Genomic DNA, 60948 nt, shown 5'->3' with positions numbered 1-60948 from the left:
TTAGGTCCTCAGTAACGGGATTTGCTGCTGGTAGTCTGAACTCAAGCCGCCTGTGGATGGGGTGTAGGCTCTAGGCTCGCTCAGGCCCGCTGGAAGATCGTTCTCTTGCCCCCTCCACCCACGCAAACTGCTGACACTGGCAAAGCCACGTTGCCATGCTTAGGGGAAAAACTGCTTTGGTTTCGGCTTTAATAATAATAATAATAATAAAATGGATATTTGGGTTTGGTTTCGTCTAGGCTTTGGCAAACGCTTGTGGTTTGTTTCTACTTGCGGCTGGGCGGCGGCTCTGGTTCAGGTCCCGGCGGGGACCGAGCAACTGGAAGGGCTTTAGGACCCGGCTGCGCGTCTGCGGGACCCCGCGCGTCCCGGTCCCGGGAGCGGCGCGCGGAGAGGCTCGAATGAGAGGCTGGAGGGGATCGGGCTGAAACCGCTCGAGGTGAAATAGCTCCGCCGTCGCCAGGCAACCGCCCTGACGCAACGCAAAAAAAAAAAAAAAAAAAAAAAAAAGTCCCTTAAAAAAAGAATAGTGCTGAGAATTCACGGGAGCAGAGAGAAAGGGAGGCAGGAGCCGGCTCAGCCCGGCAGGCTGGGGCCAGGAGGCTGTGGCGAGGGTAGCCCGCGTCCGGAGAAAGAGGCGGGGATCTCGGTGACACCCTTGGAAAGGGCCTCGGAGCGCCTCGCAAGGTAGGTTCGCAACAGAGGCGGGAACGTTCCCAGGGCTGGGGTCCAGGCTGGGGTCGAGGCTGGGCGTCGGGCTGGGGATGGGCCGGGGGCTCGGGGCCGCAGGTCCCTACAGTAGGCGCTGGCAGAGACCAGCCTGGCCCGGGGCTGGGGAGCACCGATCCTGCCGGCCCCTGGGGGCTCAGTTCCCTCATATGGAATGGGACAGCCTGTCGGATTCTATCTCCCTTCTCCTTGCTGGCCCGTTCCGCGGTTAAGATCTGGATGGAGATTTGGGGTACACGGTCTGAGAGGGAGGAGCCCCACTCAGTCTCTCCAGGTCTACTCCCAGACTGCTTATCATCTCTGAGCCCACTCTGTCCCTTCTGTCCTACTTCAGGCTCCGTGACATGAAGTTCCTGCCCTCCCTAACTCAGAAGAAGTGGCCCAGGGCACTTGGGCCCTGGGTGTTCTGAAGGGCTGAGGCCAGTGTGATCAGAGGGGACTGCGCAGCCCAAAGGGCCCCAGAGAAATGAGCAGCTCAGCCTTGAGACTGCATTCCCCCCCCCCCCCCATCCTCACTGAGAGAAGGCAGGAAGGTCTTTGGTCCTTGGCTAGTGGACAGGTGTCTCCTTCCACCAAGTCAGGTTGGATATTCTGCTTTTAAAATAATCCCTTATTGCCTATATCTGGTCTTCATTCCCTGTGGCGTATGGTTCCTCCGGAGAAGGTCTGGAAGGCAGGCTGGTTCCAGGCTGGTGGGCCGTGACCTCATCTTAGCCCACAGGCATGTCCTCGCAGATTAAGTTTCCATCCACTCCCAGCCATTCCTGGTGAATCCCAGGTGGGGTGAGCCCAGGTCCCCATCAATAGGGAAATCCCCAAAGTGCCCAAGGGAGACATGGCCGGGAAGCAGCTTTCCTCCTTATGCCCCAGAGATGGTCCTGCCACCCACCAGGCAAGGGATGGCGAGTGCTGGGCAAAGTCCTGGGACAGCGGAGGTGACCATGGCGCCTCTAGCCTGACCACGTCCGCTAGTTTCTGCTAGCATGTTTTTCAGAGGTTTGGCAAAGCAACCACGAGCTGTACTTAGAGTGGATAAAGACGACAGCTCTTTCCTGAGTGCACTTACCAGTCAGGCACCGCTTGAGAACGCTTCGCATCCATTGGACATTTTATCCTCACAATCGCCCTTGGAGAGGACATCGCATCCCCATTTTGCTGATGGGACCCCCCAGAGATTCAGTAACTCTGTGCAGCTCAGGTGCCTGGTGAAAGAGCAGGGAGGGTCAGCCTCACGTGCCTGACTCCTAAGACAGTGCTCTCACAGGAAGGCTGCTTTAGGAGATCGGGAGGGAGAGGCCCAGAGAGGGGAGGAAACCAGTGGCACCCAGAGAAAAAGAGAGCTGGCTGGCAGGGCTCATCCTGTGCCCTGGGAATGTCCCTTGCCATCCTGTGGAGCCAGGAAACCCATTTCTTGCATCAGTAGCATGAAAGTCCCTGTAATGAGGTCTGGCTCGCTTCAACCCCACTTGCCCCAAGTGGAGAGACGGATCCTCCCTCACCCCCTTTTCCTCTTTGCCCGCCCGAAGTCCTCCAACTTTTCATGCACTTGTTCCTGTTTTGTCCTCCCAAATACACGCATAGGTTTCCACAAAATTAGTAGTCGCGCTTCTGTGCCTACCAGCTTGGCCTTCCTCCAAAAAAGGGACTCTGGCGGAGAAGTAAATCAAGGCGGTGCCTAACTGTTTGCTGAGAGAGACCCACAGAGCCTCAGGCCCACAGGGAAGAAACCGCTTGTTAGGCTTCTCACACACTCGGGTGGTTTCCTCTAGGTAAATTTTGCTAGTGGAAAACTCCCGTGGCCCCACAAGAGCATCTGGAATTTTCAGACTCCTCTGGGAGCTGTGCTTTAACTGGCAATGGCTCTTTGCTTGACTGGGATGTTGAGCTACTCGCAAAGCTGAAAGATGAATGATAACTCTGAATGCGTGGCTCCCCATTTTACAGAATAGGAGTGAGGGAGTGCTTCCTGATTGGAAATGTCTGAGGACTAGCCAGGATGGCTCTCAATACGCAAATGTACACTGGGATTTGGATTGGGGTGAGAAGAGAGGAAGGCTTCAAGGCAAATTCTGAAGCCGTCCTCAGGCACACCTGGAAGGCGTGGGGAGGGTCTAAAGAGAGGGTATGAGCAGGAAGGGTGAGCCTGGAGGAGGGAAAGGGCTTTAGCAAGCACGTGGCAATCAGCCTGTAGAGTTTGGGTTGCCCTAGAGGGTCCAGTTGCCCATAGGAGTTTGGAAGGCTGCAAATGTCAGCTTTTCCAAGGTTAGGACAGTTGCCCCGGTGCGTGAACGCCTAGAGCTTCCCCACCCCTCCCCCCATGTCTGTCTGGAGAAGCTAGGGAGAGAAAGGAAAGGAGAAAGAAGTGGGCAAGAGGAGAAGTGAGAGGCTTGCACTCCCCACACCATCTGCTTTCTTCCTGAATGCTACCCGACCCCTACCTCAACCCTGCAACAGTGCTCAACCCAGAAAAACCCCTTAGAGACGAGATTGCATAAAGCAGCAGCCCGGTTCCCTGTGGGCACTGCCGTCCAAGGAAAGGCTCTCATCCCTAGGGGTAGAGGAGTAGCAAGCACTCCAGCAACAGGGGACTTCTCACCCCAGGGCCCCTGCCCAGCAGCCTTTGCAGAGGCCTAGGAAGGGGCAGGGGTTCGGCTTATCCAGAGGTACAGACTGAGCCCTATTTCTTCAAGGCAATCTCTCCAGTATGGCCAGAAATCCCCCTTCCCAGTATCTGATCTAACTGTGGGAGCTGGTAGTAGGTCCCAAAAGATTTCCTCATAGGGCTTGTCCCATGAGACCTCCAAGGGAAGGTCCAGCTAGGAGCTGGTTTTCTGGGTACATAAGGGGCCCAGACAGGGACCTCCACTGTGGCCAGTTTCAGGGCTTATTGAAGGCTGAGCAGCGTTTCCTCATTCCAGGAAGCCAACAGAGCCTCTGAACATGAGCTGAGCACTTCAGCCCTGCAAGGCAAGCTGGGGAACTCTCAGGGCGATAAGGACCCAGGAAGATCCTGAATCAGGATCCTTGACTGAGAGGCCACTTAGAGCCCTCACTGTGCCCCTACTCTCACCCCCCAGAGAGTTAAAAGTGACAGTACCTCCTTAGGCCTGTGAGCATTTACGTGTGCTGTGCCTTGGGGACACTGAGGTCCGTTTGGTCCTTAAGCCCATTTGGTCATAACTTTAGGTTTTGCTGTGTTGTTTGTTTGTTTACTTGTTTGAAAGAAACCACTAAAAACTATGGTGAAGGTGAAGGCAAATCTCATTAATAGGTTGGATGGAAGCAAGCCTCAGACCAGACTCTGCCACACATGTACACATTTTTTGAACAACTATTTATTTGCAGACAAGTCCCACAGAATTCATAAAGCTCGTTCTGTGGACTCAGTGAGGTCACAGCCATCTGTCTCTCTAGGCGCCCTGGCCACACCTTCCCCGAGAGCTCCCGAGATTCTTTCACCCTGCCTTTCAAGGTCAAGAGTGCCTCAAATAATTTTGACCAACCCACATATCTTGAATACCTCTGTTTTCACTAAGGAGAATGCATTTCTAACATTTCCTCTGTTAATTATCAAGCCCAGTGTTGAGTAGAGAGCAAGAAAGACACCCAAAGCACCTGCCACAGCCCCCTGTGGAACGTCGACCCTGTGCTTGGGGCTGCTGGCCAGGAGCGGGGAGTCCTGATTTGAATGCACCCTTGTTAAATGCACCTTTGTTGCAGCTAGCCTAGTGAAACCATATAACATCTCACTCCATCTACAAAGGGTTTTAAGATCAATAATGGTCATTGCATCACAGATAAGACAATAGTCTTGCCCTCAAGGAATGTGGCTTCTGATCAGGGTTGCACATTAGAAAAGACACTTTGTGCAGCCTAGAGTACTGAGCTGACAGTAAAGTCATGTTCTGAACATTCTGGAGCACACAGGTGTACATGAACTAACTTTAATGGTTTGGTAGCCATTTACCACTTTGACAGGCCAAGGAGAGGCCCAGCCAAGTGTTGATATGGACGGGAGGGGACAGTCCTATTAGAGGCATAACTGAGAATCCACATATACCCTATCTCACTGGATCCTTCAGAGCTTTGAGGTAGGTTCCATTATGAACCAACCCCATTTCATGGATGAGGAACTTAAGACCTAGAGGGTTACCCAAGGTCATAGAATGAGTAGGTGTTAGAGCTGGGCTATCAACCCCTGTCCACCAGACAGCGTGGACATTGCTCAGCAGGCTGAATCCATGCTGGAGGCACCCCATCCCCCACCCCAGCCCCAGCCCCTTAGGACAGGCCCTGCCCAAACACAGGGAAACTCTAAGGACCCTTCAATCCCTGGAGGGGTAAGCACTCCCAGACAGAGCATGAAGTGAACTGACTTGCATAAGCACAGAGCATATCATGAAATTTCTTAGGAAGTCCTTGCTAAATCATTAGGCTTTGGAACTTGTAGTGCAGAGTGAAATAGAAAGCCCATCCTCCAAACAAATTCCCATTTGAGCTGGAGTTTGTTTTATTTGAAGTTGAAGCCAATTATCCTGTGGATTTGGAGAATCCTAAATCTGCCTTGTTTAAGGGCTGAGACAAATCCCAGTCGGGGGGCATTTTGGTGGGCCGCACCCCACAGGGAGAAGGTGCACATCCCCAGGGCCTTTAGCTGTGAAATGGCACCCTGAGTTTCAGTCAACTGTGAACTGTTCCCTACTTTTATAGCCGGAACACCCACTTGAACCGTGTTCTTCTTTGATCTCTGCAAATTGCATTAAAGGCAACTCTGTGTCTGCTTTCTGCCCCCTAATCCCCAACACCATGGCCTTTGGCCAGGAGAGTGCTGTGGTCACATGTGGCATTCGGCTGGGGGGACAACAGGCCGCCTTGGCCCCCGCCTGGGCATCTCTGCCTTGTCAGGCATTTTCACGGAGGAGGACCTTTGCTTTAGACTCCTGAATTTCCCATGGCTGATTCTGTCCCCCCTTTCCCGCTCTGCCCTCTCCCCTGCTCCCCATGGGACTCCAGGCACCTTTCTCCCTGCCTGTCAGAGCACAGCAGCCCTTTCCCAGGGCCTCACAGCCTTGGAAAGGACACTGTGGCGTCGACTCTGGGTGGCCCCGCAGCCCCCTCCCTGCAGCAGCTCTCTGCTTTCAGTGAGACAATAAATTAGATCTGCAGGTCCCTGGAGCCGCGGCCTCTCCCCACAGCAACAGGAAAGCACAACTCTTTCTTGGTGATTTTCTCGGCAACTTCTTGCACTGGGCAGAATGATAGGCAAGGTTTCCACGTTCCCAGCCTTATGTGTAGCAGGAGGCCTGTGCGTCTGCTATGAGCAGCCGGGAGCAGAGCCCATCAATTATTCAGCATGGACTGAGCACTTTGAATGTGCAAAGGTCTTAACAAGAGTTTTTTTTATAGCTTCTTGCCTCACTATATCCCAACGACATGAAACAAGGTTTCCTCGTCTTCTAGACAATAGAAGCTCAATTTGAATCAGAGGAAGAATCCAGGCCCAGCCAAACCCACTCACGAAGCTGTGTGACCCCAGACAAGTTTCGTAATGTCTCTGGTTTGCGGTTTGTCTGTGTGGAACTCTCAGGAAGGTCTCTCCAGCCCAGACCATAATGTGTGGGGGAAAAATTGTAAACTTTTTTTTAAGAGAGTGACTTCAAAAATGTTTGTGATTGTTCTTGTGGTTTCAGGTATGGAAACAGAAGCTTTGAATGATAAATCGAGGTGCAGCCATTAGCACTGGACCTGAGAAACCGAGTTTCACTGGGAGACACTCCCAGAGGAGCGTGGGTAAGTGGGTGGCTTTGCCCCCTACCCTCATGGGTGCAGCTCGGTGACATGGTGACAACCCATGAGCTGCTGTGGTCTAGACTCTGTGCATGTCAAGGGGGAAGGAAGCGTAGAGGCCACAGCACCCAAACTGCAAATTTTGCAGGGGGGAAGCAGAAGCCTGGCGGCGGGGCAGGTGAGTTGCCGCAGTGGCTCGGGATGGGGACAGGGTCCCCGGAGCTGACTCTCAGGCCAGGAACTCTTTTCTCTCCCACCCTGGGCTGGGTCTGTCCAAAATGGTTGTCTCATTCCCATCTGCCAGCAGCAGCGCTGTGACCCTGGATGGGAGCAGGAAGGTGGAGGGGAGTGAGGAACACAGGCTGCTGAGCCTCCCTGCACCTGCTGGGGTCCCAGACTGGGATCCACACCCATCGGCCCACCCTCCCTTGCCGGAAGCCTCGGGTCCAGGCACCCCAGCTGCCCCTGGGACTGGCCTGGGAGCCACCGTGCCCCCCAACAGAAACACCACAGACGAAAGAAAGTTCTGTCTCTCATGCTCCCATGCCAGGCACTTCACTCAGGTTCCAAGAAGTCAGGTAACTTGTCCAGGAGGGTTTCACAGTCAAGCACGGCAGAACTTTCCTGAGGCTCAGGTCCTCTCACTGGCAGGCCCTGCCCTCAGAAGGGGGCTCTAGCCCAGGAGAGAGCCCCCATGCCGCAGCAGTTTTGCTCACCGGCGTCAACAGAGAGGGACTGCAATCTAGGTGCTCGGGTCTCGTCCCCCTCAACTGCCCAGATCAATTTTCTAGGCAAATAAAGCATTGCCATAGTAATATCCACTTTATCTTTTTTTAATGTTTATTTATTTTGAGAGAGTGAGAGAGAGCATGAGCAGGGGAAGGGCAGAGAGAGGGGGCAGAGGATCTGAAGCAGGCTCTGCACTGAGAGCAGAGAGCCCGATGTGAGGCTCGAACTCACAAACCATGAGATCATGCCCTCAGCTGAAGTCTGACGCTTAACTGACTGAGCCACCCAGGCGCCCCCATAAGAATATTTAAATGTTGTTATTTGCCCCTGGGATTCCTAAGAACCTGGGCTTTCAAACATTGAAACTACATAATGTGTGTGTTCCTATTACTTTTCTACATATGAAGCTACTTTGGGGACATGGTCACAATGGTGGAGTAGGAAAAACTTGGGCTGAAATGGTGGTTTCTTCACTTACCTGTGTATGATCTGTCAGGTAGAGATAATATTCCTATCTCAGGCCATTTCAAGGCTTCAGCTAGATGTTTGCACAGTGCCTGGTACATGGTAGCCACTGGAAAATGGTTCTCTTCCCCCTCTTCCTCTTGATTCTAGGAATTTATATATATATATATATATATATATATATATATATATATATATATATATTTAACATTTATTTATTTTCAAGAGACACAGAGAGACAGAGTGCGAGTGGGGAAGGGGCAGAGAGAGAAGGAGATACAGAACCGGAAGCAGGCTCCAGGCTCTGAGCTGTCAGCACAGAGCCTGACGCGGGGCTTGAACCCACCAACAGTGAGATCATGACCTGAGCTGAAGTTGGACGCTTAACCGACTGAGCCACCCAGGTACCCCTAGGAATTTATATTTTTATTCCTGCATTCAGATAGAGAGAAAATGGCCTCTTATATATTTCTTTTATTTATACAGAAAATACGCAATAAAATTGAACTGATGATACCAAGCAAGTAGCTATAAGAAGCATGGGGAAGAATTGGAATCAGATTGTGCCTAGACAGATCCCAGTTAGTGTAGGGAGGTGACTTAGTCCCCTTTTGGTGGCAGGGGACAGAAGTCCAGCTTAAATTAGCTCAAGTAAAGGAGAGGATTTATTAGTGCATAGAATTGGAGGTTTACGTCTTTGGGCACTGTTGGGTCAATGGCTCTGAAGATGTCATGTCTCTGTCTCTGTCTCTCCTTTGGTTCTCCTTCCTAAAGGCTTATTCCTTCTCAATGCAAATGAGTTTTCTCCATGAGGCTGAGAAGATGCACCTTGGAAACTCCAGGCTGAAAAGCCACCCTATTTCTTCAGATGCCTATATTTAAATCCCATGAAAATATTCAGAATAGCACTGGTTGGCCATGCACACATCCATTGGACCAGTCACTCTTGCCAGAGTAAGGGCTCAAATGAATGTCTAAGTCTGGGTCACATGAGCACCCCTGGGGATGGGGGTGATGGGCAGGGATCTATGACTCACAGTCCCTTCTGAACACTGAAATGACACAGGAATAGTCCCCACAGAAGGGATGCTGAAGACATTTTTGTCCATCTAACAGGTACATCATAAATGTAACAAAGTAATGTGGTCCAAGGAGATAAATGGTCATTACCTAAAACCTAGTTGGTGCAGAAAAGTTCAAAAAAATGTTGTTAGGGGAAGAAGCAATCAGTTCCATTCAGAAAGAACATGTAGAATGAGGTGGTGTTTGAAATAAGCTTAAAGACTTAGTCATAGTCATACATGAGGTCATGGGGGGAGGATAAAACATAAAGTTGAGGCCAGCTCCCCAAGCTACTTGCTCACCAATTCAGACTCATTCTGACCTTGAAAGTCTTACCTATGATCTTGCAGAAGGTCTTCTACTGGACAGGTGTGGAGGTAGAACTACTCCAGCTAAAATGTGTTCACCAATTCACAACATCGTCATCCTCAGCATTTATGGAGCACCTACTGTTTGCAGAGCCTGTGTTCAGGACACAAAAGAGAAAGTAACACTCTTCTTATTGAGGAGCTAGACATCTGGTCAGGGAGATGGGACACTCCCACAGTTCAAGGTTGAACAGGCCATTGTGAGCAAGCATGACAGAAACCAGTGCCGGGAGAATTCAGAGAAAAAATGACCCGGCAGGTGAGGTGTCCTAGCGAACTTTTGAGAGGGAGCAACCCCTCAGCTGAGGTTTAAAGCAGAGCTTTAGTCTTTGTGAGGAGCCAGGAGGTCCCAGGCAGGCCATTCATTCATTCAATAAGTTTATTGAGCACCTACTACGTTCTGAGTGCTAGGGGCACAGTAGTGAACAAGATAACATCACTGCCTTCACGGAGCTTACATTCTAGTGGGTGAAACATACTGAACAAGTAAACAAATCAACATATAACATCAGAGTTATATGGGGAGTGATAGCAGCTACAAATTAAAATGAAGGGAGGATATCTCCATAGGATGGTAAGAGCTGGTCTCTGTGCGGTCTCTGTCTAGCATTGGAGCAGACATGAGTGAAGTGGATGCATGAGGTCAGGCAGAAGTCAGTTGATGGAACCGAGGCTGCAGGGCAGGGAGTACAGTCCCAGACTCTTAGAAGACATGGCTGGATTGTCACAGCGTCTTGCTTGCTGCCGGGAGGAGTCATCCAGGCAGCAGACAGACGACTTCCAGGAAGTAGAAAATGAAGGGTTCTTCCGGGTTCTCCCCCTGCAGGTGAGCTGTCTGTAGATCATGGGGGCATTGAGGAAGACCCCACTGATGTGCACACCCCGGATACATCCCCCTTCCTTACCGTCATCCCCGACCACATGCCCAGAACACACATGCGACAATATAACCCATCACACACACACACACACACACACACACACGCACACACACACACACACCCCACACAATGTCCTAGCACATTTCACCCCCTACCCACCATCCAGTCTCTGCAAGATGTCATTCCCCCATCTCAGGCGCTCCCTTCCAGACACCGACTCAGACCAAGACATGGAATAAAGATGAGCTATGTAGGGCCAGACCAGCGGGTGTCCCCTCCTGCTTCAGTCACCATGGCAACCTCTGACAGGAGAGAAAACACGGGCTTTCTGGCAGCTCCTTGGAGCTCCCTGGCTCCTTTGGGCAGCTCTGTAGGGCGCAGGGCTGTGTACCCCCCACCCCCTCCGGGCCTCTCAGCCTGGATGTTAGCACTCCTGCAAGTCTGCAGAACACGGACTAGAATTTCACCGCCTGCCTGGGCCACCACCACCCGAAGGTCAGGCCTGAGTGGGGGCCCTGGGCTCTCTGATTAAGATAAGCATCAGGGTTTTATGGTTAAACCTAGCCTGAAAAGCCTGCCTTGTCAAAGCTCCGCCTCCACGTCCCAGACCTCTTGACCCCTCACCCACCTGTGGGGGAGGGAGGGGGGAGAATTAGCTGCTTTAGAAAAGGAAAGAAATAAATTCAGGTGTGAGTTGTGGCCTGGGCCACCCTTAATTTAAGTTTATTGAACATGCCATCGTCTACCAAGCCCTTTCCCTCACTCTCCCTCTTCTCAGCCTCACCACAGCTCTGCAATAAGGACACTGCAAGAGCCTCACTTTCCAAACAGGGGCTCTTGTGACTCTCAACTAGAGAAGGGACCACCCTGCTCTGAGGGACACATGGCAATGTGGGGAGGGGAGATTTTTTTTGGTTGTCATGCTGTTTTATGACACTGCTTAGCCCTCAGTTATGTACTTTGTCTCCCCAGATGAATTCTGCATCCCCCCTCATTGCAGTCAGGGCTCTTGGTTGTGCAGGACAGAAAACAGTGTCACCTACGGCCCTTCCCAAACTGGCAGGAGGCAAAGACCCAAGGGAGAAAACAGGCAGAGCCAAGACAGCTCCAAAACACAAAGAGTGGCAGGCACAGCCCTGTGAATTAAATTATTTGCCTGAGACAAACTCGGTGGGGTGCTAGGTTTTTACTCACACGATATCCCCAAAACACTTCTGACTCCAGATGTGTGAGTTTTCCGCACCAAACAACCCTCCGGCTCTCTGCAGGCACCAACTGGGTGTCGTTGGATTTAGCTCCGTTTCGATACCATCTAGCTGAAGTTGGTGTCAGATCCTGCCAGGCGAGGGCTCGGTCCCACCAACGGCAGCCACTTCACATGCCAACTGCAAGTCCCAGGCTGTCGCCTGTACTTCTGACCTACTGGCTCTAAGTTGGGAATTGTCCCCAACCCCCACCTCTGATTAACTAAGTTTGCTAGAATGGCTTAGCAAAACTCAGGGAAGCATTTGCTTACATTTACCTGCCAAAGGGAGAGGCACATAGGGCAAGGTGTGAGGATGGGGTGTAGAACCCCTCCAGGTGTGCCCCTCCCGAATTTCCATATGCGCACCAACCCCTCTTTGAACTCCTTCAGTTAGGGTTTTTATGGAGGTTCATTAGGTATGCATGATTGATTAAATCACTAGCTGCTTGTGATTGGCTCAATCTCCAATCCCTCCCCTGCCCAGGGCAGGGGTGGGGCTAAAATTTCCAACCTTCTCATCACAGAGTGACAAGCAGCCCCATGCTGGGGGGGTGGGGGGGGGTGCTTTCCAAGAGTCGCCTCATTAACATAAACTCGGGTAGGTTTGAAAGTGGGCTTGTCATGAATAATGAGACACTCCTTTCACCTCTGTGGCTCTAGAGCTACTTCAAGAACTAAGAACAAAACCCAGATATGTCAACAAGAAATATTCTTATGCTCTTATCACTTAGGAAATTCCAAGGGTTTTAGGAGCTCTGTATCAGAAACTGGGGATGGAAACCAAACACTGTATATATTTCTTATTATATGTCACATCCTCCAACAATCCTTTAGCAGGGATGGTCTGGCTAAGAGGATGCTACCTCATCTGCACTGCACAGCTGCCTCCAAGGCTCATGCGGCCACAAATGAATCCTAACCATTTTTCCATCTGGGCCTCACACACACCAGATCCTGAGGCCTGGGTCTGGGCATCTGACTGGTCAGGCTCAAGTCACAGGCTCACACCTGGCTGCCAGGGCACGGGACAGGAGGGAGGGAGGATCTGATCCTCCCCTTCCAGTGAAGCAGAGGTACCCAACCTGCCTGCTGTCCAGCACAAAAGGAGGCACTCCCTGAAAACAGGATAAGGCAAACAAACAAGACAAATACCAACAAATATCCACTGTGTTGTTTTATATTCTTTGTCCAACGCATGCTTATGTTGGTTATAAATGTCAGAAACACAGTTTCTCCCTGTGGTGAGCAAGATGGCCCCCAGCAACCCCAGGTCAGCATGGAACACAGCTGGTTTCTGGATAATTCTGGTACAGAAACCTAGGAGAGTTCTGATTAGCCCAGATTGAGTCAGGTGACCACCTACTCAGGACAGAGGGCATGCCCATCCCCTAGGAAACACACAAAGAAATGCTCTTTCCAGAAGAGGGAAAGGACCCTGGGTAGAAATCACCTCGTGATGCTGGACACAGGAGAGGTCCTCCAGTTACACCTGTGATGCTGGAATGCCCTTCGTGCCAGCTCCCAGTCCTGGTGCTTGATGCAAGACAAAGCTATTCCTGTCTTCCTAGGGCCTGGCAGCCTGCGTCTGGGATTCTGAGGTCAGGGCAGGTCTCATAGGATGGGTGGTGAGGGTACCAGGACCAGGTCCCCTCTGCTTCTCTGAGCCCATCCAGACTGGCTCAGACTTGAGCAAGTATAGGCCACAGTGCACCGGGTGGGGGCCGGGAGGAATCTGTTCTTTTGGCTGGTTCATGCCATAAACATTTATTTTTATTTATTTATTTATTTATTTTTAACTTTTTTTTTTTTTTTTGAGAGACAGAGACAGAGCGCTAGTTTGGGAGGGGCAGAGAGAGGGATACACAGAATCCGAAGCAGGCTCCAGGCTCTGAGCTGTCAGCACAGAGCCTGACACGGGGCTTAAACCCACGAACCGTGAGATCATGACCTGAGCTGAAGTCAGACGCTTAACTGACTGAGCCACCCAGGCATCCCCATTCCACAAACATTTAGAGAGAGCAGCATGGTGTTAAGTGCTATGTGTTCCAGGATACGAAGCCTGGTTCTCACCCTCATGAAGCTCAGAGTCCAGTAGAGGAACCATCAGGAAAGTGTCCTGTAGAAGTGCTGTGGCTGGGTTGTGAGCCAGCCCGGAGCTGTGCCGCAGCGGTTAAATCCCAGCTTTCCCCTTCATTAGTCCTGTGACCTCAGGCAAGCTACTCAACCTCTCTGTGCCTCAGTCTCCTCATCTGTGGAATGGAGACCATGCTAATCCTTGCCTTATAGGGTTGCTGTGATGATTACATGTGTTAGTACATGTACAGCTCCTAGAACAATGCCTGGCGTGGTCCGCTCTGCGTAAGTGTCAGCTAATGTTGTGATGACATAATTGTTTCTCCGACATGCTCTCCTTGCATCCCAGGCACACGCAGCTTGGGCAAGTCAAGGAAGACTTCCGGAAAAAGAAAACCCCTGAGCAATGCGGGGTAGAAGGGAGGGAAGGGTGTTCCAGGCTGAGGGACCGGCTTGTACAAAGCCACGAGGGTGCCAGGGAGCGTGGTACTCACTGGGACAGGGGTGTTGGAGAAGAAACGGAACAGTTCTGGCAAAGAACCCCGGACTGGAAGGGCCAGGCACGAGTCTGGGGATCCAGACAGGGGGAGGGCGGCTTCTGAGTTTTTCAGAACGGAGAGCAGTAAGGAGTGGGAGCCACCAAACTACCCAGGCTCATACTACCTTCACCCTTGAGAGAGACAGAGACAGAGAGAGTGGGTTAGCAGTCCCTGTACCCTTCCCTGCCCACGGAGTCCATCTAGGAAGTGGGTTTGAAAATCGTCCAAGTAAACAGATTAGGTCATAACGAGACCAGGTCATAATTGGCTGAATGACTGAGCTGCACCCACCTGGCTCCTCCAGCGGCTCAGGAATTAGCTTAAGGCGGGCACAGCCTCCTTCGTGGCAACCACAATGGGCCAGAGTGAGCCAGGAGCGTGTTTGAGCAGCGGTCCTCCTGTGCCGTGTACGTCCCCAGGCGCTGGCATGTCACTGCCCAAAAAGGGTGATGCGCCCCTGAGGCCTGTCCTCTGCTGCGGGGAGTTTCATGTTCCCCTGCAGCCGGGTGGCCCGCCTGGCAGGGCACGCCTGGGCCTGGTGGGGTTAGGGTCTGGCCTTGTTCTTCTGGGTGCATCCTCTGGCTTCCCTCCTCCTTGGGCTGTCTGCCTTTGCAAAGCTCAGAGTGAGAGAAAATGTGTTCCTCGGAGCAGGAAGGACTTAGGTTAGATGTAAAGAAAGCCTGTTTGCCCAGGTGTCAGAGGCTTCTTCCTCCCAGGGCCTGCACTCCAGAGTCCCTGGTTTGTCCCTACTGCCCTTTCAGACCAGAAAGCTGTCCAGTGCTGGCCTCTGCTCCCCTGCACTTGGCTGGCATCTCTCCACCAGCTCAGCACCCACTAAGTGCCCACATCCCTGGAGTGACTTGAGTGGGTGACCTTCTGGCTCAGCTCGCAGCAGCCCAGCTGGAGGGGAGGGACAGCTCCATATGGGGCTCTCAGGCACCAGGGCATCCAGAGGGTACGCTCCCTGGGACAACGTCTGATGACCAGGAGACCGGAGAACAGATCCTTTTTCAGCAAATCCTCACCACCTGGATGTGCTGGGGGCATAGGAAGCAGGCTAGGGCTCTGTCCCTACCTGCTATATGCGACAGGGATGTAGTGATCCCAGGATGAGTCCTTGACTCAGACCTCTCCACACCCCACACATGCCTCAATGATAATAATAATCCTCAGGTGGGTACAGCTCTTCAAAGGTTGCAGAGAGCTTTCATGTACAATCCAACTGATCCTCCCACCATCCTCATAAGGCCGGTTGGGGTAAGAAGCACCCTTGTACAGAGTAGGAAACTGAGGCCGAGAGGAGAGAGCTGAGCCCATGCACTGGGTTTATGGGTAGCAGATCTGGGACCAGGGCTGAGGTATTCGGCCCCCTGCCCTTGCTCTTACCAAGTGGATAACACACTGTCAAGGCTGGATCACCACCCCCCCCCCCCCCCCCCCCCCCCCCCCCCGCCGGGATCCTGAGCTGCGGACAGGGGTGTTTAGAATATGAGCAGGGAGGGAAGGGAGTGGGGATACAGAGTGGTGTTTTCCTAAGCTGGGCTGTTTTTCTTCCTGTCGCAGGCCTGCTAGTCACCGCTGCATGGGGAGAATCTGAGCAGGAGCCCTGAACCTCTGGGGGGAGGTGGGGCCGGCTGACTTCATCTCAGTCGGCTTCCAGGGAAGGATGTAAGGTGCAGTTCAGGGACCAACAGGGTGACTGCTCAGTGCAGTGCAGAGGGGTTTATGTGGTAATCTGACTGATGTAGCACTGATAGCTCTCATCATCTTAGGTATAATATTTTTGGGGGGGTGGCGCCTGGGTGACTCAGTCGGTTAGGTGTCCAACTGCAGCTCAGGTCATGATACCACGGTTCATGGGCTCGAGCCCCGCGTCGGGCTCTGTGCTGACAGCTCGGAGCCTGGAGCCTGCTTCGGATTCTGTGTCCTGCTCTCTCTGCCCCTTCCCCATGTCCATTCTGTCTCTCTTTCTCTCTCAAAAATCAATAAGCATTAAAAAAAAAGAAGAATATTTTTTAAAGTATAACTTTGTCTAGGGCTTACTGTATAGCAGGTACCATGAAGGGCTCAGTATTTGTTACTTTAGTCCTTGAAATGACTCAGGAAGTGGACATTATTACCCCCAGGGCCGGCTTCATGAGCGAGGGACCCAGGCAGCCCCACTGGGCCCGGGCTTGTTAATGCTCTCCTGTTGCCATCTTCAAATTCTTAGTACTTTTTTAACAAGGAGCTCTGCATTTTCATTTTGCGCCAAGCTCAGCAAATTACGTAGACAGTCCTGGTCACCCCCGCTTCTTAGAAGAGGACACAGAAGCACAGAGTGGTTGTGAAGGGACGGGTCCAAGATCACAGAACTGGGCCCCTGGGCGGGGGGGGGGGGGGGGGGTCTAACCCCAACGCCCACACCTTCTGGAGTGGAGAGGCCGACCAGAGTCAGAAGTCTGTGCTCGAGTCCCACTGCTTGGGACTCTCTGTGGTCACGGGTGACTCACTCCATCCCTCCCAGCCTCGATTTTCTCATTTGTGAAATGGGATGATCCCCTCTGATCCTCGGGGCCATCATGAGGCTTGAGGGAGAGGATGCACACGCACACGAGTGAGCTCAGAGGATCAAAGGATCATCATTAGCTGACTCACGGCGCATTGGCGCTCCTGTTGATGCCTCCTCCAAGTCATTCTGACACCGTCTTCACGGGCCTTCCCTGAGAGTTAAGAGAAACTCCCCCTGCCCTTAGAGGCAGCCACATAAAGTCATCGAGTCCTAGCTGTTTCCCACCCCAAAGGGAAGACCCTTCCCTTACAGGTTCTCCCTCTGGCCACGGATGCCCCTGCCCTCTGCGGTGAGTGTGCAGCTCGGGGAGAGAAAAGGGGGACTTGGAATCCACGTGGTCTCCTAACACAGCTGTGGTGTGGGGAACACTGCTCGTGGTTTGTCTGCAATTAGATCCTCTCCAAAAATCTTCACTGGAAATAATCAGAGCTCCCCTGTCAGTGGAGAGAAGTCCTATAAGGTAGCGCCGCTCGGAGGCCCGCTCAAAACAGATCCTGGTACCTCTGCAAAGAGGTAGAGGTGTCTGGGAGGGGCTGCCAATGGGTCTTTAGATTTGGAGAGAGATTCTAAAGAAGTCTGTATGACCTTGAGGCTGCCCAGAAACACCCTTAGAGAACACCCCATATTTGCAGAGCAGCTAAACCTGCAGAAAGTGTGAACAAACCTTAGTCCCGTCAATCCCCCAAACCTCGGAGGTGGCTATTAGCACCCCCATTTTATAGGTGGGGAAACTGAGGCTCAGCAAGCCTGACAGCACCTACAGCTAGGCCATCTGATCCTTAGCCTAGTGTTTCTATCTCAAGACCAGTGGTTCTCGACCCTGGCCACTCACTCACATCACCTAGGGAGCTTTAAAAATATGTGATGCCTGAGTCCCACCCCAGAGCCCCTAGGAGTGCGGCCTGGGGAATCCATTTTGGTAGAAGTTCCTCGGGGGTTCCCAGCAGTGTGGTTAGAGGTGAGAACTAGGTTTCTCCGCCATTAGTTGGGGTAGAATATTTCTCCTCATTCCTCAGGGATGTCCCAAAACGGGGGCCAGGCTCCGACCAAGGGGAGGGCCGCTAGATTTCCTTAAGTCACATCACGTTGCAGGTGGGGATTGTAGAGACAGTCCAGAAAGACAGCAATCTCTCTTCTTCTTTTTAAAGTTTATCTTGGGGGGGTGGGAAATGAGTGGGGAAGGGGCAGAGAGAGACGGGGACAGAGGATTCAAAGCAGGATCTGCGCTGAGAGTGGAGAGCCCGACGCGGGGCTCGAACTCACGAACCATGAGATCATGACCTGCGCCGAAGTCGGACACTTAACTGACTGAGCCACCCAGGCGCCCAAGAGCCTCGAGTGTCTCCATGGCCAGGTGGGAAAGAAGCCCCACGTCCCCCCTGGGGGACTGAGGCTGTGTTTTTATTTCCCCCTCCCCACTTCTCTGCCTCCTCCTGTGCCTGCCCACCCACAAACCCCTGCCCAGTTCCCATGATCCAGACGAGTAATCAGAACTCTTTGTTTTAGTTATTCTCCTTGCAGAGATCTTTTTAGGTGCACACAAGTCAATAAAAAATCTGTCCCTTCCCTTCCTCTTCCACACCAACAGTGTGCTCTCCAGACTATGAGCGTCCCGTTGTGTTTTTTTCATGTAAGCTTTGTCTTTCACATCGTTCCGTGCCAGTTCATTCTTTCTCTGCATGCCCTCTGCACACAATTTTAAAACTCCCCTAAGAACCAAAGATTTCTCTCCCCAGTCCGAGTTAAATGCCCTGCTCTGATGAGCCCATCGCCACTTGCTTGGACCTTGTGGGCACAGGGACGCGGCTGGGAGACTGGGGCCTCACTCTGACGCCTGGTTGCTTCCCTACCGTGCACTCTGACAGGAGGCAAGAGCCTCAGCTCAGACCACCTCTCCAGAGTTGGGAAGGCCAAAGCGGATCAGAGAGCCACAGCCTTGTCCATAAGGCTCTGCCATGTGGGCATTTCAGGTGAATATTAGACCCATCTTTCTAGAATGGTGAGTCACAAGCTTGGCTCAGTTTAGTAATCCTCCTTGAGTGAGGTCGGTCTTCCCTCCTCTGCTGCAGGTTTATTTGCTTCCTCCTCTGAAGAGGTGAGGTAAGGTGTTGTTCTTGGAGGAAGAAGCTGAGAGTGTGTAGTAAGACCTGAAAAAGCCAGTGGACGGGGGCTGTGGTGGGCAGGGTGGGGCAGGGTCAGCGGTCCCGGAGGCGGCACAACTGGGTCTGCCTGGGGACCTACAGGTAGCTGTTGCTCAGAGGAGAGACCTGAGCCTTCAAAATCCGACCACCCAGACTCGTCTTTGCTAATCCCCAGGAGCTCTCTGGTGAGTCATAAACCTCTCAGAGACTCAGGTTCCTTGCGTGTAAGATGGGGACAAAAAGAAGTAACCACAGACTTGTGGTGAGGATTACAGGAGATAATGGAGGTGGAATCGTTTCATAAATGGTGAAACACTGTACAGAGCGTTGATTCCTTATTCTCTGCATTTAGTTAAGGCTTTGAAGTTGCCTCGCTTCTAGTCCCGAGCCAGTAATCAGCAGCCTTGTCACCTAGCCTCTCTGAGCCTCAGTTTCCCCTCCTGAGGAGCTCAGGAATGAGGCAGGCCTCCTGCCAGGGGAGGGACCCGTCCTGACATCGTTTCATCCTTCCTGCAGGGCCTCCCCCCAGCAGCAGCTGCTCACCGCCTGCCCTTCCCCTGCGGAGGGAGCCCAGTCCCGCTTCCCTGCCAGTCTCTGATCCGCCTGTGCCTCCAGGACTGACAGATCTTCTTGGCAAATCTGCCCCCCAAAGATTCCTGCTACCGCTTGTCTATTCCTGCCTTCTGTGAAGCATGGCAGCCACGGGACTCCGGGAAGAATCTTAAATCCTGAACCTCCACAGCCGCTCTGGAGGGAACTCTGCGCGGCTCATCCACAGTCCCTCTCGGCTCCGGGAGCTGCTCACATCCTAGCGATGCCCTCAGGCGCCTTCACCCCAGCTGGATGAGATCATTCCAGAGCTGGACCCAGCCTTGCCACCCACCAAGATTTCCGCAGTGCCCCCCACCACCTCCCATGTCTGGCTCCCCCAGCAGACTCTAGAATGTCCGTGCCCCAGATCCAAGTAGAAGAAATGGTAGGTGGGGAAGAAGAGCCTGGAGCCGCCCTGCCCCCCGATGACCACCTCAGGAGCCTGAAGGCCCTCACGGAGAAACTGAGGCTGGAGACCCGAAGGCCCTCCTACTTGGAATGGCAGGCCAGGCTGGAGGAGCAGACGTGGCCCTTCCCAAGGCCAGCTGCTGAGCAGGGGGAGTGTGGAGAGGAGGAGCCCTCGTCCCCCCAGAGAGAGCCCAGGCAGCATGCCCCACGTAACGGGGGTGCCAGCCGGGCTGCTGGGCCGCAGCCCGCCGGGAAGCTGGAAGGCTTTGAAAGTATCGACGAAGCGATAGCCTGGCTCAGGAAGGAACTGGTAAGTGGGTGCCCCTCCACGAATCCCCAGAAAAGATGCCTCTCTCTCTCTCTCTGTCTCTCCTCTGTGTCTCTCTTCCTCTCTGTCTCTCCCCCTATCTTTATCCCTCCCAATTGCATATCTGTCCGTTTTCCTATTACCAAGGGTAGACCTCATTACTGTGCGGTAACATGAGGTCCACGTGCCAATCAGCCCCTCCTCACAGGTACTTATGGAGGAAGCAAGTGTGCCCTGCAACCCCCCACCTTCTCCATTGCCCCCTGGAGCAGAGTCCCATATTCTCGTCCCTGGATCACTAAGGGTGTTCTTGGAGTGTGATGCCCCTCCTCTCTGAAACCCTCCCACCCTCCATCCAGCCTGGGGCTGGTGGCTCCTGAGGGCGCTGTGCTGGAGTGCAGGGATGCGTGCTGGGGGGCTGCTGTGAGTGGCTCAGGTTCAGCCCAAGGTGCTCTGTTCCTACTGAGCAGTGTGTGAAGAACTGCCCAGAGGGTGGCGTAGCTGATCAGGCCTGCAGTGAAAACTCTGGGCTGCCCCCATCCCCACCCCCCCCCATGAGTGGGAATCTGCCCAGAAGTCAGGATGGGGGTGGGGCTGGGGGGAATGCGCATGAGCAACAGGTATGTTTGGGGCGTTCACAGCTTGACCTTTTCTCTGCCCACGGGCACAGCAGGCTCCCATCAGTGGCACCTCTCAGCAGGTGAGAAAGGGGATGGTGTTCACAGCTTTGCACCCATAGCCCAGGGGAGAATCACTGGTCCAGGCATGATGCTAATTGTCCCCATAATCTCAACTCCTCTGCCTCCTCATCACCTGTGGCCCAGGTCACACCTGTCCAGTCAGGCCACTCTGGCCACAGGTGAGCCAGCACCCAAGGGCCAACTGACTTCCAGAGCCACTCATAACTCCTGCATCAACAGGGTAGGCGGAGGCCCGCCTGGTTTGTTCTGCAAAGTCCTGAAAAATAAATCCCCACTGGGGCCTGGAATTCCTCATGGGGTGAAGTAAATAATTGGGGTAGGGGGAAGCGAGGATCAGGGACTCAGGTGTCTGATTAATTGGAAATCTTTTTTTGGTTTTAATCTTTAATGATGAAACTGCTTCTCAAACACACCTTTCTGCTGTGTCTGTCCTTAGTAATTGGAGTGTGAGCTGGCTTGTGTAGGAGGCAGGCCACCTGTGGATTCACACTGTGTCTCTGGGCACTCCACTGCCGCTGGGTACTCACGGGGGCGTGGGGGGCGGTTAACAGGTGAGCAAAGAGGGACACGCAGTGGCCAAAATGGCCCATGGAAGCTACTCTTTAAATTCCTGAGGCTGAACTGCTTTAATTTGTTTTCATAAAGAGAACAAAAATATCCCCATCAATCAAGGATTCAATTACTTGGCTTTGGGTCCATTTGAGGTTTTATGGCTTCTGGGAGTGGAGGCTTTTGCTTTCTAAATAAATTTAGCATTCTTTGTGGGCCCCCCTTTGGGGCGGAGATTAGAGAAGGAATTCCCTGTGTGTAAACCAGTAGAGAGTTCTCTAGAACTTGTCCTCCTTGTCCTCTAGATGAGAGAGGTGTCTCTCAACCCCAGCTGCATATTAGAATCACCTGGGAAGGCTCAAAACGTCCCAGAGCCTAGACAGGCCTCAGATCAATCAAATGAATGTCAGTGGGGCGGGACCCAGGCATCAGTAGATTTTAAAGCTCCCCGGTTGCTTCCAAACTGCAGCCTTGATCGAAAAGCATTGCTACAGATGAGCAGGCTGTGCTTCTTTTTCTTGCCCAGCCATTGCACACCAAGTAGCATGAGTGCCCTCGCCAGCCTGTGCTGAGAGATGGCAGGTGGGCCAGGTGAAGGACAACCACGGGTAACATAGAGAGCAATGCTCTGTAGGCAGAGAGAGATGCGCTAATTGTCAGGACTGACTTGGCTGCCGAAGGCTGTCTTAAAGAAGTACAGGGAATATCAGCATTAAATAGTGCTTTATATTTGTGGTATTTTCTTTTTCCTTTTTTTTTTTTTTATATACAGTGTGGTAGGGGTTTTTTTTAGTTTTTTTTTTAATTTTTTTAATGTTTATTTATTTTTGAAAGACAGAAAGACAGAGCATGAATGAGGGAGGGGTAGAGAAAGAGAGGGAGACATAGAATCCAAAGCAGGCTCCAGGTCCTGAGCTGTCAGCACAGAGCCCGACGTGGGGCTCGAACTCACGAACTGCGAGATCATGACCTGAGCCGAAGTCGGATGCTTAACTGACTGAGCCACCCAGGCGCCCCATTTTCTTGTTTTAGTTTTTATTTAAATTCCAGCTAATTAACATGCAGTACAATAGTAGTTTCAGGTGTGGAATCTAGTGATTCAACGCTTCCATACAACTCCCGGTACTCATCACTCACAGCAAGTGCATTACTTAATCCCCATCACCTATTTAACCCCTTCTCTCTGGTAACCATCAGTTTGTTCTCTAAGGTTAAGAGTCTGTTTCTTGGTTTGCCTTCTCTCTTCTTCTTTCCCTTTTCTTGTTTGTTTTGTTTCTTAAATTCCACACATGAGTGAAATCATATGATATTTGTCTTCCTCTGACTGACTTATTTCGCTTAGCATGATGCTCTCTAGCTCCATTCACATCATTGCAAATGGCAAAATTTCATTCTTTTTGACGGCTTAGTAACATTCCATTGTCTATGTATATACCGTCTGTTCTTTATCCATTCATCAGTCAGTGGACACTTGGACTGTTTCCACAATTTGGCTATTGTGGATAGTGCTGCTATAAACATGGGGGTGCATGTACCCCTTCAAATCTGTATTTTTGTATCCTTTGAGTAGATAGTACTCAATCCTAGGTCGTAAGTAGTTCTATTTTTAACTCTTTGGGGAGACTCCATATTTTTTTCAAGAGTGCCTGCACAGTTTATTTGCATGGTATTTTCCACCCTCCCCAACGTTTCTCTGTGCTAATGGGGGTGGGTAACAGTAATCATAATAATAACAATTCTGAGATTTGTCACCAGATGAGTGTTTATTGTGTGTCAGACACTTCACATGCATTACTTACCTCTTTGGATTGTCACATCACTTTCCTGTTAACCCCGTGTTACAGAGGAGACGACTGAGGCTCAAAGAGAAATGTGGCAATAAGCGAGAGAGTAGAAATTTGAACCGTGGCCCAACTGGTTGCATTGTCCATGCTTTTCTTAGCCACCATACTACATAGGATCTTCCAAAGGCAATTGATTTTGCTTTGTGATTCCTAAAAATGTGTGTTCACAAAGATGCTAGCAGTCAACAGAATGCATGGGAAGGGAAGGGCGGGGGAAGAAACCAGACTGAATGAGAGTCCGGTCCTCCTGCCATTATTACATCAGACCTGTGTGATGGCTATTACTGTCTCCATTTTACAGATGAGTAAAGTGAGGCTCATAGAAGTCAGATGCCCTGCCTAGGATGATATGACTCGTAAGTCGCAGAGCCAGAGTGTGAACTCAGCCTTTACCACTGAGAGTAGAGGGCTATGGGGAGAGAGGCAGGAGGTGAGGCAGGAGAGGCGGCCCTCCCGCAAAGGGCCCCATTGGGCATGCTGAATCAGCAACGACAGGGGTGCATTTGTGTTCCAGAAATCACTCTGGAGCACCTTTTGGAGCAGTGACTCCCAAACTAATGTACACGCAGATTGCCTGGCTCTCTTGTTAAACTGAAGATTCTGATCCTATTGGTCTGGGATGGGGGTCCATGATTTCAAATTTCCAACAAGTTCCCAGGAAATGCTACACTATTGATCCATGGACCACACTTTGAGAACCAAGGACTGAGAGGCACGTAAGACTGAGGCCAGGGGACCAAGAAGGGACTTCAGAGGGAAGCCCCAGGGATCCCCAGGCCTGCACCCCAAGCCGTGCTGCTGCCATAACCACCTTTATAGCTTGGGGCTCAGCCAGTAAAAGGGCCTCTGAGAAGGAAGTCCCAGCATCCCACACTGAGCTGTCCGAGAACCAGATTCCATCAGATTGTATGTCTGAGGTCAAAAGCAGCTCGAATGCAGACTGGCAAGCCAGCTTGAATGTGCACTTCTCCCCGCTTATCTTCGGGATTAAATAGTAACAAAGGCCACTTGTAAAATCCTTGGACTGTTGAGCAGAGTTCAGCGTCTGAACAACAAACCCATTCTCACATTTTTAAAATTTTAGTCAAAACAGTAAACTCCATGCCATTTGTTTTCCTAATTCGTCATCTGTTAAGTCATTGAAGATGTCATTAAAAATTAACCTGTTTTCTGAACCCAGTGAAAGTGGTTTCAAATAACCTTTGTTTTATTTTAAGCCCGGAATTAAGTTTTCTCTATACCTGGGCAGGCTCTCTCTGCCAGTTTGTCAGGCTTCTATGCAAATTTGTCTTTTCTCCCGATGTGGCCAAGGTAACAGACTAAAAATCTGTAATTCAGTCAATCAGGCCGCTGATTTCCCTACATGATGCCAGACCCTCAATTTGATGGAAGTTTTGGCTCAGTAGTGGGTTTGTGCCCAGGAGAGGGCAGGCCTGAACAGCCCTATGATCACCGCAGGGCTGTCCCGGGAGCAGTTAACAAACTCAGTGAGGCTTTGTTGTCAATGTTGACTCTTCTAGAGGCAGACCGTGCTGGGTCTGGATGGACAGACTAGTCCACCCCCAGCCTCCTACGAGGCCAGCTCAAAGGCAGAGAGTGACTGCCTGAATCTTATTTTCAGGGCAAGAAAGGATCCTAAGAGCTCCTTTGGGGGTACACTCTTCCTCTCCAATTTCACCACAGGGAAAATGACAAGTCATTCTTGACATGCTCCGGGGATCTGGAGGCAGGGCACACGTTTCCTTCAGGTTCCTGTGTTGGAGGATACAAGGAAGGTGGAGATCCTCAAACCCCATTGGTGTTACCCCTCCCAGCTAGAAAGGCCTGGCCCTTGGCTTTCCAAGTATCCAGGGACCCTGTGGCCTTCTGACTATGGCAGGCTCTGTTTGCAGGAGACTGACTCAGACGCCAGTCAAGTGGCCGTGGTACATCTCTGCTGGTTCCAGACTGTTGGTGTTGCTAGCAAGTCCCAGCTTCTGGCTTCTTGCCTTTGGGGAGGCCTCGCGAGGTGGCCAAGTGGCCTAGTGTGGGGGCATTCCTTCAGGAAAGGGTGAGCTGGAACAAGCCTGAGCCTGACGCTGTGGGACTCAGCTCTCTAGCTGAGTCTGGAATTCAGAACATTTCACAAACCTCTCTGACTGTGCTTGGTCCCAGAGCTTGTAGCACAAGTGGAAAGGGGACCTTCCCTTCTGCCTTCTCTCGTCAACCCTGCTAAAACGTTCCCCTTGCCAACCTGAAAGAGAAAGAAAAGGGAGGAATCTTCTCTTGGCCTGTGTGGTGCCCAAACTAAAAACAAAACAAAACATTCCAGCTTCCTAAAGGGTTGTCTTCGTGGCCAGAATCCTTGGGCGCTGGCAGATATTTTTTTCTCAGCTTCATGCAGGTGTTTGATCCCTGCAGAAAGCCCCCAGAAAGGTGTTTATGGTTGTTAGAAAAAGGGAAGAGGAACCTGACAAGTTTTAATAATTCTAGAGCCTGCCGTGGCAGGTGGCAGGAGGTCATGGACCTGAATTCAGCTGGGCCCTCTGGCCACAGCTTGATTTCAGCCTCTCCTGACTAACCCTTTCTTGCCTGTGCTGCCTGCTTGGCAAGCACATGACTGGTGTGTCCCAGGCACAGCTGACAAGGCCGGGGTTATCCATTTCTGCTGAGCCATACAGCCGAATGGCAGTTCAAACTCACGAAGCATCTTCTGGTGACACGAAGTGAGAAATGTGAAAGTGAAGCCACGATAATGCTTCTAGGGAACATCCAGGGAGCATGTTATGGTCCCCAAAGCACTTTTATGTACAGTATCCTGTGAGAAGGCTTGGAGGTATTTGCTATTCCCATTTTACAAAGGAGAAGACGGAGGCTCAGAAAGATGATAAGCCTGAGATCAGAGAGGTTAAGGGACTTAACCCCAAAGTCATATAGTGCAAGGGCATGGCCAAATGAAGACACAGACCCACATCTCCTGGATCTGGATCCAGATCACTCACCTTGTACCAGATATAGGTACTCACGTTCAGTGCTCTAGTCAGTGGGACCAGGAGTTGTCAGAAAGTCTGTATTTCAAACTCTGCTTATTACATGTGTAAACAGGACACATGTAAAGGGTTACAGAGAGTTATTAGCAATGCCTCATAATCACCCTTATCCGGGACTGGGGCAGCTGTGGCCACTCCATGATAAGGATAATCGTTTGCTCACAGCCATCCAGGGAGGTGCTGGCTGAGCTGGGGTTTGAGTCACAAGAAGTTTTTAGTCCGAGGGTTCCTTTGCCCAATTCTAAGTCTTCTCCATGTAGCTGGGGGCCTTCAGCCCGTCCGGCACGAACAGCCTGCAAGAGAAGATTCTGTTCTGTTAATCTGGCCACATACTGGCCCTTCGGTGGTTATTAAAGTATTTGTAAACAAAGGCACCAGCAAAGGAAATAGGACAAAACATCAACGATCTTTCCTTCTGGGTGCCAATATTGTTCTTTGGACTTTTCTGTAGCTTCTGAAGTTTCCAAAAAAGGAATATATTACATATAATTGGGAAGAAAAAAGATTTAAACATAAAAGGCAAAAGAAAGAAAAGCTCCAAGCTCCTGCCTGTCTTACCAGTGTAATCAGTACACATTCCTCACTTTGTAATCTACAGATTTTTCTAAAAAGGCATAGAATCTCCTAGACTGAGATAAGAAAAGTAAGGCCTGGATCCCCAGAAATTCCCCTCTCAAGGTGAGAGCTGATGGGGTGGGGTTGGAAGGGGGTTGACCAGTGAGATGAAGCCCGAGAATCAGGTCCTGTCTCTTTCCTTCCCTTGACTGTCTTGCAGTAGAGAGGAAAGGGAGACCGGAGCCAGAAGCAGGGGCCTGATGGTGGCACCCATCCAGAATAGCAGCTGTAAGGGACAGGCGGGGTTCCTTTCATCCAGTCCTCTCTTCATCCAGCATAGCCAGAGTCCACTGAATGCCTGTGCTTAGAGGCTGTGTGTGGGTGGGGGCCAGGGGGAATGGGCCAGGGTTCTCTATCAGGTGCCCCCCTTTGTGGAGGAGACAGACCCAAAACACAGTGACACGGTGTGGCAAGAGCTATACTAGAGGTATAGAAAATACAGTTTCAACAGGCTTTAGGGAGCTCAGGTGCACGCGGAGTGGTCACTGTGTTCCAGGCATGCTGGACGGTGAAATTAACCAAAGGGACATACACAGATCCCTAGTTTCGTCAGCACCCGAGTGAATGCTTGGCTTTAAGCATGACTGACATCAGGCTTCTCCTGAGTCCCCATTCGCATTCTTCCTATAGTAATTAAAACCCAATTCCTCTGATGGGCACCCTCGCAGTTACAATACATTGGTGTGTAGTAACTGTTGGAAGAGGCCCCGGGGTATTTGTTAAAACTACAGATCCCTCCCAGCCCTCCGTGGAAATTCAGATTCCATAAAGCTAGGGTGGTGTCAGGAGCGTGACAAGTGCCTGAGGGGGGTTCTAATGCAACTGGGTCCCTAACCAGTCACAGGTGAAGTGGGAAGACCATCAAATGTGTAACTAAACTAGACTTCCAGTCAGGTTCTACTATATCCTAGGTGCGTGACTTTAGGAAAACGAATTAACCTAGCCCTAGGTTTTGTCATTGTGAAATGGAGATAATACATACCTACCTGGCCGAGTGTTATAAAGGGAACACGAGGAGGACGGGGGTGGGAGGGCAGTGAGCACTTACTGAGTTCCTAAAGTAGTCAGGTACTATGTACTAAATGTGTACATTTATATCCATCACACCATGTCATATGCACGGTGCTCTTTTAAGGTAGGCACCAGCCCCATTTTGCAGATGGGAAAACTGAGGTAAAGTAGTTTGGCCAAGATCAACCGGCAGGGCAGGGGTTTGAACCCAGATCTGCCCGGCCTCAGAACCTCTGCCTTGAAGGGGAAATACAGATTTCCTCCTGTGATCAAATGAGCACGAACGCACTTTGTGTTTCATGAAGTTTTATGCTCGTTGAACATATTCTCTCAACTCCTGGAACTCTGGCCAATTATCCTCCAAAGCTTACTTGATTTTGCACTCTTTCCAAGAATTCCCCCCCACCCAGAAGTCTTCATTATTCTAATACAAAGGCCACATAGGATCAGAAGAGGCTGTTCAAGCCCAGGCTGAACAGCCCCTTTCTGAGGGATGTATTATTTTACAAGCTTCTGGAACCACCGCTGTCCCCAAGCTGCCACCAGGTCAAAAAAGAAAAAAAGAAAAAAGAACACTGCCCAAAGGCTGTTGTTGGTCACGTCCCGGGGCACAATCCTGAGCCAGACACAGCCAGTGAGCAGGCAAAAGCCAGGGAAAGGTGACAGAGAGGCTCCCTCAAGGCGGCTGAGCTTTTGGCAGCGGAAACGGTTTCTAGGTCTGCACCAAGGTCCTGGCACTCAGGAGCCACGGCCCACAGCAGCTGGGCCAGCCGGAGCCCGAGGGCAGCTCAGGAGCCAGGGGGGAAGGAAAGTCCAAAGCCAGTCAGTAGTTCTGGCTTCTCTGCCTCCTGCACGGCTCCCCGCCAAGGGCAGGCGTGCCCACAAGCATGAGGGCCCGAGGAGGAGCAAACTCCTCTACCAGTGCTCATTCTAATAGTGCTAGCTAGAACAGGACTGCAGAATGCTAGAGCAGGAGGGAGCCAAAGGGCGGATCACCCTCGTCTTTCAGTGAGGGAGGGACATATGAAGAGAATGTACCCATCAGTCAGCTCTCACAGGCCCCTGCCCGGCCCTCTCCAACCTACCCACTCCTCAGCTCACACTCTGCTGGCAGCCCCCGTAGCCACTGCTGGCCACAGTCCACCGTACTCACCAGTTTGTGACCTTCCTAAGCCGCTGGGGCATGTGGGGGAGGGGGCACCCCTGCCTCATGCCCTAACTCTGGACTGTGACGGGGGAGGTGGGTTCCAGACACTCCCCAGGCACAGCAAATACTCTCCTGAGGTGGGTTCTGAGTTCACCCCAGTGCCACAGGCTGCTGTGAGGTCCCCAGGCAGATGAGGCCCAAACCATCTGTTCTTCCTAAGGAGGCAGGCTCCAGGGTAATGGAGTGTGAAAAGACTTTGGAGAGCAAAATGGCCTCAATCGTGCCTGGAAGGTGGGGCAGAGAATAGAGTGGCTTCGCTTCCTCTTGAAGGCACAGTGAGATTCTATAGATAGAAACTACAGGTGCTTGGGAGCCTTGGTTACACACACAAGCCCCAGTTCCGCAGGGCTCTTGTCCCCACAGCAGCTCTCCGTCACTCATGGTCAGCCAGTGCTTCTGGCTGGTTCGTGGGCTTGCTTGGCATCAGGCGTGAAACTCCCACTCTATCAGTTTTCAAGCCGGGAGGCTCAGAACCCAGGAAAAGTCTAGAAGTCCCAACACTGGTGATCTATAGGTCTCCTCGGGGCTCTCTATGGATGCCAGGGTGCCTCAGCACCCTTCATTCAATTGACAACTGTCCCGGCCGAAGCTGGTCTCCAGGCAATCTCTTCAGGAAGAGATCCCTGCCTGGAACAGTTAGTGCTTCCTGTAGGTACAAGTTCTGAAGGCAATGCAAGGAGCTCGTGGAAGAGCAGGAACACAGTCCCCACAGGCATGTCTCCTCTCTGTCAGCTCCCTCACCCAGAGACACCCCAGCAGGGCATGTTGGAGGAAGCCAGCCCTGCTGGAGTCTGGCTGGAGACCCCGCTGCAGCCCAGAGTGAGTGACACAGTTCTAGGACTGGCTGTTGGCCCAGAGCGGCCCCCGCTGGCCGTCCAGGGCAGTGGCTGGGAAGCTGGTGAAGGCCCCACACTGGCCAAGCTAAGATCGCCCTGCCTGGAAGGATCCCCGGCCTCCGTTTCAAACCCTGAAGTGCTTTGGCATTACCAGCTCTGGGAACCCAGACAAGCCATGTGATGAAGGAGATGCTAAGACTCCCCTACCAGCCCCACCGGGCTGTGCTTACATGTGAAAAACAGCATAGGCGTCAGGTGCAAGTAATCACCTGCAACGTGTGTGGGAGGCATGATTTGGTGACTAGCTCTGCTCCAGGCCCTGTTGGGGAGCAAAGAAGAATGATACAGGGCCTCGGCACTCAAGGATTCCTATAACAGTAGGAGTGATGAGTGTCATATGGGAAATAACAAAATGCTGAGCCCTGTAGCTCTGACCCTGAAGAAGGGATAAAGTGGAACTTAAAACCTCTGGAACCTCATGTCCTATACAAAGTGCCTTCTATATGTGTTATTCATTGAATTCTCAGAGAGGATATTATTACTATGCCCATTTCACAGATAAGGAAATTGAAGCTCAGACAGCTTGAGCAACTTGGCCAGAGTTGCACCACTAGTGAGTAGTAGTGAAGGACTTGGAACCCACGAGCCAAGACTCTGTTCATTCTACTCACTGCCTCTCCAAGGCCTGGAGGGTAGCATGGGTGAGAAAGTCAAGAATCGTTGCCCTAGGATTGTCCCAGCTGTAGAAAATCAAAACCTGGCTCTGAGGAAGTATCACCCATTGATTGATTCATTCATTCATTGATTCATTCATTGATTCATTCATTGATTGATTGATTCATTCATTCATTCATTCATTCATTCAACAAATGGCTTTTGAGTGCCAGAGTTATGCACCAGGCACTGGGATGGGCCTGATGAACACAGTCTTCATTTTTCCTTGCTGTTTTACCACCTGGTGGGGAGACAGATGAGTAAACAAACACAATCGATGCCTTGTGTAGGTGCCGTGGTAGGAGGCACTCATGGTGAGGAATATCACCCAGCCTGCAGGGTTTGGAGCAAAGACTGGGCCTGAACAATGATGGGAGGGGAAAGAGTGGTTTTAGGAGAGGGAATAAGGACCTAGCATGGCTGCCATGGAGGGGATGAGGCTCAAAATGGGAGATCTGAGGCTGGAGAAAGCAAGGGAGCCTGGAAGGCTGGTTGTACCTTTGAAAGGTTTGAAGAAGGGGAGAGACTTGTCCATCAGCCTCTTGAGTGTAGGGCCCAGCACAGACAGTGGGAGAGGAGGCAGGAAGGAGCCCAAGGTATAGAGTGCGGGGTGACTGTGAGTAGTGAGTATGCAAGTCTGGGCTTGTCCTTCCCAACATTCCTTTCTCAGATGTACAGTTCCCAGGCCTACCTCGTGTCCAGGATGCAATCTTATCAGGTAGGGGAAGGTAATCAGCATCCCCTTTCCATATAGGGGTCACATCACCTGCCCAGAGCCACTCATCTCCTTAGGGCTGATCTAAGACGGTGTCATAGTCCCTTGGTGCCACTGCAACAAAATACCACAGACTGGGTAGCTTATAAACAACAGACCTCTAATTCTCACAGTCTGGAGGCTGCAAGTCGAGGATCAGGGAGCCAGCAGGGTCAGGAGATGGCCCTCTTCTGGGTCACAGACTTCTCACCGAGTCCTCACGTGGTGGAAGAGGTGAGGGATCTCTCTGGACTCTCTCATAAGATCATCAATCCCATTCATGAGGGCTCACCCCTCATGACTTAAGCACATCCCAAAGGCCCCGCCTCCAAATACCATCACATTGGGCATGAGGATTTCAACATGTGAATTTTGATGTCATGCAAGCATCGAGACCAAAGCCAGCTAGAACCCAGAGCCTCTTGGGACAGATCTGGGAATTGTTCAGAGTGCATCACTCTGTCCTTCCCAAAGGCCGGCCTCATGAGTAAAGATGCAGTTTGGCCTAGGACCTTTCAAGTTTGAAAACCAAAGACCTTATCATATACATAGAGCTTGACTCTTACCACAGAGGATGGACAGTCCCTGGCAGGGCCTGAAGCGCCCCCTGCTCTCTGGGCTGGCTCTGAGGTCTGCTCGAACTTTCCTTCCCAGCAGACAATGGCTCCAAGGGGAGCACAAGAGCCCCTCGGAGGAGCCCAGACAGACAGACACGTCATATTCTGCCCTAGGGGATGGGAGCCATGGTGCCCTTCAGGCCACCCACACCCCAGGCCAGCGGCATCCAAGAGGACTCATGTCCAGCTTGGCATCTGCCCAAAGGCAGCAGCCACGGGGAGTGTGTGGTGGCCTGTGAATGCAGCCTCCACTTGCCGGGAACGGTGGCCTACTGCCGCCAGAGTAGGGACCTTTGAGAAACACTTGAGTCAACAGCTCTGCCTGAAAATCAGTCCATGCACAGTTTGGTTTCTAGGGGTGTTTGAAAAAAAATGAAAAAAATTTTCCCAGACCCTGAAGTTGTCTCCAGCAGCACATTTCAACGACACCACTTGCTTTCTTTCCTAACAACGTTATTCTGGCTCTTTCTCAGAGGCCAAATCCAAGATCAAATAATGAATAATATTTTCTCCAGGCTTCTAAGTGTGCTCCTACACAGTGCTGATTAAAACAATAATCTGGACCTTTCAGCTAAGTTATATAAAAATCACCAGACAGCTTACAAAAACTATTTCTAAGGTTCAAGAATTAAGACTCGGGGAGAATAGAGCGCATGCTGTCCTTTCATGCACGGCTGAGAAAATAGCCCAGATTTTATACTCTTCCTCTCTTCAACATCATTCAGAGACTAATTGTAACTGTTGGGTTGGGGTGGCTTAGATACGAGCCTCAGAAATGGGGATTAAACAAAATGCCCTTGATCACCTTGGGATACTTTCTGTCTTCCTGGATTTGTGCTAATCCCAATGGTCCTCAATCCAGCTCAGTCATATCCCCTCTGGTTTGCCCTTGGTGCTTGGGTTTCTTCAGGGTGAGCTTTAGAGACAGATTTGCAAACCTCTGCCCCAAATGTGCTTACAAGTGTGCATAGGGCCTTGTCTCATGCCACTGCGCCTGTCTTGTTGTTTTCTCCAAATTAAGGGAACAGAAACTTTCAGGGGCAAAGGTGCAGGATCCTCCAGAAAATGAAGGACTAGAGAATAGAAATGAAACAGATCACAGATAGGGCTGCCGGGACAACTTGTGTGGACGGAGGAGGCTGTGTCTGACCCGCCAGGTGTGACCACTCGTGTTAGGAAGCAGAGTCTGCTGTGGGTTAAGGCGGCATGTTCTGAAGAATTGCTTCTTGTGCTCCCAATAGTCTGATAGTTACATGCCTTTTGTATTTTTTCAAACTCCTTAAATCTTCAGGACATTTTAGACCTGTGGATAGCAGGCCCAAGAAAGCATTCGAGCACATCCCAGTGGCAACTGGGAACGAAGGCATTCGCTTCCCTGGAATGCCAAAGCATCAAGGAGTGTTCTAGACTGAGCAAGTGAACACAGAGCTGGTGGGCAAGGTGTGCTGAGGAAGGAAGCAAATTCTCCAGATGGCCACAAAAATGCCGCTTTTCCCAAAGGCTGCAAGGGCCATTGCCAAAGAACAAAATACAGTAAAAGCTTGGTTTGCAGGTAAATTTTTCTGCAAGTGCTCTGCAAGATGGGCAAACATTTCTAATAAATTTTAACTTGATAAATGTGGGATGTCTTGCAACGCTAGTCGTATGTGACGCCGTAGGTCACACGATCACAATGGAGCCAATGGTTCTTGAAATTCGCTTTGATATACAAGTGCTTTAGATTACAAGCATTTCCGGAACGAATCATGCTCGCAAACCAAGGTTATACTGTACTCTCTCCACCTCCCAGAGGTGGTCTGAGCCCCTCTTTCTGTGGCCACTGCTCCTCCAACCTACCTCAGAAAGGCCTTTAACCTCCCAGACCACTCCACTTCCTTCAGGATCTGCTCAGTTCCCAGTGCCACTCAAGTTACAGAATGCATCACACAGGGGCGCCTGGGTGGCTCAGTCAGTTAAGCGTCCAACTCTTGATTTCAGCTCAGGTCATGATCTCATGGTTCGTGGCATCGAGCCCTGTGTTGGGTCCCACTCCACACTGACATCATGGAGCCTGCGTGGCTTCTCTCTCTCCCTCTCTCTTTGCCCCTCCCTGACGTGGGCTGTCTTCTCTCAAAATAAATAAACTTAAAAAAAAAAAAGAACGCAGGGTGCCTGGGTGGCTCAGTCGGTTGGGCATCCGACTTTGGCTCAGGTCATGATCTCACGGTTTGTGAGTTCAAGCCCCACATCGGGCTCTGTGCTGACAGCTCAGAACCTGGAGCCTGCTTCTGATCTTGTGTCTCCCCTTCTCTCTGCCCCTCCCCTGCTCATGCTCTGTCTCTTTGTCTCTCAAAAATAAATAAATGTTGAAAAAACAATTAAAAAAAAAAGAACACATCACACAGATGAGCCTCTGACCACCAGGATAGGTCCTCATCACCAATGCCTGCAATATCCACACTTACTGAAGGGAGAGTGATGAGCCATCCCTGTTTGCCGGGGAACAGGGAGGCTTCCGGGACATGGGACTCTGGGGACAAAAACCGGGAAGGCCCTGGGCAAATCAAGTCAGAATCATCACCCCAAATCTGTAGTTTTTTCTGTTTCTTTAATTGTGGTAAAATATAACATATAACATACAATTACCATTTTAACCATTGCTTTATTTTTTAAAGATTAAAAAAAATTAATGTTTATTTATCTTTGAGAGAGAGAGCAGGCAGGGGAAGGGGCAGAGAGAGAGGGAGAGAGAATTGCAAGCAGGCCCCATGCTGTCAGCTCAGAGTCTGACATGGGGCTTGAACTCAGGAACCATGAGATCATGACCTGTGCGAAAGTCAGACACCCAACTGACTGAGCCACCCAGGCGCCCCCCTTTTAACCATTTTTAAGTGTACAACTCATTAGGGACATTCCCATTGTTACGCGGTCATCAGCACCGTCCATCTCCAGAAGTGCTTCCTTCTCCCCCAACTGAAATTTTGTCCCCATTAAACATTAACTCCTCATTCTTGTATCCACCCCCCACCCAGCCCCTGGCAACCCCATTCTGCTTTCTATCTCTGTGAGTCTGACTACTTAGGTCTGTCATGTAAGTGGAATTGTAAAGTACTTGTCCTTTTGTGTCTGGCTTCTTTCACTTATATATCATCCTCAAGGTTCATTCGTGCTGTAGCACGTGTCCGGATTTCATCTCTTGCTATGGCTGAATAATATGCTGTCGTATGGACAGACCATATTTTGTTTATCTGTCCTCCCATCGATGGACACACGGGTTGCTTCCCCTATTGTGAATAATGCTGCTATAGACACGAGTGTACGAGTATCTGTTCAAGTCCCTGCTTTCAATTCGTGTAGGGATATACCCACAAGAGGCATTACTGGATCATGTGATAACTCCATGCTTACTTTTTGGAGGAACTGCCATATTGTTCTCCACATGAGTTTACTGCAGCCTTTGTTTTTATTCTACCCCTCCCAGAGGCAGGAGTCAGCCCCTCTTCCAACTCCCCTGAGACTTGGCTACAGAGACCTCACAGCAGAGCCCTCTCACATTAGGTACTTCTGTGAATTTCCTCGGCTGGCCATCCTACATTCATTGGCTATTGCAGCAGGGCCACCGATTATCCACCAGCTCCTTCGTGAGCTTCCTCACCCGGTAGGAACACAACCTTTTACCACAATGTGCTGACATTTCTCCCCCTTTCACCAAGTACTATGCCCTAATTACAGGATTACTGGAATTGTAGGCACTCCTCTGAAAATCCAGCAAATGCCTTTATTCTGCAGGAACAACAGGCCACCCTGGGAAGGGGGATTGGAAATCAGCACGTCCTACAGTTGAGTCTTTGCCAGGGAGAGCATTAAACTCACACTGATAGTTGAGTCACAAGGACCAGGTTTTAGGGCCAGTGTCTCAGTCTCTTTAATAAAGTCTTAAAAGTGGGAAGTTCTGGCCAGTTTCCACATTCTACACCTTGGCCTGGAGAGAAAGAGCTTAAACGGTGAACCTCTTACCTTTGTTTGACTGGCACTATTCAGCTTACTTGGCATATCCCTTATTATCTAATATGCTTCTCATAGTCCTTGAAATAGGCATTATCGCTTTTCTCTAGATGAGGAGACAGAAGTTCAAGGAGAGTTAGTGATTCGCCCAAACCCACACAACTAGTGAGGAGGGGGTTCCACTGGAATCCAGATTCGAACCCCAGATTCTAACCCTTCTACTGCCTCTGGGACCCAGACCACCTCCAGGTAAATGGGAACCATGGGGAGGTCACCAGCTCTGGGCTCTGATGGGCCCCCGGGTGATCCGAGTGCACCTTGCCCAGCCTGGCTGATCCTGAACAGTCCCTTAACTTCCCTGAGTTGGGTTTCCTTGTCCGTGAAACAGATCGAAATACCTATCATCTAGAGCTGTGAGCATATGCGGCGAAATAATCTATATGAGCTGCACCTGACAGTATGTGGCAGGAGATGGGGGATGATGTCACTGCTGCCCACGTGCATCTGTGGCAGACAGGAAAGAAAAAGGAAGGAGGGCCTTTATCCCCAGCCCAGACCCTGCTCTGTAACCATGTCACAGCTCTCATTCGGTACCCTCCTCAGGAGCTGCCATTCTCCTGACGTCCCCTAAACATTTCTGAGAAAGTTTCATTTATCAAAAAGCCTCTTAGCCGTGTGAACCTTGAGGACATTATGCTAAGTGAAATAAGCCAGTCACAAAAGGACAAATTCTGCATGATTCCACTTACATAAGGTACATCGAGCGGTCAAATTCATAGAGACAGAAAGTAGAGTGGGGGTGGGGAGTGGGGTGGGATGTTAGTGTTTAACGGGGACAGAGTTTCAGTTTTACAAGATGAAGAGGTCTCAAGATGGTGATGGCCACAGGTCAATGGGAATGTGCCTGCTGCTACTGAGCTGCACACTTCAAAGTGATTAAGATGGTAAACATTTTGTTATGTGTATTTTATTCCGATGAAAAAAATTTCGGGGGGCAAAAATCCTTTTAGCCCTGCACATTTGGCTTAAGTTTTTTTTTTTTTCAGCCATAGGAGCTCATTTCTGTATGGATTTGGTCTGATTCCCAATGGAGTTCCCTCTTCAGGGGGGCCTCAAATTGATGTTTAATGCACAGAGTCACCCTTGGAAAATCCCTTAGTGTGAGTAGGTCCAACACCACCGGTTTTCCCTGTGGTGTTGGAACAAACATTGGTTCTCTGTGCCTCAGATGCAGTAGCTGATTTACATGCAGGGGTCATAACAAAACATATACTCTGAGCGACTCCTAAAGCAGGTACTCACACTAAGGCACCCTCAGAACCAGGACCCGCTGGGGAAACAGCAGGTTCCCAGTCCCCTCGTGTTCCTTTGGGCACAACGATGGCCAGAATCCTCAGCCCTGTTGAAAGCGTGGTTTTATTTCTCTTCTTTACTTTATGCAGAGTTGAATGAATCCAAGGTAAATAAGTCTGTGAAGTGACTCCACCAAGGTGGACTTTGTCCAGTCAAAGGGAACAGGACATGTGCCTTCCTGTCACTCCTTTTTTCCAGCTGACTCTGATGGGATTTCAGTCCTAAATTGTTCTCTGACCTTTGACTGGATCAATTGGCCATAGAAAAGTAGACCTTTTCCTCTACCAGGCACCCCTGCGGGCTGCATCTCACAGACACTCCCGGACACCTGCTCAAGCCTGAAATTCTCCAACTTTAAAGGATCTTTTCAGACCTAAGATCCAACTCCTGGTGACAAAGTTCAAACCTAAAACATGAAGTTCCTATCTTTTCAAAGAGCTCTATCTCCAAATTACAGAATACCCCCAAGGAGAAATGGTGGGGGGGGGGGGGGTTCAATCAAGACCCCAGAAGCAATGAGAGTGAGCGGACACTATCTTTCAGACAAACTTGACCACCATCTGCTTCAGAAGGGTTTTAGACAACACCTGGCCCCGTTCCAGGCATGACTAAGGGCTGCATAACAAATGAATGAATGACCAACTGCCCTGTGATGAGCCTGCCATCATTAGTTTGGTGCTCTTCTAAATCAATAGAATTTCTGGTTGGCAATAAATTTGGGTTTTTATGTCCAAGGATTGAGAAGTTAGCTAGTAGACTGGGGGCTATGAACTTTAATACCAATTTCGCCATTAAAAACTTTGCTGATCCCCATGCAAGACTTTTTATCCTGATTTTTCTCATCTACGAAATGGAGAGAAAGGGGATCCATAGAAGTACATTAAAAATGAAAGAAAAAAAATAAATAAAATGCTTACTGGCGAAGTCACTTACTTTTCTATGAGGGAGGGCACTGGGTTCCAAACCTTAACAGGGGACAAGTGCAAACAGGTGTGTTCACTTGCATAACAACGGAAAGGTTCCCTCTGGGATCTCATGGTTGATTTCTCCAAATCAGTTTGGTTCCAAGCACCAGGCAAAAGGCATAGCTGAGCTTGAAGACACAAAAATACTAAAACAAGAACCACTTGCAATTATAGGCAGAGTAAACAGTGAGAAGGAATCAACTATCAGGCAAGTGGGAACAGCTGATAACCTGTCCCAGGGTTGTTAATGGAAAGTGCTCTGTGCTGGGAGCCTGAGGATGTCCTGTGAGCTCCAGCCCCCATCTCTGCCATGGCATAACTGTGACTGAGCAACTCACTGACACCCTTCCAGACTTGCAAAATGCTCATCCAAACTGCCAGGCTGATCCCTCAGGGCTGGCTGTACTGTCCTGACAAAGTCAGCACGTGAATGGATTTTGGAAACCGTAAGGGTGTTAGACCAGATATCATGAGCCTTTTATTAGTTCACTGAGCACAGAACTAGCTCCATATCAACAATACCTGAAAAGGCAGAACTTCCTTGTCATTAGTTTGGGTTCTGGAGTCTGATTGTCTGGGTTTCTCATCTCAGCTCTGCCATTTATGACCTTTGTGATCACATAGTAACTGACTCTGCGAGCTTCTGCCTCTTCATTTCTAAATTGCGGATGATGATGGTGATATTGCTTAGCAGAGTTGTAGTAAAGATTAACTGTAGCGTGTTAATATACTTTTTATAGACTGAATCTTTGGGCCCACCCCCCCAGATTCATATGTTGAAGCCCTTACCCGCAGTGTGATGGTATTTGGAGGTGGGCCTTTAGGAGATGGTTAGATTTGAGGGCATAAAAGTAGGGACTCTATCATGAGATTAATGTCCTTATAAAAAGAGAGAGCAGAGGGGCGCCTGGGTGGCTCAGTCGGTTGAGCGTCTGACTTCGGCTCAGGTCATGATCTCGCAGTTTGTGGGTTCAAGCCCCACCTCAGGCTCTGTGCTGACAGCTCACAGCCTGGAGTCTGCTTCAGATTCTGTGTCTCCCTCTCTCTCTGCCTGTCCCCCACTCACACTCTGTCTCTCTCCTTGAAAAATAGATAAACATTAAAAAAAGAGAGAGAGAGCAGAACCTTCTATCTCCATCATGTGAGCATATTGCAAGAAGGTGACCGTCTGCAAGCTGTGCGGGAGGCCCTCAGTAATAACGGAATCAGCCCACCCCTTGATCTTGGACTTCCAGACCTCCAGAACTATGAAAAATAAACATCTATTGGTTAAGCCTTCCAGGCGATGGTAATTTGTAGAGCAGCCTGAGCAGACTAATCCATACCTGAAGAGCTTAGAACAATGCGGTTCATAGTAAGATATTCAACAAACATTAGCATGTTTTTTTTTGGCTTTTTTTGAAACTTTGTTAAGAAACACTGCAGGCATTGTAAATTGTTTACAGGTTTGCAGAATAATATAACAGTATACCCACCACCGGACATAAGGTATAGAACATTACCAACACAGTTGAAGCCCCCATCTGCCTTTCCCCATCACATTCCTTCCTTCCCACCCAGAGGTAACCATGCTCCTGAATTTGGTATTTGTCATTCCCATGCATTCCATTATACTCTTACTCCATCCGTACGTACCTGTAAACAATGAGACTGCACTTTAAGCCAGGACTGACATGCATCTATTCCAGGATTTAGACATTGAATCTAGCCTAACACAAAGTACTGTTTGGGAAACCCATCTGTCCCCATTTGTCACCTTGCTATGTATGTCTTTTCACCTCCTGGAGCAGGGAACATGCTAATATCTCCAGGTAGACCAACTGATGATGCAAGGTATTAATTAGGTCTCCTATCAGTGGGTCTGTGTTTGTCAGAGACTGTGGAGCTGTAACCCCCAGCCCAGCTCTCTGCTGATGCTCCCTTCCTCCCTTCCAGATGGAGATGCGGCTGCAGGACCAGCAGCTGGCCAGACAGCTCATGCGCCTGCGCAGTGACATCAACAAGCTGAAGATCGAGCAGACCTGTGACCTGCACAGGAGGATGCTCAACGATGCCACCTATGAGCTGGAGGAACGGGATGAGCTGTCTGATCTCTTCTGTGACTCCCCGCTCGCCTCCTCCTTCAGTCTCTCCACACCACTCAAGCTCATTGGAGTCACCAAGATGAACATCAACTCCCGGAGGTTCTCTCTGTGCTGAGAAGCCCTAGAAGGGGGCAGAGGAGCTAGGAGAGAGTGTTCGGGAGGTGGGGAGGGGACACGGGAAAGGAGTTGAGGCTGAGTCACCCTGAGTGGGTCTCCCCAGAGAAAGGGCTTCCTGTGACTGGTGAACCGTGGACCCCCAGACTCCTGGCAGGTGCTCTCTCAGGGGTCCCAGCTTGCTGTGGAACCCAACAACCCTTGACTGTCTGTGACCCCAGTGTTCATCTCCTTCCAGATGTTCAGTGAGACCTGGCTCCCAGGATAATATGTCTCCATCCTCCCCTCACTGACCTACATTCTTGTCTCCCAGAATCACTGGTGCTATGATCTGGGATCCCAGAGGGGACCCCCAAAAGCTGTGATTCTTGCCAAAAGCTTCACCAAGAGCACTGGGCATCCAGGGAGATGAGTAGGTATGTCAGATGAGCCCATCTCCTGTTGCCGTCTTCTAAGTACTGGCTCAAATTCACCCTAAATAGGTGACCCAGCAGCCCTGACAGGGACCCACCAGGAAGGGAAAACCAGAAGCAGTGATGAAGTGGAGCTTGGGAACCCAGGCCCCACAGCTGCAGCCAGTGCCTCCGGTGAGTGGCTGGGCCAGGCTGCTGTCGGTCTTAGACCTTGGCCCTACCAGTGCCATGTAACTTGTTTCTAGCATGTGCCAGGACACGCCCGTGCAGCTTGAGGGGGGCAAGCACAGATGCCCTCTGTTGCCTGCCCTGGCCACACACACCAATCACAATCTCCAAAGAGCCCTGTTGCCGCCACCCTGCTCCTCCAGGGGCGTGGCTAAGTGGACTAGGCAAGTCTGTCAGCAGATTTCCCACAACCCGAATTCTCCTGGTGGTGTCACCTCTATGTCCTTCTTGCCCTCCCCAGAAAGACTGGAGGGACCTCAGAAGCTTGCCCTGAGCCTCCTCTGAGATTCTGTGCCTGATTTAAATAACTAATTTTAATTGAATCAGACTGTTACTAATCTGTTGCTAACTTGTTAATAACTGTTTGTTTTTTGTCCAAATGGTGATGCCAGTTGGGTAGGTCAAGTCCAGAAGTTAAGGATTTGACTTTAAAAGGTTCTCCCTAACAACAAGCATGACGATCAGGAAGGTGAGGACTAAGACCTCAACAGGGTAGGAAAGCGAACCTGGTAGAATGCCACGTGGCACGTGTTCTCCCACCAGCGGGGTGGGGGGAGGGGAGGGTTGGCTTTTGACATCATCTGGTCACGCCTTCTTGTTCATAAAGGAGTACAGTGAAGCCAGGAAAGGAAGATGACTTCCCTTAGGTTACACAGCTCTTTAGTGGCTATAGAATATAGACAGGTTTAATCATTATTAATAATGCCTAGACAGATCATTTATTAATGAACTTGAACCCCAAAGATGGTCCTAATGCTTTGCCAAACCCGCAAACTGCCAACCCCTCTACTCTCCACCTCCTTCAGCCCCCATATGTAGCTCTCACTTTGCCATTCAGAATATTTGGGTCAAACTCAGAGCAATGGCTGGAAAGTGGACCCACAGAACACATATTACCAATCACAATTCTGTAGTCGAAGTAAAGTGTTGTTTCATGTTTCATCTTCCTGTATAGTCTCATCAGGGCCCATGCACACTTATACACATGCGCGTGCACACGCACGCACACACACACACCCTGACCCACATGAAGAAGGTTGTTTTTCTTTTGTGGATGGGCAGTGAGAGGATGTAAATGAATGTTCCCTAATTAGGAAAGAACATGGTCACTTTCTTGTGATTTCAAAGAGCCAGAGGATTTACACTTCCTTCGAAGAAGGTATATCAACATAGCTAAGATTTGTTTTCAGCCTGACTCTCTAAGCAGTGAGGGAAGTCTGAGGCCCAGAGGATTGGTCCACAGAAAAGACCTCAGTGGAATGCCTGGCCCTTTAGACCAGCTCCCCTCAGGCAGGAAAGGAGGGAGATTTTCTCTACCCCACACTGTCTCTCCTCAGGGATTATGTACAAACACTGCCAAGCCCTCCAGAGGCATTTTTTTCCCGGCTTCTCTGAGATGAGTCCTGGGGATGGTGGGGTAGCGGGCTGGCCCACACCCACTCACCACTCACTCTGGAAGGGCACACAGGTACACATACTCGAACTACGCAGGAAAGCCCATTCCATATTCAGCAAACAATGCCAAATTGCTTTTTTCTTTCTAGAAATCAGTCATTACAGTAATTGAAAAAAATTGGACTCAACTAAAGCTGAGTGATTTTGTTGATTTTGTCAACCCAATTGAATTGGTGTCAACTGGGCAATTTAGTTGTTCGGTTAACCTAATGGTCCCTTCCTTGCTTTGTTCTCCGAGAGGAAACCGAGATCAAGGCATACTTTTTTGAATAGGTCTCAGCTCTTTCGCTTAGTTCACCCCAAGAGAATTTTATTTTGGAATAAGGACGGACGAGAAAGAGGAGGGGACCAGAGAGGAAGAGTGGAGGGGGAGAGACCAGGTACATCTCCTTATTCATCATCCAGTGTCTGTTAGCTCCCTTATTTTCACAGGGAACACAAATAACTCAACAAGTCAGTTCAGTTTGGTGAAGAGCCTGCCTTGCGGGGGGGGGGGGGGGGGGGGGGCGGGGGGGGGGTCAAGAGATGTCCGTGAATCAGCTGCAGGCCCACCTGTGTCGCCAGCACCCTAGGACAATGCTCTGGCTTACCGTGTGTATACAACACTGTTTGCAGTTTCATTCATTATCTGCCCATCTCTCTGTCGTCCCCAAGGACCCTGGGTGTAAAACATGCGGTTTCCATCGACACTACTGTGCACGGCACTGTGTGATGCCTTCATGGACTCAGCAGAGATCACAGAGGCCTGGAGAGCCTGGGTAGGCTTGAGCTGGCCTGATCCAGCCCCAGACCTCCTCCCTGTAGCAATACCAAGTGCTATTACATAATCAATGGACAATTTATAATCTTATTTTTTATGATTATTTGTTTCTATATTGCTGTTAGAAGAAGTGAAATAAAAATATTTCAAAAGAGGATACTATGTAAGGAGAAGAAATTTTCTTTCTTTTACCTTGTTCCTATTATAGCAGGCACACAAAGAAAGAGAAAGAGAGAAAGGGAAGGGACAACGGGAGAGAGGGTAGTAGGGTGGGAGGAGAGGAAGGAAGGAAGGAAGGAAGGAAAGAAGGAAGCGAGAGAGGGGGGGAGGGAGGAAGGAAGGGTGGGTGGGTGGATGGATTTGGGATTTACTTTGGAGGTAAAGCCAACCAGACACACTGATAGCTTGGATGCGGCGAGTGAAGGAAACAGAGGAATTAAGAACAGCTCTCTGGCTGGCAGCTGGATGGAGGGGGTGCCATTTACTGAGATGTAGAACACTTTGAGGGGCACATGATTGGGGCAGAGGGGCGGCCCCAGTAGTTAGGTCTCAGCCATGGTACATTTAAACGCCTATTAGACATCAAGTGGGGAGTGAGTAGGTGGTTGGATAAAGGGACTTGACTTCAGGAAAAGGCCAATGTTAGAGACATAAATTGGGGGTTCTGGATCTGGGTATTTGGATGATTTTTAGAGCACCATAGCTGGATACATTCTTCAAGGAAGAGAGAGAGGACATAAAAGAAAGGGATTAAGTACAGCATCCTGGGACTCCAACATCTAGAGGTCTGGAGACTGAATGGAAGGTGATGACCAGAGTATGGGGAGAGCAGAAGTGATATTTCAGGTATTCTTCAGCTTCTCCAGGGACACAGCCTGATGCTACATTAGCTGCCCCGTGGCCCCAGCTAAGTGTATGTCTCAAGGACTGGTGACGACAGTCAAAACAGAGGCTTCCAGAGCCTCCTGCCGATCTTAACTATCTTGTTCGGAAAGGGGGTTTTGAACTCTGTTGACGACATTCCTTTTGGCTTCTCAGCAGGAGCAGAAGCATCTCCCTGGTCCTGATTCTATATCAAAGCCACGCAGCCTGTGCTTTTGCTAGCTAAGGAAGAAGGCTGTGGTGGGAGCCTTGGAGGAAGAAGGCAGTGGGGCCAAAGACGGCCCTGCCAGCCCAGTCAGGGCGATCACCACCTCAAGCCCTCTGGGATGGGAACCACTCAGGCACACTGATGCTTTCAGACTCGGCTATTTTTAAATACCCTGTTCACAGGCTCAAAGCAAACAGTGATGGAGACAGCCAGGCGGTTGCTGAAGGAAATTGATTCAGGAAAGGAAACCTCAAATGTTTGAGGGCTCTGGAAAGCAGTCCTCCACCACTCACTGTGAGGTGATAAGTTCACTGTGGACATGTCCCTGACTGACAGGGACAGGCACCGGGACTGTGTGGAATTTCCCTGGGAAATAATCCAGCAAGGCCCGGTTCGGCTTCATGTAGTGTATTTCCTAAACCATTTCATCGATCGCTTGTCTTCTCACCTGTTTCTCCACGCTGGGACGGCTAAAGCACTGAGAAAGGCTAACTTGCTGAAGAACATCCCGAGTCCCAAGGGAAACCTGAGTTAGGAAATAAGCCGCCCCCCTCATCTCCCTCCTGGAGACTCGCCTTCCTAGGCACCGAAGGGGAGGCCTCCGCCCACTGCACTGTGAGCCTCCCCGGAGGGGGTGCCATGGCTGGGTTCGGGTAGCATGGGTAGCATGGGGCTGGAGGGCAGAAGGAACGCTCTCTGCCCTGTCCTATCTGTACCAGTCAGGCTTTGGGTGGGAAAGTGCAAGTGTCAGCATTCCAGGAAGGGAAGGACCTGATTTGGGAATTGGGGGCTACAGAACCATTGGAAGAATCAGGAAGACGCCGCTGGGAGAGGTGGCTCACGGAGGCCATCTTGAAACTGCGCCAGATTTCCACAAGCTCGGCAGGCACCTTCTGGGGCTTCCTGCAGGGCCTGCGTGGTAACTTTTCTAGAGCCCGTCTCTTCTGCCGGCGCCTACTCTGGAAAGTAACGGCTTCGCATGCTGTCATAGGCTGTGTTGTGTCCCATGTGATTTATGTAGAGATAGGGCCTTTAAAGAGGTAATTAAGGTAAAATGAGGTCACTAGCATAGGCCCCAATCCATAGGACTGGTGTCCTTACCGGAAAGGAACATCAGGACACACACACAAAGGGACATGTCCCCCCATGTGAGGACACAGGGAGAAGGTGGCCATCTGCAAGTCAAGGAGAGAGGCCTCAGGAGAAACCAACCCTGTGGACACCTTGATCCCAGACTTCCAGCCTGCAGCGCTGAGAGACCATACCTGCCTGCTGTTGAAGCCACAAGGCTGTGGGCCTTTGTGTGGCTGGAGCAGACTAAGACCCTTGCTGTTCCTCCATCCCTCCCTCTTCCTACATCCCTGGTTCTTACAGCTTACCGCCCCCCCCCCCCGGAAGTGATTCTGCCCTTATTTCTTTGCTCATATTTCTTTGGCCAGAACAAATCATGTGGCCAAGCCAAGCCTCCAGTGGAGGAAGAAGTGCAAGCTTACCGTGCGCCCAGTGCCGAGGCGAGTCGGAATGTTTTGGAACAAGCTATTAGTGAGCACCCCACCATTCTTCCCCACCTCACCCTGAGTGACCTGCAGAAGCCCATCGCCTGCGGTGCTGCAGACACCTGGGCCAGCAGACCCCAAGGAGTGCATCAGACACGCAGGAGGGGGTGAGAAGACAGGACAACTTCAGCCATATTTTTAGTCTCTTTCTGTTTTTAATATGCTTGAAATGTGCACAATGCATTTGTACAGTGATGTATTGTATGAAGTGTGAACCTGTCGGCGGGGAGGGGGATAGGCACAAAACTTTTTACCGATGGGGCACAACATCAAACAAGCGTGAGACCCGGCCTTAGCCTGCAGAGACAGGTACTGGCTTTATTCTGCTGCCGGACCCTGGGCTGAGCCAGATGGGACTCAGGGATGGATGCTTTTCTTCTGAGAGGTCACACAGGTAGGTCCTATGGCAAATGTCCCTCTGTGGGCACCAGCAACTTTAGTCCTTTGGTAAAAGATACAACATTCCTTCCAGTTGGCTCTGGGCTCTGCTCCCCTTGACCACAGAGCAGAAAACAGAGGGTGGAAGAGGAAGGGAGAGGGGAAAGGGAGAGGAGGCCAAGAAAGAAAGAAGGCAAAGGAAAAAGCAAACGAGGGGAGGATTTTCTAAAGCACAGAGTTGACATCAAGTCAGAAAACATGAAATAACCTTCTCTTCCTGCACTGAATCCCCTGCCTTTTTTTACTTTAAAGTTTATTTATTTATTTTGAGAGTGAGCCAGGTGTGTGTGTGTGGGGGGGCGGTGCATAAGAGAGAAGGGGAGAGAGAGAGAGAGAGAGAGAGAATCCCAAACATCTCTGCACTGCCAGTGCAGAGCCTAGAGCTGACGCAAAGCTCGAACTCACAAAATCACGAACCCGTGAGATCATGACCTGAGCCAAGACCAAGATGTTTAACCCACTGAGCCACCCAGGGGGGAGCCACCCCTCCCCCTTTTTAATAAGGTCCTTAGAACAGGGCCCAGAAATCACAGTTTCCAAGTTTGACTCTCAGGGAGCAGGCGTGGATCCAAGGCCTAGCAGCCAGAGGAATTGCCAGGCACCCCACAGCCTATTTGAGTCCACACCCCAGGTTGAGCAAAACCGCTGATCTCAGTGCCTGCTCGGACTGTCTGTCCCACCTTTGACAGGCCACTTCCCGCGCAGCTCCTCAGGGGCCCTGCTGAAATGACCAGAGCTCAGCCCACAGAGGGCGAGGCACCTGGAAACCCTGGGGAGCCTGGGGGCCAGACACAGGGAGGAAGGAGTTCTCTACTGCTGCTTCCAGCTGGAGACAAAGGAACACAAAATGTCATCTGCTGAATCCTCCACCCCCTTCTCCCCCACCCCAACCTGAAGTTGGGGTGGGGGCTGCTCTCTGAGCTCTGCTAACTCTAAGGAAAGACAAGACTGAATGAACCATCATAAAAACGTTCCAGGGGGCCCCAGGAGACGGGACTAGATTTTCTAAAAGCAAGTTTCTAAGTTTCCAGCCACTTCTATTTCTAGCAGAGGAGACAGTGAGTCTCCCTTAGAAAAGCCTCCTGAGTGGTCTCTTTCAGGAAGTGGATGAAAGGCAAGTCAGCAACTACTCCTCTCTGGGAGGGTGAGCCAAGAGTCTTGGCTCTGACAAAGACCGTCCTCCCCAGCTCCCACTGCGATTGCTAGGAAGGAGTAGACAATTTGGGTCGGGGCCTAGAAGCCTTCCAAAGAACGGGATCTCGACTCCTTTACAGATTCTGAAGTACGGAAGCATCTCTGAAGCGTCTCTAAAACCGAATGCCTGACTCCTTCAGTGGGGAAGGCTGGATGCCATCAATCACAGATGTGCTGAACTTGCAGGACACCCAGGAGCCTCATCACAGGGGCTGTGACACTAGGAGCCCGGACCTTAGAGGAGATGACAGCCTCCCCTTCAAGGGGGCAAAGCAGAGAGCAAGGAGCAGCCTTGGGGAGTGATGAGTCTCAGGGGAGAAGGGAGAGGAGAGACACAAGACTTGCCATGTTTGAACTCATGATTAACTCACAACCAGAATTAAATCATACAAAATGTAAAAGAAGCCATGGCCTTATACCGACCCCACCCTGCTGAGGTGGGATATGATGAGGGAAACAAAGGCAAGAGAAATGTAGCTTACGTTAACTCTCCTTACAGCTTGCATCCCACTGAGAGACACCTTCCTCAAGCAACTCATGGCTGCCTTACTTAATGTTTTTGTTTTATTAAAGACTAAAAGTAACCTTATGTTAACAGCAGCTAGCCCCTCAAGGCCTCCAAAGCCTTGCTTTCAAATTCCTGAGAGACTTATGCTATCCCTACCCCCCACTAACTTAAGAGTATATAATCAGTCACTCCTCACAACCCAGGGCAGCTCTTTCTGCCCACAGGTCTTGTCTCCATACTTTAATAAAAAATCACCTTTTTGCACCAAAGACATCTCAAGAATTCTTTCTTAGCCATTTGCTCATGAACCCCATCAGGGTATATCACATGCTGTCAGGTCAGAGAGCTTTAGCCATCAGAAAGTGATCTTTTCCTCGTACAAAGAAGCAGGCCCAGGGGCGCCTGGGTGGTTCAGTCGGCTAAGCATCCGACTTCAGCTCAGGTCATGATCTCACAGTTCATGAGTTCGAGCTCCACGTCCGGCTCTGTGCTGACAGCTCAGAGCCTGGAGCCTACTTTGGAATCTGTGTCTCCCTCTCTCTCTGCCCCTCCCCTGCTCACACTCTGTCTCTCCTTCCAAAATAAAAATGAACATTAAAAATATATATATTTTTACAAAAGACAAAGAAGAAGCAGAAGCAGGTCCAGGAGCTGAAGTGACTAGCTACAGTCACTGCCCAGCTGGTGCAGAGCTGGGAATGCATCCTCCTCCGGGACTTCCCAACACCTTCTCTTTCCTGCAGCCCCTCCATCTCTATGTCCCCTTGCCAGAACCTTCCAGAGGTCTGAGAAAACAAATCTGTGAAATTCTTCCTTCTGTAAACAGTCGGGTTTTTTGGACCTTTGTCATCCAGACCCAACTGTGTTAAAGAAATCCTAAAGTGCCCTCTGCTGGAGAAACTGAGGAATCTATTTACATGTGGGATGCTCCCCTCCCCCACCCCCACCCCCCCCCCCCCCCCCCCGCCCCCAAGTTTTAGCAACACCAATCATTTTCACCTTGGTATTTGCTTATTTTCTTGGTGTTTGCGATTGCCATCACTTTCCATGTTTGCTGAAAAATTCCAAGTTCAGATGCTATTTCCACCACTCAGAAACCAAAATCTCTAGTTGGAGCACTCTGTCACCATTTAATTAATCTGCTAATATATTTTAATATCCTGTTGGTGCCAAGCACCGCACCAGCTCCAGGGAAGCAAGATGGTAGAAACCAATGGCGTATATACAACGCTTTGGTTTCCTTCCTGCTATCTCAGCTGAAATTCATGTTTTATCTCCGTTCCAGAATGCAATCCTTTTTAAAGAAAATAAAATGGCCATTAACCTGAAAACACTACAAGTTTTGAAATCTCGTTTCATGTGGTGCTTTTCCTTCTCACTTTTTCGAGCTCCAGTTCCTAGTTATTGTGACCATTTTCCAGATTATAATGGAGAAGCGAGGAAGTTTTGCATCTTTCCATTTGTTCTCTCTTGTTCTCTCAAAGCTACTCCTGGACTACTCCAGAGTTTCCCCTTTCGCTTGATTCCAAAGCTCCCGCCATCTTCCTCAGCCTGCAGCTAAAATCTGGCTTTCTCTCCAGGAGAGAGAACTTTCTAAGACCATAACTCAAGTAATTCAATTTTCCTCTTCAATCTGTCTGCTGTCTTTCTCTCTTGCTCTCGCTCTTGCTCTCTCTCTTCCCATGAGTTAGAAACAAAATGATTACATTCACAAGCCCTTTCCCTTCCTTATAGTGTGTTTCCTCATGACTGATTGTTCTCAGTTGGATATGTCTCCATTCATTTTGATTTATGGTCTTGCTTGCTTTTTTTTGTTGTGGTTGTTGTTTTTTAACCTTTCAGGGGAAGATGCCTCTCTGATTTGCACCCCTCTCTCCAGAAGGCCACCTTCCTTTCTAGCAGACAGTATTTTTTCATCTTCATTGCCCCTGGCAGCATACCAAAATGTAAACTAGCACCGCAGCAAAGTCCATGTGATACATTACTAACAGAGTTTGTTTAAAAGAGGGGGATGGGGTAAGGAAGGGGCTTTCTAAAGCTTAATATTAACCTAAGTTCAAGAAATAATGCAATTTATACCTATAACCTTTTTCTCAAAACCTGAATGGAAAAATGACTGAAAGGAAGGAATAAACAATCAAAACCATATAAACATCCTCTATAACCTCAGGAGTTTGGGTGTGTGATTCTCTTTCTGGACCAGCTCAAATTCCAGCCTGCAGTTTGTCACCAAATGTCCAATTGTTAACCGTGAACATCTTGACTTTACACAAATAAACTGTACAATAACTCTTAACATCAGAATATTTCTGACCAACTATCTAGATAAGTGATTAATATATATTAATATGTGTGTGTGATTTTATCTCTGCCCCTTTACACATTTGATGTTCTTTTCCTGTGCTTATGCTGACTTCACAATAAGACTGTAATTTTCCTCTTTATAAACTCCTGGGACCTAACTCAGTACCCAGACTGGTCAGGTCCCTCAATAAATGTGAGGAAAATGAATAGCCTCAGAATTATTTTATGTCTCATCTACCTCAAGTGTTTACAGAAAGTGGCTGTCTGGATCCTGAGAAAGAATAGCATTGTCCCACGGTTATGATTGAGCTGAGCCGGAAGTGGGCATTCAGGGTGGGAGGTCACTTCCCCTGGTCTGGGTCTCTGGCTCCCTCTGCTGGTGCTCTTTCCACTTGTCCACGAATAAGGCAAATCAAGACTTGGCCTTCTAGGCATGGGCAACCTCAAAGTTTCCTTGGTATGAAGACTTCACACCTGAATCTCAGAAAAAATCAGGCTTAAGAATCAGACAGAAAACATTATTTTAGAACATATTAGAGATAGCTGTTGAAAAGAAGCATCTTGAGCATCCCACGTCTTAGAGGAGCCAGAGGGCATGAGTAGTAAATTAAATGAGTCTGTGCAGATCTGTCCTTCCCTAGACCTATTTGAAAAATCCCCAAATAATTGGAAAACTAAGCAGCATTTTACTAAATATCTCATGAATCAAAAAAAAAAAAAAATCAAGGGGAAATTAGAAAATATTTCAAGCCAAGCGAAATGGATGATATATCAAAATTTGTGATATTCCAATTAATGCAATAATTAGAGTTTGGGAAATTTGCTTTAAATATTTATACTGGAAAGGACTAAAATTCCAAAATAAATTTTATAATCTTCTACATTAAAAACTTAGAAAAAAGAGGGGCGCCTGGGTGGCTCACTCCATTAAGTGACTGTTGATTTCAGCTCAGGTCATGATCTCACAGTTTGTGAGATTGAGGTCCACATCAGGCTCTGTGCTGACAGCATGGAGCCTGCTTGGGATTCTCTCTCTCCTTCTCTCTCTACCTCTCCCATGCTCACACTCTCTCTCTCAAGATTAATAAATAAACATTTTTTTAAAAAGAAAGAAAAAAGAGCAAAATACCTCATATAAGCAGAAGGAGGTAAATAATAAATATTAACACAAAAATCAATTAAATAGAAACAAAAGCCATCGAGAAAATCAATGATACTGAAAGTAAGTTAATTGGAAAGATCAGTAAAATTGATTGATAAGCCTCTAGCTAAAATGATCAGTTAAAGAGAAAGAGGGAGATTACACACAAATTACCAACAGCAGGAATGTATGGGAGGGGTGCCTGGCTGGGTGAGTCAGTAGAACATGTGACTCTTGATCTCTGGATTGTAAATTCGAGTCCCATGTTGGGGTAGGGATTACTTAAATAAATAAAATCTAAAAAAAATAAAAATAAAAGTACTGAATGGGAGCAGCACTATAGATTCCTACGGAAGTGATAATAATGGAACATTATGAAAAAACTCAAATCTAAATTTGACAATTTAGATGAAGTGGAAAAATTCCTTGAAACACAGAGATTATTGAAACTGACTAAACAAAAACAAAATCTAAGTAACTGTAGGTACTACAGAAATTGAATTCTTAATTAAAAGCCTTCCTACAAAGAAAACTCCAGGCCTCACTGGTCTCATCAGTGAATGCTTTCAAAGAGTTAGAAAGAAAAAGACTGTTTTATGCAGTTTTTCAGAGGATAAAGGAGAACATATTTTCCTACTCATTTTATGAGAACTTCATTATTCTGAAATCAAAACTGGACAAAGACTTACAAAAAGAAAATAGAAAAGTATAGATTAATATCTCTCATTAAAAAAATACTAGCAAACTCAATGTAGCAATATACAAAAAATAAGATTTATCCCAGCTATTCAAGGTTGACTAAGATTCAAAAATCAGGGACACCTGGGTGGCTTAGTCAGTTGAGAGCCTGACTCTTGATTTCAGCTCAGGTCACGATCTGAGTTGTGGGATCGAGCCCTGCATTGGGCTCCATGCTGAGCACAGAGCCTGCTTAAGATTTTCTCTCTCTCTCTCTCTCTCTCTCTCTCTCTGTCTCTCCCCCTTTGTTCTCCCCAACTCACACTCTTTCTAAAATAAAATTTAAAAAAATTAATTCATATAGTTCACCATAACAGGATAATTTACAAAAAAAAAAAAAAAAGATCTTCTTTGGGGCACCTGTGTGGCTCAGTTAAGCCTCCCACTCTTGATGTTGGCTCAGTTCATGATCTCATGGTTCATGGGTTGGAGCCCCATGTCAGGCTGTCCTGCTTGGGATTCTCTGTCTCCCTCTATCTCTCTGCCCTTCCCCGCTCACACTTTATCTCTCTCTTTCTGTCAAAATGAATAAACATTTTTTTTAAAAAGACCATCTTCACAGATGTAGGAGAAAAATTGAAAAGTTTCTATTTTCTTTCTTTTTAATGTTTACTTATTTTTGAGAGAGAGAGCTTGTGCATATGTGTGATGGAGAGAGGGGTGGGGGAGGGGCAGAGAGAGAGGAGAGAGAAAATCCCAAGCTTGCTCCGTGCCATCAGCATGGAGCCCAAAGGGGAGCTCGATCTCATGCATTGTGAGATCATGACCTGAGCTGTAATCAAGATTTGGACATCTAAATGACTGAGCCACCCAGGAGCCCCCAAAAATTCTATTTTCATCAATGCTAAAATCTCTTAGCAAATTAAGAATAGAAGACTTCTTCAAACGGATGAAGAAACATGAAAAACCTAGAGCTGACCTCATTCTTCATGGCAAAAGACTGAATGCTTTCATCCTCAGTTTGAAAACAGGTAAGAAATGCTCTCATAGCTTCTTTTCATCACTAAACTGGAAATTCTAGCCTATGTAATCAGGAAAGAAAAAGAAATAAAAGGCAGAAAAAGTGGAAAGTAAAATTGTCTTTAGTGCAAAGTACATGATCATGTATACAGAAACCCCCAAAAAACCCACCAAAAAGCTATTAGGACTAATAAATGAGATTAACAATGTCTCAAGTTACAAAGTCAATATACAGGGGGGCCTGGGTGGCTCAGTCGGTTGAGTGGCCGACTTCGGCTCAGGTCATGATCTCACGGTCCCTGAGTTCAAGCCCCGCGTCGGGCTCTGTGCTGACAGCTCAGAGCCTGGAGCCTGTTTCGGATTCTGTGTCTCCCTCTCTCTGACCCTCCCCCATTCATGCTCTGTCTCTCTCTGTCTCAAAAATAAATAAACGTTAAAAAAAATTTTTTTTAAATAAAAAAAATTAAAAAAACAAAGTCAATATACAAAAGTCAATTGTATTTCTATATATTAACAATCAGAACTTGAAAAAGTTTTAATAGGCATCCCAAAACATGAATAATTAGGGATAAATTTAAATATAAATATATTAAATATAAATATAAATAAGATTTATAACTGAGAAATATAAAACATTGTTAAGAGAAACCAAAGAGGCCCAGAATAAATGGAGACACATACCATTTTAATGGACTGGAAGACTCAATCTCCCTAACAGGTATCTACAGATATGATACAACTCCAGACAAAATTCCAGGAGGGTTTTCTTGCAGAAATCGACAAGTTGATTCTGAAATTTACAAGAAAATACAAAGGACTTAGAAGCACCAAAATAAACGTAGAAGTACAAAGTTAGAGGCCCTCACTATCTGATTTCAAGACATTATGCAGTAACAGTAATTAAGACATTGTAGTACCAGTGTAAGGATAGACATATAGATCAATGGACAGAAGAGAGAGTACAAAAATTGACCCCCACATATATGATTAGTTGATTTTCAACAACTTGGCAAAGCAATTCAGTGGGGGAAAGTGTAGCCTTTTCAAAAAATTGGACTGGAACAACTGGATACTCCTATTATTCATACGGAAAAAAAGTGAACCCTAGCCTTCACATATACATAAAAATCAACTTGAAGTAAAGCATAGACCTAATACAAACGCTAAAAGCATAGCACCTTTAAAAGAAAACATAAGAGAAAATATCTATGACCTTCAAGGAAGCAAAGATTATTTAGAAAAACAACACAAAAGGCATAAACCGAAAAAAAGAAAAAAAAAAAAAAAGAACTAATTGGACTTCATCAAAATTTAAAACTTCTGCTCTTTGAAAGGTATTGTTAATGGAAAGGTAAACCACGGTCTGGGAGAACATATTCTTCATATATGTGTCTGATAAAGAATTGGTATCCAGAAAATATAAACATAAAAATATAAACATTTAGAAAACATTTTCGTGGGGGCTGGGGGGGTGACTGGGTGACTCAGTCGCTGAAGCGTTCACCTTTAGCTCAGGTCATGATCTCATGGTTCATGAGTTCAAGCCCCACATCCAGCTCACTGCTGTCAGCACAGAGCCCACTTTGGAACCTCTGTCCGCCTCTCTCTGTGCCCCTCCCTCTCTTGCACTCTCTCTCTCAAAAATGAATAAACATTAAGGACAAAAAAGACATTTTGGGAATTTCTTACGTTGTTGAGCATATACTTACCATGTGACCCAGCAACTCTACTCCTAAGTGTATATGCCCAAGAGATAGGAAAACAGATTTCCACACAAAGACTCGTACATCAATGCTCATAGCATCTTTGTTCATAATAGCAAAAAAAACACAAAAAACAAAAAACAAACCTAGAAACAACCTAAAATGCCCTTTAGTAAATGAATGGATAAAAAATTGTGGTATATATATACAATCGAACAGTATTCAGCAATCAAAGGAATGAGCTACTGATACAGTAGCATACATGAATCTCAAAAAGATGATGCTGACCCAGACCATACTTTACACACTGTAAGTTAGCCAATTTGGCAATAAATTATATTTAAAAAAAAAAAGTGATGCTGAACAGAAGAAGTGAAACATTAAAGAGTACATGCTGTATAATTTCATTTCCAAAAGACAAATTCAATTTACAAAAGACTTCACTTGAATTTACAAAAGACAAATTCAAAAGTCCATGCTAGACTCTCCTGATCCGCTCAGGACAGTTTTCTCCTGGGTGTGGTCCTAACACCAACTATTATTTCCTTCTGAAATCCTGTGAGATCACTCACAGACAGAAAGCAGATCAGCGGTTACCTGGATCAGAGGCAGGGGTTGAGTGGGGATGAGACACAGGGGATTTGGGAGGTAATAGGAATATCCTGTATCTTGGATGTGGTTGTATGAATGTATCAATTTGTTTGAGCTCATTGAAATGGGGTTTGGTGGCATAATAAATTATACCTCAGTAAATTATAACTCAATGAAGTTAATTAAAAAAAAAAAAAAAACCCTAAGCAGTCTGGGAAAAAAGAAGGTTTAGAAAACACTAACAAATAACATGAAAAGGAAAAGCACCACTTTATGGAGTCCTGGAGACAGGGGCCAGAAGAAAGGAGACGTAAAGCAAGTGAAGTTCTGTGAAACTCCTTTCCCCTCTCTTGGCCTCAGTCATACCCATGGCACAAGGGACAGGATCTGTGTGCGGTCATCTGTGTAGGTTCTGCTTTTTCTCCATTATCAGGAGATAATGTGTGCCTACACACAGTTACAATCACCATCACCATGAGCCTTTCATAGCTGCATTGGGCGGGATGGTCTGTGGCCAGACGTCTTCACCGATGCTTCTTATTCAACCCTCATGTCCACTCTTGGCTAAGAGGCTGTGTGGTCTCCATTACTACAGGAAACGAGACTGAGGCTCGGAGAAATTAATGATTTTCCCTAGATCACACAGAACACGGCAGACCCTGGATTCAATTCCAAGTGCCAAGGAACTTTGTTTTCCATTTTCTCTCACGCTTCGCCGCCCATCCTTTTGTCCCTGGAAAAAGTAACTCAGTTGTTATGTAATTGACTAGAATCATCAGAAGCAACAACGTATCATTAACAGAACAGAGTGATAACAGATCTAAGAAGTAGTACTGTGATGTAAGGTTCATTTTCTTGTTCATCCCATTATTTCCCAAAGAACCGAGCGGCTATGACTCTGCTTGTTGTGTTTAACTATGCTTTACTTAGTATTTCAGTTCAACAAATATTCTGCGAGTGAGGCATTATTAGAAAGAAGCTGGGCAGTCAACAATGAATGAGACATGGTCTTTGCCTTCTGAGAGCTCAAAAGTCCATGCTAGACTCTCCTGATCAGCTCAGGACAGTTTTCTCCTGGGTGTGGCCCTAACACCAACTATTATTTGCTTCTGAAATCCCGCAGAGTCACTCCCAGTGACTCACAGAACACAAGGGGAAGATAAGGGTCCACGTCCGGATTTTCTGTTTTCTAAGAAGTACAACACAGGCAGGATCTGACAAGTGCCAGAGCACTGGTGGCCACCATAGGACAGAGTAATTTAAATCAGACCTAGCGTGCAGAATCCAGAACAAAATGCTGTCCTGTACGGGGCTGTAAGCCTGAAGTCTGACATCCTCAAGCTACTTGAGAATTTCTAATGTTACTTTACAGTTTGGGGTGGTTTTTGTTTAATGTTTATTTATTTTTGAGAGGAGAGCGCATGAGCAGGGGAGGGTCAGAGAGAGGGAGACAGAGGCTCCAAAGCTGGCTCTGAGCCAGATGCAAGGCTCAAACTCATGAATCGAAAGATCATGATCTGAGCCAAAGTCTGATGCTCAATCTACTGAGCCACCCAGGCACCCTGAGGTTGTTTTTTAACATAACCGCCAAATCAAGCAAACACAGTCCACAGGTCTCCTTATGTCTTCCCCTACAAATTTTAAAACACCCATTTCAAATCACAAACATTTCTCTGGGAAAGGAGGTGGTGTAGAGAGAGACACCTTTGTGATAAGCACCATTCCCTTTATTTATGGCCAGGCTTCTGAAGGCAGGGGGAGGAAAGCAGAGGTTGTTATTCTTGTTGTCCAGGGTGAGAAGCTCACATACCAAGAGGTAGTACCATCAGGACAGAATGGACACCCCTTGCTTTTGAGATCCTCGATCCTTTTTAAAGTTTTTACACATTCATCTTTCATTCTCTGATGCCACATCACACACATTCATTTGAAAAATTAAAAAAGTGAACTATACCTAACTTTTTTCCTGTCATAACCTGTAACATTGATAACCTTCAGTGCATTTTCTTCATGTGAAACACATATGGAGAAGACAGCATGACACAGACCTGAGTTTTGGCTTCCTCGGACACACATGGTCCCTGCATAAATGACCCCTTGCTCATGAAACACAAAATTACCTTTGCCTGTCTTCTCACAGCCAAGTTCGGCAAACACCAACCCATTAAATGCTTTTTCCAGTTGGGTCTACCTGATCCACGCTGGGGTGCCCTCTGATGGCAGAGATTTGTATAACTGTCGAACACCAAACTGTTCACTTTTTAAAGTCACTCCGTATTTGATTATGTCCTCCGCCTTGATGTAAGGTCCATGAAAGACATAATCTTTACCTTCTTAGCTCCCTGAAGTATCCCTTACAGTTAAAACAGTGTCTGGCACGCAGTAGGTGTTCTATAAATATTCATTGAACGAGTAACTGAAAGGATGAGTAAGTTCTCCTGCCCGCACTAGGCTGTCTAGTAGGCTCTTTTGTGTTTTGTTTTTTTAATGTTTATTTATTTTTGAGACAGGGAGAGACAGCATGAACGGGGGAGGGTCAGAGAGAGAGGGAGACACAGAATCTGAAACAGGCTCCAGGCTCTGAGCCATCAGCACAGAGCCCGACGTGGGGCTCGAACTCACGAACTGAGAGATCATGACCTGAGCTGAAGTCGGACACTTAACCGACTGAGCCACCCAGGCGCCCCCAGTTCTTTCGTGTTTTTGCTCGTATTCATGTGCAGTGTGTAGCTGAAGCCCATCTCCTAACTTGTCAATTGAAACTCAGCCCCAGCCTCTCCACAATGAGACGAGCTTCCCATGCAGCTGCAGTCTGAAAGTACTTAACAGAGAGAATGATCATGTAAATCATATGCAAATCAAATCAGCAAAAATACTTTTCTGTTTCATATCTAAACAAACTGAATTATATGGATACCACAATGGCTTATCAAGAGATATAACTTATTATGAAAATAAACCATCAAATCATTCTAGTAGTTTCCAAATCATGTCTTCATTTTTAGAAGTTTTTGCAGTAATTTCCTTTTTTTTTTTTTTAATGGCTACCAGATGACACTCTTGCCTGAGCTATAATTCAACTTAGGGAATCACATGAAACTCTTTCAACAACTTCCACATTAGATTGATATTTGGTGGTGGGTTTTTGTCTTAAAAAGTACATTTCTTGGGGCTCCTGGGTGGCTCAGTCAAATGTCCGACTCTTGATTTCGGTTCAGGTTCATGATCACAGGGTCATGGGATCAAGTCTGCATGGAGCTCCACACTGTGCGTGGAGCCTGCTTAAAACTCTCTCTCTCTCCCTCTGCCCCTCTCCCCTACTTCTGTGCTCTCTCTCTCTCTCAAAAAAAAAAGTACATTTCTCTTAGCATCAACAATTTAGTTTTTGGTGCTGACTGTTCTCTTGGCTTCTACCAAACTAATGGCAACTTCACTAAAGAACTTCTTAGCACATGTAATACTATTTGATATTCCTATTTATTCAATATTTCTATTATCAAACAGCTCATAAAAATGTTTATTGAATTGTCATATTAAAGATTTCGTTTAATTTTGTCAACCATGTTCATCAGCGATTCCCAGAGCTTTGTGAACATTAATCAGCCACACTGAGAGAATTTAAATTCATTACGACTTTTACTTTTGTCATCAAAAATGCATTTACATATAATTCAAGATTAATAATATTTCTCTTATAATTGATAGTTTCTTTTATCTTAAAATGACATACCTCTTCACTGTTTCCTCATTTGTTATATCTTCTGCTTCTCTTATTATCTCTATTTAGATTGACAGGTTAATTATTTTATCATTCATCAAAATAGTCTATCAGCTTTAATACTGGAAATACTTTCCTTATATAGCTGAACAAAGTTTTGAGTTTTGGTACAATATTATTTACTTAAGTCAAATCGCTGATTATAAAAAAAATTTTTTTCCAGGGCACCTGTGAGTAGCTCAGTCAGTTAAGTGTCCGACTCTTGATTTTGGCTCAGGTCATGATCTTGCCGTTCATGAGATCGAGCCCTGTGTCAGGCTCCATGCTGCTGACAGGGCTGACTGCCTGGGATTCTCTTTCTGCCCCTCCCCTGCTCGTGCACATGAGCTCTCTCTGTATCTCTGTCTCTGTCTCTCTTTCTCTCTCAAAATAAATAAACTTAAAAAACTTGTAACCACTCCTATTTCACAGTTTCTATGTAAGTGACTATTTGTACATCTAAATGTGATTTCCAGCCTGCTCTGCAACACTAACAAGTCAGATTATCCCTTAAGGTTATTAAACACTTCAAATATCCCCTCTGCTTGTTAGGAAATTTAAGCACATTATCTGTAGGTCCATGCATTGGAAAAGATTTCTGCTCTGTAGGAACAGTGTAAGTTTCACATTTAGCTCCAGAGTCCTCAGCTGTTAAAGCCAAAGAATCTTTCCCTCCATAAATTGTCTCATCACCAAGCAGTACTCAAAAGCACGGGGCCAGGCCATTTGTATCCACTGCCCTTGCAATAGGCACTGTGCCAATGGACCGATGCTAGGTACCCAGCACCTGGATGTGCCTGATTGCCCTCATATTCGTTCCTCACCCTCTCCCTGCTCTGCTGTGTATTAAGGGGGCATCCTGAAGCCTGCAAGCTTCCTTCTCCACTGTCAGCTGGGTTTACCCCAATGGGAGGCACTAGTAGGGACAGAAAGGTGGGAGAAGAGAGAAGCCAGAGTATTTCTTTCCCTCCATCTCTGCCTCCGGTGCATCTCTAGAAGCACCTGCATCTCATCAGCTGTTCTAGTCCCTCTGGGGCTCAGATTCTGCCAGGGGACCTGAGCCCCTGGCTCTGAGGACCCTCATCACCTCTTCCTTCTGTCCCTTCAGCTAGGGATGGAATGCCTTTCTGCCGTTCTTGTTCTTGTACTGCCCTGCTTCATTTTGAGCCGCTCCATCACCTGGATAACCAATTTTTAAATCTGCATTAAATCTCCTTTACAATACATGCGTTTTCCTGGTTAATCTTTGACTGATGTGTTGCCATTTCAGAGCCAAATAATAACATTCCAGGAGGAGGCTCCGCCTCTCTCCCCTATTGGCCTCATGCTCTCCCTTCCACATCTCCCACAGCTTGAGTCTGCCCATTTACCATTTCTTTCCAACTCTGCCTTCAGCAACATCATGTTTGTGGTTTGAAGCCACCCGTGAAGAGAACAGTCACACCATGGAAACCTGCAAGCGCTATGAACCCGGCCCACGCCGCCCACCCCATTCCACCCCGAGCCAGTTGTTGAACATTTACCAGCACACCGCTAGTGGAGTGCTTGATGAGTAGCATAATGGACACTTGGCCATTTAACTAGGGACAGGGCTTCTCTGTGAAGGTAGGTTTCCAGCTTGCCCCACCTCGTCTTAATTTTTTTTTTTTAACGTTTATTTATTTTTGAGACAGAGACAGAGCATGAACGGGGGAGGGGCAGAGAGAGAGGGAGACACAGAATCCCAAGCAGGCTCCAGGCTCCCAGCTGTCAGCACAGAGCCAGACGCAGGTCTCGAACTCACGGACCGCGAGATCACGACCTGAGCCGAAGTTGGACGGCCAACCGACTGAGCCACCCAGGCACCCCACCCCACTTA

At 48.5% G+C, this 60948-nt stretch overlaps 1 protein-coding gene and 1 non-coding gene across 2 annotated transcripts; both read left to right on the top strand.

Annotated features, from left to right (window-relative positions):
• Positions 1–656: 656 nt before the first annotated feature.
• FAM167A (family with sequence similarity 167 member A) lies at positions 657–42848 on the top strand. Its single transcript, XM_042935025.1, has 4 exons — positions 657–687; positions 6420–6519; positions 19088–19880; positions 39992–42848. Exons 3-4 carry the CDS (start codon positions 19515–19517, stop codon positions 40253–40255), a joined length of 630 nt encoding a protein of 209 aa, XP_042790959.1. The 5' UTR covers positions 657–687; positions 6420–6519; positions 19088–19514; the 3' UTR covers positions 40256–42848.
• Positions 38962–39046, top strand: TRNAR-UCG. Its single transcript has one exon. It is a non-coding gene; the product is annotated as a tRNA-Arg (tRNA).
• Positions 42849–60948: the final 18100 nt, after the last annotated feature.

The sequence above is a fragment of the Panthera leo genome, chromosome B1 (assembly GCF_018350215.1).
Source record: "Panthera leo isolate Ple1 chromosome B1, P.leo_Ple1_pat1.1, whole genome shotgun sequence".
NCBI classification, from domain to species: Eukaryota; Metazoa; Chordata; class Mammalia; order Carnivora; family Felidae; genus Panthera; species Panthera leo.
The sequence above is the reverse complement of the archived record's forward strand: the minus strand, read 5'-3'. Positions and strand labels throughout refer to the sequence as shown.

What these genes read in the sequence shown, in the direction of transcription:
- FAM167A (XM_042935025.1), top strand. Translation starts at nt 19,515, where the DNA reads ATGTCCGTGCCCCAGATCCAAGTAGAAGAAATGGTAGGTGGGGAAGAA. An exon ending in CCTGGCTCAGGAAGGAACTG is followed by an intron (nt 19,881 to 39,991) that starts GTAAGTGGGTGC and finishes CCTCCCTTCCAG; the next exon opens with ATGGAGATGCGGCTGCAGGA.